We start from the raw sequence: 72,089 nt of genomic DNA, 5'->3' as shown, positions 1-72,089 counted from the left end.
CAATGCAGAACTGCATTGCAAAATGCAGGGTTTAGAGAAGGACAATAAAAAGATGGCAGCAATGCTTGCAAAGACTATTGTTGCTGGACCCTCAACGAAAACCAAACAAGCATGTGAGCGTGCGAGGTTGCTCAAACCACTTCATGAGTTGACCAGAAGGAGTGGGCAATATAATCAGCGGGTCTATGCACAATGTGCAAACACGAAGAATATGTTTTCCAACCCAAGTGAAGAGGTTGATGATGCAATTGCAAAGGTCTTAAGCAAAGGTATGGTGAAGTATGCATTGGAAAACCCCAAATTTAAAACCATTGGTGATAATGTTGCAAGAGTACGGTTGAAGGGGGTAAGCAATACCTTCATAGCTATAGATGCTCAAGGCATATGTGACAAGGTAGGGATTAGCTCCGAATTCTATGCTATGATTTATAAGCAATTGGATGCAGGATTTAAGGCTGTTCTTAACAAGAGACAGGTGGTGCCCATCCCTAAACCGTTCCATGTAAAGCAGGCACAAAAAGATCTTAATGCAAAAGTCTTAGACACAATTGGTGAGCCAATGCATTTGGAACATACACAGATGCTTAAGTCTGGATCAAAGGAAGTGCCCTTCAAATTGCATGTAGACAATAACTTTGTATTGAATGTATACAAGCTACAAGCAGAAATGGTAAAGTTCTACAACATGTCTGTTGAAGAGTGTAGAGGTAAGATTCAATTTGTTTTGAAGCTTAATGAGAGTGAAGTCGTTAAGGGCCAAAAGCTTGAATGTGTTAGCTTGACACTAATGAATAGGGCGTTGGATCCCAGCATCAATTCAAAACATCCAAAATATTTCAGTACAATCGGAGAATGAAATATGGTGGCTTGCTGCATTTGAAGTACCAAAGGAGGACCATGAAGTACTTAAGATTTTTTTAAACTTAAACAGAGATATCAGATATCGTACGACGACAAAACAATGGTGAAGTTTTGCATGTCGATGGATTTGGTGAGTACAAGGTAGAATGGCATCTTATTGGTATTTTGAAAACATTGAAATGTATGTTTAGTGTTTCAAATTCAACATCAGCTGAGTTCCCTTGCTTATATTGCATGCAATCCAGAAAGAAAGGCAAGGATGGGAAGAAACAATGGATTGCAAGGACAGGACAACGTGGTGCTCCAACATGTGACCAGTGTATTCAAAGGAATGGAATGTTGGTGCCATTAGATCCTAAGTGGTATCCTATTTTAGAAATACCCTTAACAAGGGTCCACTTTTGCACCTTGCATTACATAGTAAGAATAATAGAGAAGTTAGTGTTTGAGTACGTGTGTTTTGCCTACAAGATGCAGCCTACTTCAGATGCTGATGATGCAACATGCAAGAAGGTAGAACGAGTCTTATTTGATGTTGGATTGCACCGAGGCCACAAGTAGAAATAAAAAAGGACGAGAAAAAGTCAGGAAAGAGTGGAAATTTGCCATGCAAACCGTGTTTTGGGGGAGCGAAGGCTAGGAAATTCTTATCTCCACCACGAGATGAAGATGGTAAGTTGCTTGTAAAACAACTAGAGAAGTACGAAGCATGGAAAAAACTACACATGGCTGTCCCTGATCGGAGCAATGGGGGACGGATGCAGATAGCAAAGGTAAATGTGTGGATTGCACTTGATAAATTGGCACCATTTTTACAAAAGATGACATTCAATTCTGATGATGCCAATGCATTTAAAGAGGCAGTTGTAAACTTTCATAACTCAATGACAGAGGCATGGACTTCAAATTGCATTACACACTATATGGTCAAAGTGGTCTCCATTTCATTTTTACTATTAAATTATGAATATAATATTTTGAGTTTAATTGTGGATCCTGTGTTTTTGAATGCAGCACATACTTGAGGCTCATGGTCCATACTTTGCTGAACAAGGAAGTTTGGCGATATGGTCCACACGAGGCATGGAGCGATCTCATTGGCAAGCTCGATGCGGATTCCAAAAAGAAACGGCACATGGAGGTGGAACCAATGATTCCAATCCTATGAGGCAAATACTCCAATTGTGGTATAGGAGAATAGAGATAAGATATGAGGACAAATTAATAAAGTCCAAATCCAATGCTACAGAAGCTGTTCGGAGGGCAATATATGAAGTGAGGAAAGCAAGATATGAAAATAACATGGCCAAATAACATCATGCAGAATGGTTGACAACCCAAGAGAGAGTCGGTAGCAAATGGAAATATCGATAGAATTATAATTATGAAATAACATTTTATGTTTATGAGTGTATTGGAGCAATCCAATGTTTTAAAGAAATAGGTGTTTGCTAAAGTCAACATGGATAACTTTTTCAAAATAAATGTTTACTAAAGTCAACATGGATAACTTTTTGATAGTGTTCATATTTTTTAAAAGTAAGTGTCAATAACTTATAGTAAGTTCCATTTATAAATAAAGGCACTTCTTTCATTTCTTTCCATTCCTCCATTTATCTCCATTCCTTCTAGCTTGTGAGTATGACACATACTAAGCAAAGAGCAAACGAGATACCTTCTAAGACACCGGTTCATTCATCCGGATCTAGTGAACGTACTGACACCAACAATGATGAAGGTCAAGCTCCTCCCACTGCTCGAGCTAGGAAAGCTGCACCCATTGCCCTAGCTGGAAATGCTCATCCACCTACTCATAAGAAGAGAAGATGGAGACCAGGCACCGCCGCTCTTCGTGAAATTAGGAGGTTCCAGAAGAGTCCTGAGTTGATTATACCTAGGCGCCTTTCTCCAGGTTGGTTGTACGAGAAATACTGCAAGATCTACAAAGGGGAAATCACTAAAAGTACTTTTCAAGAGATCAAGCATGTAATGTGGAGCGATGGTCAGCCCAAGCGTTGCTTGCTCTTCAAGAGGTGGCTGAAAGTTACTTGGTGGATCTCATGCATGATGGTCAGCTCTGTTAGCCATCCATGCCCAATGCATCACACTCAAGCTTTGGATCTCGCTGTTGTTCGTAGAATTTGTAACAATAGTGATGCATTCAACCTTAACCATGACTGGTTTGAAGAGCTGTGTAAATGCTCGTGTATCATTTTGTGTTTTCCATTTTCCTTCAGTTCTACTCAACTAGTTGTACTTTATGCGATGTACCGAATTTGGATATTTTAAGTTTCCTTGTTTTTAATGTTGTGTACCGGACTTGCCCATTGATTTGGATATTTTAAGTTTTCTTCATTTCTAACGTCAGTGTATATTCTTATATTTTCGTGGAAAAAAATTTGCAAGTGTAGGTGCTTTTTTATTTGTGCATGTGTAGGTGTATATTCTTAAATTTTTCAAGAAAAGTTGACACATGGTGTGGCTGAAATTTGTTCTATGCATATGTGTTTTACATCATGAGCGTGCATGTGCATGCGCAAGTGCTATTTTATAGGATAATACTTTTTTTTCCTAGAAAAAATTGATGCATGGTGTTCAGTGATCAAAATGGGTTGAAATTTATTCTGTACATAAATCGTATAGTTTACATTTCTTAGATAAATTAGGGCCCTTGTATGAAGGCTCCCATGTAGAGGCCGCCTTTTTTTAATAGCAGGTCTAAACACGCAAGCCTTCGGACAAGGGCCCTACAAACCTCTGATGGGGTTGATATTTTATCCTAGGAGGTGTTCCATGATACTTATATGTACACATAAAATTAGAGCTCATTCTGATAAGGAAAACTATTTTTAAAAATTAAAAAGTATCAAATTTATGTATTGAGCTAATTTAGAAAATATATAAATTTTCATCTATAAGTATGGAAGTAACCCTCGTTTCACCTCATCTTTCATTTCTCTCTCTTACCTCCAAGAGCATGGCTCGCACCAAGCAAACTCCTAGGAGAGTCTGGCCCCCCAAGGTGGGACGTGGAGTACCCCCCATCATCCAACCACCACGGCAGCAACATCGCCAAGCGTAGGTGGAGGCATGGCATTGTGGCTCTCCGTGAGATTAGGAAATACCAAAAGATGGTGAACCTGCTCATACCGAAGCTCTCCTTCCAACGTGTGGTGCGAGAGATCATGCAGAATCTGCAAGACCATCATGACAAGAGGTTATGGGTTCGCGCCGCATCAAGCCCACTCCCTACGTGGTGGATAGGCAAAGCTTTGGAGGCACTCCAGGAGGTTGCGGAGGCGTACCTAGTGGACATTTTTGGTGACACGGTGTTTGCAGTTGTCCATGCGAAGACGGTCACCATCAGTGAAAAGGACATGCAGTTGGTGCGACACATGTGACGTTGGAGAGATCCTCCAGGCCAAGATCTTTAGTTTTATTTTTGTATATCTCGCATGAATGTAATTCTCAAAAGCTATGTAAAGCTCGATGTATATCTTTTTAAAAAAAATTCTCTTATCTTGTGTTGCAAATAAGTCTCTTTTAATTTGAGTTTATATAATTTGTTGATTTATATGTGTCTTTGAATGGATACAATTTTTATTTGAGTTACGTGTGTAATTTGAATTTATTTACTTGAGTCAACTAATAAAATACATTACAAGACACGTATTAAACAAAAAACTCTGCAACCCAAATTTCCATTCATAGCATAAAAAATTACATAGTCATCAAAGTTACATAATCATCATAGTTATATCCTAGGCTTCTTACTACTAGGCTCTCCAGACTCTAAAGCCGCCTTGATAGCTAGAATCAAAACATGGAACCCTTCAAGCTTTGTCCTGATGATGGTGGGATCCTGTACCCTCGCAAAACAATGCCATGGGCCACCACAAAAGGTAAAGGCCCTTACCTTTGAGTCGAGAACAAGTAAAATAACTTTGAGCGTCAAAGTAGAACAACTTTTTCCAAACTTGATTTAGTCGGAATAAGCTTGAATGCAGCACCCTTTGTAAGTGCTTTAATCTTTAAAAAGTTCTCCGCATACCCCAGAGAGCAAGTCTTGTGGAAGACTATCATATCATTGGCAAGTTTGCCAATGTACTCCTTGAGTGCAGAGTCCTGAACCCTTACTTGCCCCCCAGTCCTTGCCCCCCAGATCTTCCACTCTACCTCGATGCAAATTCATCAAGATACACAATTTCTTGCAAACCAATAAAATTGATGTCAGCATTCGATCATGCAATGCATGGGAGAGGATGATTTAAGAATGGCCCCAAACTTGATATTTAGGGTCTCTAGGGCATGTAGACCCCACATGTATGATCCCATGCCCATCAGAGGCTGGGAAGTGTACTACCCGAAGGCTCGCGTGGGAAGCCCTGATTTTTGCATATTCAGGGTTTCCTATGCGAGCCTTCGGACAATGCACTTCCTAGTCGTTGATGGGCATAGGATCATACATGTGGGGTCTACATACCCTGAAGGCCCTAAATATCAAATCTGGGGAGGAGCAACTGGTAAAAGGAGATACCTTTTCTACTTTGTCAAGCTCCTTATGCAAGGGTGTCTCCAAATTTGCTCCTGGAACGGATCTGCCATCGCCCAGCTGTGGACCACAGGTGTTGCATGTTGTGGTCGAGGTCCGAAGAGTTCATTCTGTAAGCGCTCGAACTCTTCATCTAAGATCTCATATTGAGGAGCTACATCCTCAATCTGCTTCTAGACGGCAATGATAACAGAAATATCATCTACACTACTTTCATCATATCGCCCTACCTCATCAACCTGTGGTAGGGCTTCTTGGTAATCAAAGTCCAAGAAATCATCACTAGCATCTCGCACAAGTATACTATATAGTTTCTCCTCCCTCAAGTCTAAGAGCTCCAACACATCCTGCATGAGGAGATACTCCACCCCTTCGATGGTGATGGCACTCAATGAAGCTAGTGGTGGGTCGTGGCTTTGGGTTTCATCAGGCTAGATGGAAGCAAGCGCCATGTGAGAGCTCTCTGTAGCCTCAACAACGATAGGGTCTAGAGTGGTCTCCTCTGGCTCTGTGTCTATGTATTCCACTAGAGGGAGATCCTGGATGTCATCATTCTCTGGCTCTTGAACATCAGAGTTCAAGATGTAAATAGCAAAAGCAATATCCCGCTCAATGAGATTGAGTGAGATGTGCTCTTCATAGGAAGTTGGGACAAAGGTAGTGCGAAAATCTTGTCCGACATGAACTAGAGCTCTGTTCACTGCCTTCTTATGGTTGGATCCAATCTTCATGTCGAAGAGGAACTCCAAAGGAATCCAACTCAAGGTGGATTTTGGGATAGAGTAGGTGAAGTCATCGATTGCATTGCAAAATGTAGCTAGCAAAGTGGAGTGTGGATCTAAGGTGGAGATGACAGCCTTGAGGACTAAACTCTTGCAAAACCTAGGGTAGATCTGGTCCCCAAGGTAAGCATAGCGAGTGTTGTTAATCCACGCGGCGAAAGTAGGGGAGGAGGCCATAATAGGTAGTGGGGAGAGCTAGCACACAAAGGGAGAGCTAGAGAATAGATAGTATAAATGAGTTTGATCTATAACTTATACTCATATTTATACTTACACTTAAATTTATAATATTTTTAATAAATTTATACTTGTGTTTATTATATTACTTACAAATATCTATAAACTTATATTTATTTTTATACCTTATGTTTATACTCTAGTAAATAAAGGACACTTTATTAAAATATAATAAATAATAAATTAAACTTTAAGTATATATTTAAGTGTAAATAATAATATAAGTAACTATGTAAATAATATAATATAATAATAATAATAATATAAAGTTATATTTATTTTTAAACTTATATCTATAGACTTAAAAATTAATGACACTTCATTAAAATATAACAAATCATAAAAATATATTTATATTTCTAGCATAATTAATTATATTATTATTATTTACACTTAAATATATACTTATATTTATATTTACGTTTGTACTTACTTATACTTATCATTATTTTCTTACATATTAAAAAGGTGTGAAACACAATAGACTTAAAAAACCACAACACTTTATGAAAACGAAGAAAAAATAAATTTACAACACTTTTAGAGAAACAACTTCTTATATTCACTTGGAAGAAAAAGAATTACATTGACTCCACAATCTCAAGGATGTGTGGAGCAACACACTGCTTGCATGTTTTTTAATGTTCACTTCGACTCCCAACCTTCCTACCATCCAACTTAAAATAGAAATTACAAGGGAGATTATTGGACATAAGTTGGATTTCTTGCCTCAGAAAACTAAGGAGACAATGACTCTTTACATTAATGCTAAAAGGGTCATGACCCTCCCAAAGAATAACCACATCAGTGAGTGTTGAATGCATACCATCTCACATGTCTTGGTCCAAGCTGAGCCACTCCCCTCGTAGAAGTCGCCACCTCCTATACTTGAAGCAAATGCATAAAGTTTGTCTTGCAATGAAGTACCTGTCATAAAAAACAAACAACAACCAACATAAAAACATATAATCAATAATCAACATTCAACAATCAACAATCAGTGTCTTGCAACAATGAAGTACTTTATGAATAAAAACCATCAACAATCGATAGAAATGCAATCTTACCTAAAGGTAACATCTGACATAATATTTCTACACTCAATGATATCATCGTGGGTGGTGAGTTCTCTTGAGATTCCATGACTTACCCACAATAACTAAGTCATCCAATCCTCAGATGGGCACTTGCATTGATAAGTAATCTTAGTTTCCTTAACTACTTCACAGGATCCAAACAAATGTGCAAACAAACCAAATGGTACAAACCAACTTAGATGCACATCTCTAGAGCCTGTGGATGGTTTCATTGGCAGCATGAACATTAGTTTTTATCTTTACACTACATGCTTCTGACATGTCGTCTAAGCTAGGATTATAGCATTCCTGCCTAAACAACGGTGGTAGTGGAATATACTCCAAACTATGTCTCTCCACATCATACACTGAATCATAAAAGTAAACATTCTGAGATGCCAATTCGCTTGCACTCTTGTTGTCATAGATTAAGGCACCTATCTCTGCATGTAAAACATTTAGCTTTCCACAAACATTCTACATTCTACCATTCATGCAAAGTGGATGGATATAAAGCTGCAAGCAACAAACATTCTACATTCTACCATTCATGCAAAGTGGATGGATATAAAGCTGCAAGCAACAAACATGCTTGTATTAAATCTCTATCTAATAACTATGGACTCAAAGTGGATGGATATAAAGCTGCAAGCAACAAACATGCTTGTATTAAAGCTCTATCTAATAACTATGGACTCAAAGCACATAGATATAAACTTGTTATTAGGCTTATGTCTTTTCACTGAAGTTATCATGATGCACTTGAATCTCTTTGTGCATATAAACATGTTGAATGAAAGCCTCTGTTATTGTACTCATACCATTTGTGCGTCTCATGAACTCTATGATTCTACCTTTCCATTGCTTGTTGGGGTATGTGACATCTTTGAGCTTGATCTTGAAATTGCCACAAGTACTTGGTCGCATTAAAATCTAATTTAACGTATCAAGGATCCAGTTACCTTCATCATCTCTCTTGTTAAACACCTCCACCACTGTGTGAATATTACTAATATTCCTCCTCCTTGAAGACATCTAAATTAATATAATGTGCTATGGGCACAATTTCCAACAACAATGCATAAGCTGTCAAGGTGTGAAAACCAACAAATGAAAACAGGTTGATATAACAAATCTGTCAAGTGGGGGCTAAAAAGCATACATTCAGGCAATCTTCAGTAACACCATGTGCAATGGTGCGTATGGCAAAATAAAAGAGAGGTGAAATCCCACACACAGATTGATGTAAAGAAACTCCTGAATTATGCATAATGAGACAAGGCAACAAAGCTGAAGACAATGTAACATTCTGACACCATAGTGCAGTGGTGTGTATGGAAAAATAAAAGAGAGGTGTAATCCCACACAGATTGATGTAAAGAAACTCCTAAATTATGTATAGTGAACAAGGCAACAAAGCTGAAGACAATGTAACATTCTAACACCTGTAGCATCCATGTAAATGAGCTACAAAGGGGAGGCAACTTGAACATGAAGCTAGGAAAGAAAGTAATACATCTCACAGCAAGTAAGCATCACTGCATAAAGGTATGTCTCGAAGAAATAGCACAATTGCGAGGTAAAGTGCATAAGTGACCAAGGACATCAAATATATAGCAATATACATATGTCACCCCCCCTCAAATGAAGCTGCCATGGAGACAACTCAGGTGAAGTGTGCTATAAGGCATAATCATTAGAATACAAATCATCACCAGGATCTGTGTGACTAGCATAGCAACATCATGCAATGAAGATGAAGTGACTAAGGCATAATCATCATGAACCACATTAGTCTCTTCCTTTGCATCATCAGATAAACCAGCACTAGCTAACAACGATGTCCGCTTTTTCTTCATCTCACCGTCAAGATAGTTTTGCACCAAAATTCTGACAATAGTTACATCTCTTTTTCTCATTATTCTCCTCTTTGAACTTAGTAGGATCTGAATGGGCTTGTGCGTTGCTCTTAGGTGTAGCACTAGAAGAAGTCCCATATTTTCCTTTGCCATAATGGGAGGTAGCAAAAGCCTAATCTATAGCAATCAAATTTTTTGATTAGAATGAGATTCTCTTCCTATAAAAAAGAGAGCTACCAAATCATCAAATGTGTACAAATATGTATTCCTTTTTGGTTGTCAGGAGGCGAAGAGTGGTAGCAAATCCTTGATAGGATTCAGGCAAGCCATTAAGAACTATAGAGACAAGTGAACTATCAGGTATCACCTCATCAATATTGATTAACTGCTCTCTCAGATCCTTAACACGGGTCATAAATCCATTGATAAAATCACCCTCATTCATATGCTCTAAGTAAAGATTTTTCTATTGATAAGCTACACGAGCTTCATTATGGATCTCATACAGAGAGGCAAGCATATCCGATGCACTTTTAGAAGAAGTACATGAATGGATATGAGGTATGATTTGTCATTTACATAAGAGCGTAATCAAAGCATGAACCTGCACATCTTTAGCATCCCAGCGGAGTTGTTCTTGTGTAGAAGGAACAGGTGTAGGCGGTGCACTTCCACTGGAACCAAGATCACTTGTTCCAATAGTGGATCCGCATGACGTGCTAGTTGTAGATGCAGAACTAGTAGGCCTTGAGTCAGCACCAGAACTAGCAGTCCTTAATTTAACACCAGATACATACACCCACAAGTTCTTTGCCACCAGTACATGCATCATGTATGCCCACATGGGATAGTTGGTTACATCCAACTTGTCCTCCTCAATGAACAACATGCCAAACAAGTCACTAGTGTTGCCAGACATTTTAAACAACAGATTAATGCGCAAAATAAAGTATATATGACACAGGCAATAGTTGCACATGACTTGAAGTACCTTAAATGTCTGCTCAAGGCATGTGCAAACTCATCGAACCATCAATCTAATGTGGAATCTACAGGTTGAAATCTATAGGTCGGAATTGGCAAGTGGAATTGGCAAGTAGAATCAGCATGTAGAATCAATAGGTGAAATTGATAGGTAGAGTCAGTAGCAAAGTTAGCAGGCAAAATTGGCACGTGGAATTGACAGGCAAAATCGACTGGTGGAATAAGCAAGTCAGGATCTACTCACACGTGGAATTAGTATTTTGAGAAAGATCTACAGAAATCCCCTCAATAAAGAAAAAGTAGAAGCTAAAAATAAAGAGGGACTTCTTTAGAAAGCATCGTTGCTGGCCAACTTGAGGAGGTAACAAGATAAGCCCAAGTCTCCAATAAAAACTATGCCAATCTCCGCCAAGAAAGTGTGTTGCAGTAGAACAAAAGAAAGATTCTCATGTTTTCTACAACTTCCCTTATATGTGTTTGAGCTAGCAAGATTTAATAATATAGAAAGATAGTGGCAATATCTCTTGCTATGGATAAGAGCATGGAGAAAAATGCCTAATCCAATAATCGTGGCATCATGCAGATTTATAAAGCTGATTGTGGTACTCCTTGATCAAAAGAAAGAGTTTATGGAGAATTATAACAAATATATTCTATACTTTGACATGAATAGGGTCCAAAAGAAGAATAAATAATGTATTATGATCATCATCTTTGATGCTTAGTATATGCATGTAGTATCCAAACACATGATAGATACAACATTTTGGACCTCGCATCCATATTTCAAGCGGACCATTTACAAGCTTCAATCTAGACGAAATCACTACAGATTTGAACTTGGCAATAGTATATGCAACATTCAAAGACATCATAGATCTAGCATTTTGAACCGCGCATCCATATTTTAGGCAGACCATTTGATTGTCTCAATCTAGGAGAAATCACTACAGATTTGAACTTGGCAATAGTATATGCATGTAACATTCAAAGACATCATAGATCTAGCATTTTGAACCCCGCATCCATATTTTAGGCAGACCATTTGATTGTCTCAATCTAGGAGAAATCACTATAGATTTAAGCTTGGTAACATTGCCTTTTCAGGCCCTAAAAAGTTTTGAGGACGAAACGTGAATTAGGTGGGGGGATGTCAACCCATTTTAGGCTTAACAAAAGCGCTCTCTACTACATATAGGAGTAGAAATAAGTGTCATGAAAAGGCACTATGAAAGTTGTAAATATTATAAGAAAATCTACCCACCATAACCAAGGTTAACTAGTTAGCTCTTTAAGTTTTGGTCCCCCAAGTGTGAATAAGGGCTAGATGTATGTAAGACATTTCTCACAATGCAAATACACATTTCTCATAATGCAAATACAGAATGTAAAGATACAATTCCCCTTATGCTAAGTGAGCTTTTGTTATCTTGTTTCTTTTTCTCTTGTGTGTGAAAGATAGAGAGACTTGAGAGGAGGAACTTTCTTGCTCTTATTACATGTGCCTCTTTATGATTTGTGTGAGAGAGTATAGAGAGTGAGAGACGTATGTCCCTACAAGGAGACCCCTATAAGGAGGTGTAGCAAATCTCTTGTTGATAGCAAGAGGGAGACTTGGGAGATTGGAGCTAGCTACCATTGGTGAAGCTTGAAGGTCATGGAGATCCCAAGCTTGGAAGCAAGGTAAGTATCCCCATGATGGTTGTTATCTTTATTAAATGAGAGAGAGAGAGAGAGAGAGAGAGAGAGAGAGAGAGAGAGTTCTTGAAGGGGTGGTAGAAATGAGCCATAACACTCAGCCATATAGAAAATTCCATAATGTATTATGGAGTTTATGTACCTGAGTATCATCCTAGCCTAACTAAATGTGGATTTGCTTTGGGGAATGCATAAAATGACTCACCAATCTAACCAAATTTCTCAAATGTGGCATGGTGATAGTCATTTAAATCAAGCTACCTACTATGCTCATATACTATATATCATAGGGTCCTCCAAGAGATCATTGATTTCTACATGGCCCTAAGATTAGCTTACACCCTATCATACCATACTTGGATAGTATATCCAAAGCATATTGCCTTTGCAAAATCCAAATCCCATCATGGGGTTTGTTCACCTCTATACCCACATAGCTCACCCTCACCCAAATCTTTCATTTCATACTTCTTAAGAAGAATCTTCATGTCATGAATGTCATCATCACTACATGTCTGGGACTTTGATGGGGGTGCTAGCAATCATGATGTTAGGGACTTTGATGGTGGTGCTAGCAAGCACATTAATTCTTTATGTGGTAGACTGGTTAGCTGGTATAGTCCAGTTGTAGAATCATTGGCAAAGATCCATCATGTCTGCATCCTACCAAACACGCTAGTGATGTAAGTGGCGAAAACGGTCACCCATCATAAGTGTCAGCTCATGTTGAGCTTGACATCTCAACAGGGAAGGGGGAATAGCTTAACAAGTGACATATAAAGCCAAGTAACCTCATTGTCTCTAACCTTAAGGAAAGGGCCACTACTTCAAAACTCTAGAAAAGCCTCTCTGGCACTATGTATATGCTAAGAGCCTCCTTAAAGCTTCTCCCACCAGCCACCACGAAGAAGGTGTGTATAATATCCATCCATATGCTCTTGATGGACTCAATAGGTGGCGTGGTAGTCACATCGAGCATGCCAAATGTGCCATGTTTCTATATTGTTGATGATCTCCCACCTCTTATAGGGGCATGTGGGCCTCCTCCAATTGGGATTGCTAATGGGCTGTCATGATATTGTGATGAGAAAGAGAAGAAGGGAAAGGTCCTATCATGTCTCCTCATATGCTAGGGCCAGTGCTGTCTCAGAAGATTAGGCTATCATCCTACATGTGATGGTGCAGGCTAGTGCGTGGTCGAAATGAAATCTAAGCCTCTTGGGCCCTAATTTCATGCAATTCACTAATGAACCAAGGTTTTGCCCTACCAATTGACGAAAACAGAATGCTCTGATAGAAATAAACTTCAAAAGAAGAATCAAAAGCAGCAGACGAACACTTCCAATGGCTCTAAAACTATATGTTTTTCAAAATGTGACCTCCTAATCAACATCAAGCAATATTGGGCGATCCCAATAGGTTGGAATGGATAGATAATGGTGGATCTAAGCCCTAGGCTAGTTCTCGATAGGCGGTGTCAAATATGTTCAAGTCAAGAGCTTACCTTAGCCTTGTCAAAGTATGTGTTGTTGGATCTTACCTTGAGCCACAAATTGCAACTTGTGTTTGTTGCACACTCACTTTGTTTTCTGCAGATCTCATGGATATGCAAAGGCTTTGACTATCCTGGATCAAGCTCTTGGGTATGTAAAGGCTCGGTTGACTATCATGTGGCCATAAAGCTCCTTGCAGCTCTCACAAGGAATCTCTAAACGTTCCAAGAGACCATTCCCATTAAAGGGGTCTAATGGGGTGAGATCTGTCTGAGTTGCCCTCCATCATGTGAGACTTGGGCGAGGGTTTGGATGTTGAGTAGTCACAATTTGTCCTGGTGCATAGATATTTGAGGTGTTCCTTGATCCTATGCTTCCTGTGGGACCACTTCGCTTTTGCCCGATTGTATACATAAACTAGACTCTAGCTATCACACAGTAAGGTATCTATAGGAGGGGGGGAGGAGGACTACCAACGATACATGAAGGTAGACAAAGAGGATCACCTCCACCAGTTCGAAGGATGGCGAGCTCGAGCCCGCCATCCTCGTTCCCGTGGCTTGATCCTCTAAGCTCCATGCGGGGCAAGGACCAAAAGTGAGTGACAATGTCGGTGAGGAGCAAGTCTCCTAGGTCATGAGAGAGCTCTAACTCTAGACTGCGTTCTTGCTCTGTTGCTGCATGCAGTGGGAAGGAGGAGATCACTACACCACTCTCAAGTGTGGCCGGTCAGGATCTGTGAAAGATGACACAAACTCAGAGAGGGACCGAAGTCTCTACAAAGACACCCATACATAGTAGGTATCTAAATGAAGCTGCGGTCCACATGCTACCCCCCATGACGAGAGGCTCTAGGCTCAACAATCATCTTTGCTACTATAGGCTTCGAGAAGTGATGGATTAGTTTGTGAATGGAACTCCAATGGGGCTCCTCCCAGGGTTAGGGGTTACAAGTGGTAGGCGAGAGTGCACTAGAGAGGCGGGCGGGAGGGGGGATTAAAGGAGAGAAGCATTGGGTAAGGAAGGGAGGGGGGGAGTTGAAGAAGGAGGAGGGGGGTGGGGTGGGAGAGGAGGAAGGTGATATCTACCTTTTTTTATGAGAGGGCACTTGCTGATGGGAGGGGGGGAGTTGAAGAAGGAGGAGGGGGGGTGGGGTGGGAGAGGAGGAAGGTGATATCTACCTTTTTTTATGAGAGGGCACTTGCTGATGGGGGATTATATCCTCCTTGGGGGGTGGGAGAGGAGGAAGGTGATATCTACCTTTTTTTCTGAGAGGGCACTTGCTGATGGGGGATTATATCCTCCTTGGGGGGTGTTTTCGAAAAATCGAGAAGATTGGTGCTGAACCACTCCACGATCCCTAGGCTAGACTTGACACCGGGCCCCTCTGGGAGAGGTGGGTGGGACCTCCACTCCAGATGGGGGATTCTAAGATAAATGCTCGAAACGGTTCTCTGACATGACCGTTCCCACCTCGGTCCCATCGAGCTGTCTTGCATGGTAGTAGTGTGCTGCTCTGGCTAGGCATTGGTGCTGCCTTCGCTTGGTCGTTCGTTTACCACCTATTCCCATTCTCGTCCTCGTGGGCTTGGGGGAGTCACTCATAAATATGTAAGCATAGCACGTGGGCTCAACAAAAGGGGTTTTTAAAATCCCAAATTTACACATTTTTTACATACCGAAGGGTACCATTTAAAGGGAGTATTTACAGATTGAATAGAAAAAGGGTATCTTTTATTCATTAAAAATTTATAGATAAGGGGTTGATTAAATTAGGCCTTAAACGCACGTGATATATAGAGTTTACATATAGTGAACCCCCCCTGAGCTCGTGGGTAGGGTGTGAGGGCTTTGTCTCGTCGAAGGGGTCGCTCTCTTCACACTGTGGGGGGGAGGGACGTAGTGCGAAGCTTGCCTAGACTAGGGATGAGGGCAAGCTCTAGCGAGGTGACCCATATGATGACAAATGACCCTAGGCCAGGAAGGCTTGAGTACTCCACCCTCGCTGAAGGATGTGGTCGCCGAGGGGCATCGAGAGAGATGATGTGCGGTACTGTCTTTGGTGAGGAAATGTTGATATACGAAGTGAAGGGATCCCGACCACTCGTGCCAACATCCAAGTGGTGGTTGTTGATAGGGATTCCAACACTTAGACAGGGTACTTCTTCTTGAGGTGTGGAAAACAGACTATAACCGAGTGCAAGAGGGTCGGAGGTGGGGTTAAAGTTGTGCTGCATGTGAAAAACACCTGGGCCATGGGGGTAACGCAACGCAGCTTGGTTGAAGCTTCGCACATGGTCCGAAGCTGCTAGGGTGTATTGAACTCCATGTGGTGCTGAAGGTGGGGGTGCACAGGAGATAGGGTGCGGGTAGGAAGGCAGAAGGTAGCGCGTAGGAGTAGGGGAAGGCAGGGGGGCAATGCAAAGGAGGATGAGGAGATGAGAAGCGTGACAGGCGAGAGCATGTGCATGAGTGGGGGATGCTCCAAGTGGAGATCGGGCCAAGAAGGGCAAGGATTCCAACTCTTTGGTGGGGCATCTATTTTGCAATGTTTGTTTAAAAAAAATGTTAAAACATAATCTAATTATTTGGTACGTTGTGTGTGGTGAGACGACATGGCGTTCACCATCGATGCTCTTCTTCCGAGCTTTTCGTCTTTAAACCATAGCCAAGGTCGCGTGCTCTTCCCGCTGAAACTCGGTTCGTCTTCTGTTTCTTCGAGGTGTTGCGCATTTGTGGCCACTGCGCTCTCTCCCTTGCGAAGGAACAGAGGCATCGTCGTCATTAGTCCATCCCGCCCGTCCAAGTGTACGATGGCAGCTGCGGGCGCTAGCAAAGAAGACGATCCCCGCCCCCTCGGCGTGCTCTTCGTGTGCTGGGGTAAAGTAATGCACGCTTTCGCTCTCCTCACTTGGCTGAAGTTAACCAGTATGTATGAAAAGTTCATCAACAGTTAGCCTTTCCCTATTGCGGGCTTGGGTCTCCCAGGAAGACACTGTAGAGCATCTGAACGCTACAACCAACGGTATGTGCACTGATCTCAGCCTCACCTTCATTGCCTGGCAAATATCTACATGGTGATGGTCCATGACTTAGCTGTGACACATGCCTTCCTTGGTTGCGCCTGCAACTAACGTAAGGTATTCTTTATACGACTACCTTTTGTGTAGTCTGGAAGATCATGACCTGTGCCTTACCACCGAGGATAACGTCTTTGTGAAACACATGTGATCTATGTGTTCTGCAGCACACCTGATGGGGTTTACTGTCTGCATGAAATATGATGGAAACAATCATCTCTGTCAAAATGAAGCTTGCCTCTCCAAAGTGATTAACAAGGTCACTTTCTTAAGTACACTGGTATCTGTCTCCATGAGATGAGATGGTTGCACTACACCCTCCTCTTGTGCCCAAAATATGGACTTCGAAGATCAGTATGGCAAATACAAAAGCGTTGAAGAAATGTAGTACATACAATATGCAACATGCAGTGTGTGCAAGCAATGTGCATGTACTCGTGTGTGTGTCGGGGGGGGGGGGAGATCAAGTGCCATAAAATGACTGGTGGCGTGGCGAGAAAAGGGTCTTGACGATCAAGCACTAAGCACAGCAAGCGCATAGCCACCACATGCTTTTTTCTGCGAGGTGCCAGTGGGTCTCGTGTCTGGGGAACTCTCATGGTTGGTGCGGGTGTCCCATCCATGGTCTCTCAATCCCCTGGAGTGTCGACGATGCTGATAATCTGTCACCTCTAGCTGGTGAGGTCCAAAGAAGTCAGTGATGGATGATAAGAGTTGTATCTTGCTGATCCCGACGCCCTTTGTGTAGTCTCAATAAGGCCTATAGTTGATATGCATTCAGGCTGATGCATCTTTGATCTTTGTAGTGGACCACTCGCATGATGGTGCCAAACCCCTCCCTGAAGGGAGAGTGAAAACCCTCATATCTCTTGGTACATTGGACATCTGAGCAGGCTGTGATTGCAAAAGGACCTGATGTACGAGAGATCAGAGCAAGCATGAAATAGGTGGGTGAGTCTATATATAATGGTGAGTGAACATATGTACAAGAGCCCTTTGATGTGAGGTGACTATGAGTAGAAGAAGCGTAGTGTAGAAGTAGAGATGATGTTGGAGCAGAAGCACGGTCGATGTGAGGCAAAGCACTCCGAGAGGTGGTTGGTGTCAAAGGCTGAAGGGTGCAGGCTCTGGTGAGAAGGGTGCTGCGTACCTGAAGGGCGAAGAGCAGAGAGGGCTTCCGTCTTGAGTGGTCCCGGTGGTGAAGATAAGGAGAGAGTGGGCTGCTGTCCCGATGGTTGATGTAGCAGAGAGTGGGCTGCTGTCTTGATGGTGTGAGCTGAGGAAAAACGTTGTGCTCTGTGTAGGAGAGAGGGCTGCTGTCCCAAGAGCTGAAGATAAAACGCTGATATGCTCTACTGTAGCAGAGAGGGCTGCTGTCCCATGATCAGATATGTAACGCTCATGTAATCTATGTAGCAGAGGGGGCTGCTGTCCCATGAACAGATATGTAACGCTGATGTACTGAATGTAGTACAGAGGGTTGTTGTCCCACGGTGTGGCCTGTAGCAAAGAGTGGGCTGCTGTCCGAAGGTGTGGTCAGTAAACGCTGAGGTGCTGTACTGCTAGGCGATGATAAAGCAATGTGGTGCGCGCGTCGGCAGCGGCAACAGCAGCAGCAAATGGTACCGGATATGGTCAAGAAGTGGTACACGATGATGAATGATGAGGCTAACCTATATATAGTATGAGGGAGTGCTGGTCGGCCAGCAGCAAAGACAAAAATAAAACCAATAAAGCCCAGTAAATTCCCTTTTTAGGGCTGGAAAAAAAACTTTTTTCACACACAGGTAGTGCTCCTTTATCTTAGCTCCCCTGTTTCACATAATTTACAAAGCTGTGCCTGCTCCCAATGGCCTGTACGCATAGTCATGAGGCATGCTTCATGACATTTGGTGTTTACTGTTTTAACTTGTAATTGGTCAATTCAGACTTGATTTGTGAATTGTGAATAGAATCTAGATTCAGCTTTGCAATCCATAATGCATCTTTTTAGAGCCATATATCCATTTATCCTTAAAGTAAATGCTTAGTTTCTGCTATTCTATGTTGATACCTTGTCAAATTACTACTTTAGACCTCACCCCCAATGAAATGTTTCATTCAAAAACCTGTATGAAATTTTATGAAACGTCTCGTAACTATGGGAGAGAGATCCCAAAAAGGTGCATTTGGGATATACCAAATGGGGGGATGTCACATGTATCTTGCACTTGGATGCCATGGACATGCTACACCAACTCAAGTGCAAGGTCCTAAGGCCAGTCACCAGGCATTTTGTGAGTCCTTGTCTAGGGATGAGTTGTCGGTGTATTACCAAGGGGTAGTTTGAGTCATGCATGTTCCACAAACGTGAGTGTCGAGCCTATAACCCTCTTCTATGATGTAATGCATTGTGTCATCCCAGGCACTTGAATTGTGCATGCTTGGCACATGTCAGTGTTGCGCCCGTCTTGCACTCGTATGTAACCAACCCTCTTGTATGATATTATGTCGTGCCATCTTGGTCACTTGTCAGGCCATTGGTAGGGTGCCCATTGTCAAGTCAGGATCAAATATATAGGTCCCGGTGTGTGCAAACCCTTTTACAAGGTACTAAAACTGTCATGTGCATCCTGCACTTGGATGCCACGTAGGCATTTATGTACAGAAGGTGGAGGACCTGGGATGTTGAACTGGTCCCATGTGAGCCTAGTCCGGGATGAGTCAGCCAAGGATTCATCTCAGTCGTCTGAGGGCAGGTGTGCATTGGCCTGCACACGAGTCCAAGGTCAGGTGTGCACTGTCTTGCACGTGAAACAGTGCTAGTCCGCGTTGTGAGTCTCTCTCTAGAATGATGTCAGTGGTTCTGTGTATCATCTGGTATGGTACCGGATGCTAGATCATTGAGTCATAGTCACAAGGGAACGTCGTTCCAAGCTCTTGGAACGGGGGAACGCGTTCCATAGAGATAGCCGTTCCCGTTCCCGTTCCAAAATGGCACCGCAGACCATGTAAGAAATATAAGTGAACTATGTATCATGTAGAACACATCTATGCATTATCATGGCCACTACTGAGATGGTTTGAGGTTCTTTCTTTACTATGCCTCTTTCCAAAGCATTTACAGATATATAAAGTAAATTTATAAACACATTTATGCAATGATGTGGCGTTCCCGATTCCGTTCCCTTTTATTCAAGCTTTTCGTTCCCGTTCCAAACAGTCATCCGTTCCCCAAAACGTTCCCGTTCCCTTGTGACTATGCATTGAGTAGATAGTGGTTAGGACAAGGGGCCAGCCCATAGGGCTACCCCGGATCTTAGTGTGGGCATGGGAATGGTGTGGAACCACCCCCCATGAGGGCCAGGAAGGCCCAGGCTGAACGCACCAGCCACCATGGAGGGGTTGTAGGACAGCCTCAGGGGCAGGCCAGGGGTAGCTTTACTGGTTATCCAGCCCTGGGAGAGGTTTTAAGGCAAGTTTGGGGCAGCCCATACAGGTTGCCTAGCCCCCAAAACAGGGGGCATTCAGTGCCCAGCCTCCTAGGCAACAGGCGCCTAAGTGCCTAGTCCTATTTCCCATGTGCGCAAGTGCCCAGCCAAGTATCAAAGTGATGCGCAGCATTTTATAGTATTTATTGGTGTATTTTTTGGTTGTGGGAGCATTTAATGTTGGCCGACTGCAGTAGCACTGGCTGACTGCTCCTGATGGGGTAGTATAAATAGAATTGCCCATAATCCCATTCATTCATCTCATTCTCCACCAAGAGCTCAAGCATAAGAGGCTAGACAAAGCCAAGAGGGTGCTAAGCAAAGAGGTGAAGGATTCAGGTCAAGGGCAAGGAATTCCCAGCCAAGAAAAGGTCCAAGATTGTTGTATTTTCTTTCATATTTCTCATCATTCTAATAAAGCAAATACACCATCCGTGGTGGGGGCCCTACAGAGGGTAATTGGGACCCAATACTGTGTCCTCTCCATCTCTCCCTCTCTCTCTCTATTTTTTGCATATCTCCTTTCAGTTTGTGCATTAATTTCCGTCGCGAAAAGAGTGTTGAATTCTGAGTATTGAAGTTACCGATTCTTCTCCAAAGCTTCCGCATATTACAGTGGTATTAGAGCCTACTTCAAGTACAAAGATTCAGCAAAGAAATTAGAATTTTTTCTCGCTCGTGTGGTTGGTTTTTAGACGCCGGTGGACTACCTATTTCGGAGTGACTCCTGTCCCTCGAAGGACGGTTGGTTTTTAGCCTCCGGAAGCCTCCGGAAGTCTCCCACACAGATAGTGGATGGTCAGATTGTGTTCCAGAAAGGAATTGCATTTTCCTGCTATGGTGAGCTTCGACGACGAGAGAGACCAAGAACCATGGGACCAGAGTGCACCAGGCAGCCCAGCTAGGGTACCAGGCTTGAGTGTCATAGACATGTTCCAGCCAGAGTCACATGGGGACGGGGACGGGGACGGGGAAGTGCCGTCCCGGGGACGGGGTCGGGAACGGCAAAAAAAAACCTCTTTTTTAAAAGCAATTTAGGAGTTGTATGCATGACATACATATAGAGACACACTTTGAACAAAATTTTACACCGAATAGACAAAAAAACAAGAGTCATTTTGAGCAAAATGCGCTAATAAAACATCGATGGCACACTGATTATGTGATTGATAGTCTGATAGATACAAAGAGATAAGTACATGCCTCATGGGCAGTGAGGGTTACAAAAAAGAGTGGGTACAAAATAGGGATACTAGATAGATCACAATAGATCATGGCCATTGGCAGTGGGCACAAAAAAGGTGAGATGGCTCAAGGCTCAAGAGTCAAGCCTCAAGCTCCTGAAGTGCTAGCCTGACGGGAGGCTTGGAAGTCGAAGTCGTCGATGCCATTTGACGCCTCCTCCTCCCCCTCAGGCTGTGGCTCCTCCTCTACCTCCTCAAGATGCTCCTGAGCTGCAGGATCCTGCTGTGCCATCTCCCATTCGGTGAAGGGATCCGCCTTCCCTGTTGCTGTCGCACATAGCATGCGCAAGTTAGCGCTCACAAAAACCAAATCACTTGCCCTTTGCACTTCAAGGCGGTTCCTCTTCTTAGAGGCAATGTGACTGTAAACGCTCCAAAGTTGCTCCAAGCAACTAGAGCTCACAGCCTGGCTAAGGATGCGAATAGCCAAGCGCTGCAACTCCGGCCCATCTGATCCGTAATCCTCCCACCAAAGAGGAGACCCAATCTTGAGGCGGTCAAGCTGTGCATCTAAACATCCAAAAGATCCCTGCCGCGTCCTGTACTGAGATAGCTGGTCTCTGATCTTCCGCCTGATGGTAGGGTCGGGCTCTAAGCGCTCCAAAATGATCCGCCATCCCCTGCTTACTTCCTTGTCGGCCTCTTGCTTTCTGCCCTGGAACTCTGGATCAACCACAAAGGCAGCCGCATGAAGAGGGGAGTAGTAGGAGTTCCACCTGGACTCACATAATGAGTGGATCTCCTCAAACTCGGCCCTGTCTGGCACAAGCTGCTGGAGTGACTCGATCATGCGATCCATGGCCTCATAGACCTTGCCGATACATGGTTCACGGCCGTCAATGACTCGTAGAAGGTGAACAATAGGCTTGACCAAGGCATCAAGTGTCTTCACCTTCTCCCACCAAGCGGCATCATCGGCGCGATCTCGGCATGTTCTCCCTGTTGCCGATTTTGACTGCGGCATGGCTGAAAATTCATCACTAAGGAAAAGCCCTCTTAGGGCTCCGCCACATGTAGACAAGCGGCCTAGCATGAGGAAGTTGTATGCAAACCTTGTCTCAGAATACTTGAGGAGGGAAAGAGTGCTCCTTTTAGAGAACTCATGTCGCAGCCTTTGGTGGTTGAGGACAAAGGATACAAGCTGGTTAGCCTCCTCAATGGTGGGTGCAATCCATGGCAAGGCACCTATGTCTTTGAGGAGGTTGTTGAGACAATGGGCCATGCAAAAAGAAACTGTGATGGATGGATACATTGACTCAATAATGCTCCCGGCTGCCCTATTTGACGCCTCTCCATCCGCCACCATGCCGACCACAAGCTCCGGCCCAATGACCTCGATCGTGGACGCCCATTCCGCGGCAAGCACATCCACGGCCTTCCCAGTGCCACTCGCATCATGTGACTCGATGAAGTACACTTTGCCCCTTGAGTAGGCCACCACTCCATGGATGGAGCGCTTGCGCGTGTCACTCCATCCGTCTACAATGAGAGAGACTCCGTTAGTCTCCCATGTTGCCTTTGTATCCGCCGCCGCCTGCTCAACGGCCAACTTCTCCCTATCAAGCAAAGTGGTGCGAATCTTTTCCGATGAAGGTGGCACATAAGAGGGGCCATATTCCCCGATCTTTGTGGCCATCTCACGGAAGTAAGGAGACCTATTTCAAGTAAGGAAAACCATGTAAATGCTTTGAAGCATGAGACATTAAAAAAAAAAAGAGTGAAGAGAATTGAGTCTCGACTCTCACCGTGCCGCTTGAAACGCAATGTGGTCGTGGTAGAAGAACCTAGCCACCGACCTATCCACCTCATCCTTCAATTTTGGGTTCCAATTCTCGTTAAGAGTGGATTGACGGCGGATGGGAATGGAGGCACCCGATGTGGATGGAGTGGACTTGAATGGTTGAGAGCTTGAAGCAAGATTTGGGTTCCTCTCCACCTCCATTCGCGTCGGTTGCTCTCGTGCTCTCACCACATCATGAGAATCAACGGCAACATGTCGCCCTCTCTTTGCCGCCTCGGCCACCTCATAAACCTTGAGCTTCTCAAGAAGCTCCGCTCGCTTCTCAGGAGTAACACGTGCGCAAAATTGCACTTGATGACCGGCCTCGTGCAAAAAGTGAGCTCGCACTTTGTTGGCGCCGCCACTTCTCTTGTAGGAACAAAGCTTGCAATTCCATGCCCTTGAACCACCGCCCACTCCACGACTAGCGTAGTGGACCTCATCCCACCATGACCATGTGTGCACCGCCGGCCTCCTTCGTGAAGAGCCCGCAACGGAAGATGTGGCGGCGGCGCCTTCACCTTGAGATGCCATGAATGACGAATAGTGTGAGAGAGAGGGAAGAAGGGTGCAAGAGAGAGAGAGAGAGAGAGAGAGAGATGGCTTGGAAGTTGGAGAGAGAGAGAGATGGCTTGGAGAGAGAGAGAGAGAGAGAGAGAGAGATGGCTTGGAAGTTGGAACTTGGCACAACTTGGCACAACTTGGAGAGAGATGGATTTGGAAGCTTGAGCAATGAGGCTTGAGAAACGAGTGTGGGTGCAATAGAGACTGTGCCTTTTTTTATAGCTGGAATTCTGCCCGTTTCCGCCCGTTTCCGCCCGTTTCTGGCCGTTTTTCTGCCCGTTTCTGGCCGTTGGAGACGTCCCCTCACCGCGTCCCCTTCCCGTCCCGCGTTTCGGGAACGCGTCCCCGGGACGCCTGCAGGCGTCCCCGTGTTGCACGGCGTCCCCCGCACGTCCCACGCGTCCCCGGCCGTCCCCGTCTCCGCGTCCCCGCGTCCCGCGTCCCTACGGCCCGTCCCCGCGTCCCCGTGTGACTCTGGAACTTCCAGCAGATGATGCGAGCAATCACAGAACAGACATCCAAGTTGGATGAGTAGAAGACGCAGATCTTGGCTCTGGAGGAGCATACCCGCTCTCCAGCGTCGTGTTTTTCATCTCCTCCTCCCTCTCCTTCCGTATCCCAGATACCATATCCTCGACACAGGGACCCTCTCGCGGGGTCACAACTGCAGCCAAGCTCCTTGATTGAGTTGTAGATGCGTGCATTGGAGATCTGACAATGAGAAGACGACGCCATGCGACGCGTGGAACACGAGCGTTACCTCAGAGCATTGGACGCCAGATTGACACCGGCGGCGCCCTCGAATCATTTTCCTGAGAAAATGAACTTCAGTAAGTATAATGGTCAACACGATCCCACAACTCTTTACTCATGGTTACATCAATTTGAAGCTTACTTTGCCGCAGTTAGGAAAACAGATACTGACAGAGTGATCTTAGCCAGTTGGTACTTGGAAGGTGAGGCCATTCCTTGGTGGACTCAGTGGGCTCATGCCCACACCAGAGCAGGTATGGCAGCTTATGTGTGGGACGAGTTTGTCCGCGACCTTAAGCAGTGGTTTCTACCGCCCCACCACCTTGAGTGACTCGAAGATAAGTTCAGGGGAGCGCGTCAGAACGCGCAACCAGTCCTTCAGTTTGCCAATAGAATTTCGACTTTATGTTTGCAATTAGGCTTATCTGATACGGACAAGGAAGGGCAGTTTTTGTATGGCTTGGACACGCAAATCCAATGGGAGGTGCGTATGTTTAGGCCAACCATCTTTGAGGACGCACTCTCGCTTGCGCAGAGTGCAAAAATGAAACATAATGGTGGCAAGCCCAAGACTTCCCAGCCGGCTTCTCCCAGGGCTACCGCCTCGGGGAGCAAAAACCAGAACCAAACGGGGTCTTCCCCAGGACAGAGCCCAAGAGCCTCTGGCTCCAAGAACTCGAACAATGCGTCTAAGCTTACTCCAGACCAGAAAGCGAAGGCAGGCAAGACAGGTGGCAAGTTAAGTGCTGAGGAACTTTCTCAGTACAAGGAGGGTAGATGTTTCTTTTGTCATACAAAAGGACATACTTCTCGAGATTGTTCTAAGAAGCCTCCAAAGCCCGCTGCCGTCGCCTCCACAGCTTTTTGTGGTGAGCTCAGCTCCCACACAGACCCCAGCGGCTACCCCTAGTTCTTCAAACCCCGGTGCTTCAGTTGGAGCAATTATTAGCCGGGAGCTCGAAGATAAGCAGAAGGGCGCCCATGACCAAGAGTATGAGCGCAACGAATTGCTCAAGTCCTTTGGCTACATAGGTGGCCAGAGAGTCGTCTTGTTTGACAGCGGTAGTACGGAGGATGTGGTCACGGAACAGGCCGCTAGACGTGCCCGTTTCAAGCTAACTTCGGTGGACAAACAGGTTGAGGGTTTTAGCACAGGCATGACAACGAGCGTCAAGTATGAAGCTCTAGGTGCTAAGTTAGTGATTTAGGGCATAGAGTTTTTGTGTGACTTTATGATTGCCCCTCTTGTCGGAGCAGACATAATTTTGGTTATTCAGTGGTTTCACAAGTTTCTTCCTGATGTCAAGTGGGACAAGCACACGTTCCAGATCGATCGGAATGTGTCAAACGCCCCAGTGACCATTAAGTGTGAGCTAGGAATTTCGAACTTTTCGCTCATAAGCCACTTACAGGCTAAGTGAGCAGTCAAGAAAGGCGCACAGTGTGCGATGATTTACAACCAGACAGCCTAGACGGTGGCCAGTGCTTCCGAGAAGTACTCGGTTCTCCATGAAAAGTTCCAAAAGATTTTTATTCGGGACAGCCTCCCTCCCTAGCTCCCCCCGTCCAGATTGGAGGACCACAAGATTGACCTCCTCCCACGCTTGGAACCCCCGAGCAAGTTTCCGTATCGCCTTTCCAAGGCAATGGAATCGGAGTTGGACCGCCAACTCCAAGAATTGTTGCAATCTGGCTTCATCCGCCCCAGCGTGTTGCCATTTGCAGCACCGATCTTATTTGTCAAGAAGAAAGATAGGTCTTCCCGTTTGTGTGTCGATTATCGTGCACTCAACAAGTTGACTATCAAGAGTAGATTCCCGATGCCTTGAATTGATTATATTCTCGAGAGGTTGAATGGAGCAAAGGTGTTCTCAAAATTGGATTTAAAGAGTGGGTACCACCAGGTGCGGATTGTGGAGGGGGACATCCTCAAGACAGCCTTCTGTATGGAACGAGCCCACTATGAATTTGTGGTCATGCCATTTGGCTTGACGAACGCCCCAACTACATTTAACCGCATGATGATGCGTGTTTTCCGAGATTTGATTGGAAAGTGTGTGTTCATATTTCTGGACGACATACTCATATTTTCAGCTACGGTTGAGCAGCATGACATTGATGTGGAGAAAGTCCTTAAGTTGCTGGAAAGTAACGAGCTCTACGTCAATGAAAAGAAGTCCGAATTTTATCTGTTCCAGGTGCATTACTTGGGATATATAATTAGTGCTGAAGGCATTCGACTTGATCCGGCTAAAGTGGGCGAGATTGTCAACTGGGAAGTACCTCAGACAGCCTATGACATCAGATCATTTGTGGGTATATGCCAGGTATATTTCACCCACATCGACAAGTTTTCTGACCTCTCGGCAGATCTCACCGATCTGCTAAAGGGAGTAAAAACAAGAAGGCAGAAGATTCGAATGACTCCACGAGCGTTGGAGGCATTCTAGAACCTCAAGGTGGCTTTATCAGAAGCGCCTTGTTTAGTACTTGCCTCGTGGGACGAACCATTTCAGGTGATCACCGATGCGAGTAACATCGCAATTGGAGGTGTATTGCAACAAAATGGTCATCCAGTAGCTTACATGTCTCGTAAGTTACTGTCCGCTGAGAAGAACTACTCAGTCTATGATTGTGAACTCCTAGCAGTTATACAAGCCTTGAAACATTGGAAACATTTTCTGTATGGCCGTGACTTCGAGGTTCGCACTGACCATCAGGCATTACGCTGGATTCAGACGATGCCAAGTGCACAGTGGAGTGATCGACAACACCGCTGGAGTCAGATATTCCAGCAGTTCGGTGGTATGATTGAGTACCTTCCAGGAAAGGCTAATCCAGTGGCCGACGCTTTGAGCAGGAAGGGACAAGTGTCTACGATTCAGACCACTAGACTTGACTTTGTTGGTACAGGACTAGAGGACATGAAGCACACGTACGCGGATTTCGAGAAATTCGGTACTCAGTGGGAACAGGCATTGGATGCCACAGGACCATGCCACTTTTTGATACGCGATGGTTGGCTTTTCTACAAAGGCCGACTGTGTGTCATGAAGTCGTTCAGGGCAGCTATTCTCCATGATGCCCATGACGCCATTACAGGTGGTCATAGGGGCATGAATTCGACTCTGGAGAAATTGGAACGGCAATACTATTGACCAAAGATGAGGCGTGATGTGTTTACATGTGTACAACGCTGTGACATTTGTCAAAAGATGAAAGCTTCTCGTGGAAAGAAGATAGGGTTGTTACAGTCCTTGCCAATTCTTGAGGGTCCTTTTTTCCATGGACTTTGTCACGAATCTGCCTCCCAGTCCGAGTAAGCGTAATACGCAGTGCTTAACTCTTGTTGATAGGTTTAGCAAGTTTGTTATGCTTATTCCTTGCAGGGCCAATGTGACCGTCGAGGATGTTGCCCAGTTGTTCATTTGGCATTGGTACCCAATTGGCGGGATTCCTAGAACCATAGTGTCAGACCGAGATGCCAAGTTTACCAGTCATTTTTGGAGGGCATTGTTTGATAATTTTGGTACTAAGTTGAATTTTTCCAGTGCATTCCACCCACAGACAGACGACCAGACCGAAATATACAACCAGTTGGCCTTTGATGTGCTGAAGTGTTATGTCCACGATCAACAAGGTAAGTGGGAATCGTATTTGCCTTTAGTTCAAGCTGTTTTGAATGACTCTTTTTCTTCAGCTATGGGCAGGACTCCATATGAGGCAGCGTTTGGAAGACCTTTCCAGTTGTTGTTAACCAGGACTTCGTCTTCAGTACCGGAGGTGAACAGAGTGACGGAGTCTTACCAGGAGATCTTAGAGTCAGTAAAAGACAGATTGGCTAAAGCGCAAGAGGCCTACACTCGACAGGCCAATAAAGACCGAAGGGATTTGAAGTTTTCGGAAGGGGATTGGGTTTATCTTCGGATTATGAAGCAACGATTGAAACAGGTGGGTAAGCGATGCCCAAAGTTGTCTTTCAAGAGCTTCGGATCTTTTCCCATCAGGAAAAAGATTAATGAGGTGTCTATGCAGTTAAAGCTACCTCTGAGTTGGACTATGCACGATGTATTTCATGTCAGTTGGTTAAAGCCATATGCAGGTCCACCAACCCCTTCAGAGGTCAAAGACGAAGCGGAACCAGACATTGTGGATGAAGCAGAAGTTATGGTTCCAGAACAGATCCTTCTACACCGTTTCAAGCATGGCTCAGGCGGAAGACTACGACAGTTCCTCACGAAGTTTCAGGACCGAGAAACCCATGAAGCGGTATGGCTTGACAAAGAGTTTTTCGAAGACTATCCGGCATTATTGACGGATTATTTGGAGGCTATGCAGCTTCCGTCAAGTTAAGCACGTCAAGTTAAGCAGAAGGGGATGTCACGTGCATCCCGCACTTGATGCCACGTAGACATTTCTGTACAGAAGGTGCAGGACTTGGGATGGTGAACTGGTCCCATGTGAGCCCAGTCCGGGATGAGTCAGCCAGGGATCCATCTCAGTCGTCCGAGGTCAGGTGTGCATTGTCCTGCACATGAGTCCAAGGTCAGGTGTGCACTGTCCTGCACATGAAACAGTGCCAGTCCGCGTTGAGTCTCCCTCTAGAATGATGTCAGTGGTTCTGTGTATCTGGTATGGTACCGGATGCCAGATCACTGAGTAGATAGTGGTTAGGACAAGGGGCCAGCCCATAGGGCTACCCCGGATCTTAGTGTGGGCATGGGAATGGTGTGGAACCACCCCCCATGAGGGCCAGGAAGGCCCAGGCTGAACCCACCAGCCATGGAGGGGCTGTAGGACAGCCCCAGGGGCAGGCCAGGGGTAGCCGACTGGTTATCCAGCCCTGGGAGAGGTTTAAGGCAAGTTTGGGGCAGCCCATACAGGCTGGCCAGCCTCCAAAACAGGGGGCATTCAGTGCCCAGCCTCCCTGGCAGCAGACGCCTAAGTGCCCAGCCCTATTTCCCATGTGCGCAAGTGCCCAGCCAAGTATCAAAGTGATGCGCAGCATTTTATAGTATTTATTGGTGTATTTTCTAGTTGTGGGAGCATTTAATGTTGGCCGACTGCAGTAGCACTGGCCGACTGCTCCTGATGGGGTAGTATAAATAGAATTGCCGATAATCCCATTCATTCATCTCATTCTCCACCAAGAGCTCAAGCATAAGAGGCTAGACAAAGCCAAGAGGGTGCTAAGCAAAGAGGGGAAGGATTCAGGTCAAGGGCAATTGGGACCCAATACTGTGTCCTCTCCATCTCTCCCTCTCTCTCTCTCTCTCTCTCTCTCTCTATTTTCTGCACATCTCCTTTCAGTTTGTGCGTTAATTTTCGTCGCGAAAAGAGTGCTGAATTCTGAGTTTTGAAGTTACCGATTCTTCTCTGAAGCTTCCGCATATTACAACACCACCACAGATTATGGGGCAATGAGTAAATGTCACCCATTTTTGCCTAGGATAGCCCATTGGCCACCCACACCTGGGAGTTATGGTGGTTTGGGTGTCCTGGGCCATGGCCAAGGGCCTAATGTATAGGCTCTTGGGAGAAAGCATCGAAGAGGCACCTTTTCCACTATCGACCACCCCTAGGGCCTAGAATGCCTGTTATGATGCAGTTGGCCAGCGCCATATATCCTATATAAGGGTGTGCCCGTTATTTCATTATTCTCTTGCAAGCAAGGTTGATACCATTGGCTACAATGTCCTCAACCCTAAATAGGAGGTCAACAAACAGTCTTTAATTAGTGTTGAAGAGAAAATGCAGGTCTACAGGCTATAGGAGCTGAAAACACGAGTCAACAAGCTGTCTAGCTGAGGCTACACATCACGGCCAGAACAAATGCATTTGATCCAAAACCCCGAACGTGAGAAATTGTGGGGTTTGAAAGAAACGTGGGAGAACCGCTGAGGAGAACCGCTAGCAATGCGGAAGAGGACGGAGTGATAGAATGTACAGCGAAAGAAGGAAAGGTGGAAACACAGGAGAGAGAGCGAGAGCGAGAGAGATGGAGAGGAAACACATGTATAGTCTTGCTCTCAATATCATCAACCAAGAATACATGTCCCGAGCAAGAGGGGAAGAAGACCTCGTATGTGAGGGACTGTAGCAAACAATGCTAAGCAAGCAGTGAAGAATGACACCAATATGAAGATGAGCAAATGCAAGAGAAACACCAGCAGGAAAAATGCTGAACTGTGTGAAGAGAAAACACAGAAGAGAAAGTGAGCCTGTGTGAACTCTGCACTATATTCAAGATCCGGTACAACAATACCCAACTGAGAGTGTTGGGGGGGGGGGGGGGGGGGGGCAAGGGGCCATTTTATATGGCCCCAAGTTGCTGGTCGGCTAGTCTAAAACAGGCCGACAGCAGCCACGGCTCACGACCAGCACCAAGTGTGCACACGACCAAAAAACACCTGGTCGGCAAGGTGCCAGCAGTCGGCCTGGTCACCAGAAGGAGTCAGTAGCAAAATCAACAAGTTGGCCAGCAACAGAATCAGCCGACAACCCTCCACACCTCAGAAAAATGGGAAAAAATACATGGAGAGTGAGGAAAAATGGGGAGACACCAAAACTGAGCGGGCACGCCCACAACAGAGGCCCTGGTGTAGTGTACATACAGGAGATGATTGCTAACAGGAACAAGAAGGAAAAGCCTGCTCAACCACTGAAGGGGGAGTCTTAGACTCGAGATCAATCAGGGTGACGAAAGCCGACTCCTCCACAACTTTGGCGGATGAGCTTGCCCCTTTGTTCTTTGACTTCCCTTCCAAATCCTGCATGTGACTCCGGCATTGTTGCCATAAGTGCCCCTGTTTGGAGCAATAATCACAAACCTTCTTGTTGCCAGAAGAATTAGAAGTTGAAGACACCTTCATCTTTGCATCCTTGGAGTCCTTAGAGTCCTTAGAAGGAGGTGCCCCACCTTTGCCTTTTTTAGGCTTTCCCCCTCTCTCTTCAATGAAAGTCTTGTTTCCTTTCTTTGAAGAAGAATCCTTGAGGTCTTCACAATTTTAGAATGTTGACATAACTTTTTTGTGCTTAGGATCTTGCTCGCTCGCTGAAGCTCCCGCCTCCACCCTGCTCTGCGCACCTTCGCTCCCCCCCCCTCCTCCTCGCGCCTTTTTTCCTTCCGCCCCCCGCTTGCTCTCCTCTGCTCGCCGCTGCGCCCCCCCCCTCCTTCCTCGCCGCTGCGCCTCCCCCCCCCTCCTTCCTCGCCGCTGCGCCTCCCCCCCCTCTTCGCCAGTTCGCCCCCCTCCCCTCTTCGCCATTTCGCCCTCCCTCCCCGCTGCCGCCTGTTCGCCATCCCCCCCCGCTGCCGCCTGTTCGCCCCCCCGCCTCTTCGCCTCCTCACGCCCGCCTCCATTCAGCAGCGCCCCGCCCCCCTCCTTCTCGCGTTGTCGCCGCCCCCCCCTCTGGGCCTCTCCTCCTTTTTTCGCCGCCCCCCCCCTCCCTCCTCTGTCGTGCTGCTTTTCACCCCTTGGGGGTTTTTGTTTTTTTTCCTCATCGTCATCCGTCCTTCCGCCTCTTGGTGTGCAGCCCGCTTCTTGCAGGTTTTCCGCTTTCGCCTCGCCTTCGCTTGAGCTTCAGACTCTGATGGAGACTCCTCCCGCCTCGCCTCAGAGGGACTCTTCCGCAGCCCCCTCGCCCGCCCCTGAGGTCATCCCCATCAGGCTTTCTCTTTCGCCGGAAGAGGAAGCGAGCCTCACCGCAGAGGTGGAACGCCTTCAGGCTCACTCCACCATCTGCCGTATAGTCGGCACTCGCCCCAGCAGAGGGGAGATCAGGGATCTACTTCAGGCTCGCCTTCTTGCAGATGTGGGCAAGATCCTGGATGTACAGCTCTTGGGCCGGGGACATTATCAGATCGAGTTCGAGGCCGCCCAGAGCGTTGCCAAGGTCCTTGCCATGAGTCCTCTGGATATCAGGGGTGCTCGGGCTTTCTTCAGGCCTTGGCAGCATGGATTTGACCCAGCTGCGGCGGAGCAGGGAGAGCGCCTCTTCCATATTACAGTTTGTTTCCCTGGTCTCCGCCGGGAGTATCTTCCGCTCCTCTCCAGGCTCGGAGCATTGGTGGGCTCGGTTCTTGAGACGGGCCCCTCAGCAGCTTCAGTGGTGGCCAGAGCAGCTGGGCTACCTTCGGTCAGAGTGTTGGTATCTGACATCTCCTCCCTTCCTAAGGTCATTCAGCTACCTAGGATAGGGGGGGGGTGGATAGATCAGAGAGTGGAGTTCTCGGGGCTCCCGAACCAGTGCTTCATTTGCAGGCAGGTCGGTCATTTGGCCAAGGCCTGCCCTCGCAGGAGACCTCGGCCCTCACCACAGCAGCAGGCCACGGATGGCCCGCCCACAGATTCGGCTCGGCAGGCTGCCTCAGGGACACCTGCTCAGGCCACAGAGACCTCGGAGTGGCAGCCTGGACAGGGGCGCCGTCGAGGGAGACAGCCACAGCAGCACGCCCAGGTACCGCTGCAGCAGCAGCCACAGTCTCAGCCTCACTGGGTTCCCGTGAGGAACAGATTTGCTCCCCTTCAGGAGGAGACCCCTGCAGCGACCGAGGACCAGGAGATGCCAGCTCCCCCTCCTTCACCTCCCCCACACCCATCCCCTCCCACCGCCTCGCTTCCACCATCGCCTCCTCCCGCCCCCGCTCCGGTCTCGGCAGCGGCTCCCTCTCCTCCTCCCTCGCCTCCCCCTCCTCCCCCTCCGCCCGCCTCGCCTTCCCGGGAGGTCCTGGCAGCTCCCTGGCGCTCACCTGCAGTCCGGAGGGCGCTGAGCACTGACCTCGCTCGTGCATCACAGAGGAGACCTATGCCGATTAGGGCCTCACGGATTTCATCTATCCGCAGTCGGCTGAGTCGCCTCGGCATTCGACAGCGCTCGGCGGCGTTTGATTATACCTTCACACGGCTTTTTGGAGCAGAGGGCCCCCATGAGCCAGCACCCATCCGAGTGCATGTAGTGATACCTCCGGCCCGCGGGGAGGAGGCACTAGACTCAGCGGTGGCCTTCTCGTTCCCTCTATGTGGACCTTGTGACCGGGAGTGGACTCTAGAGCTCGCTCTCAGCACGTTGAAGACTCAGGCAGTTGAGTTTTCTCATCACATGAGCGATTTGGAGGTTACAGATGTGCTAGGCCGACTTTGGGAGTTGGCTCATTTTGTCTTGGATCCCGGGAGTGTGGATACATCCGGGATTCGGCATTTGGTCGTGCGCATAGTTGCAGATTTGGCACGCGACCCAGGATATGTGAGTATTCACGAGGTTACTATGTCAGAGCAGGAGGCAGTCGCCATGGGTCACAGCCACTGGCGCCTGATCCGGGATTCTTGCAGTACACCGGGTGGGCAGACTCGCAGCCGTTCGGATGGGGACTACTCTCCATCCAAGCCGCTTGCGAAGGCCCGCCGCACGGCTGAGACAGCATCCACCTCAGTAGGACATCCATGAGGATCATCTCATGGAATGTACAGGGCCTTGGCGGAGCACACTTTATACGCTATCGAGGCTGCTTGAGGCAGGAGCTACAGAGATGCCTGGTTGGTGGCAGCATTGACATTCTGATGATGCAGGAGCACCACTTGGGTGAGAGCAGGATCCGGAGATATGGTTCGGTGATGCCTGGTAGATGGGACACTTTCTGGTCTGCAGGGTTTGGTCCTTTGGGTGGACAGGGAGGAGTATGCATGGTTATTGCAGATGCATGGCGGCAGGCCATTGTGGATCGAGGGATCATTGTGCCTGGTAGAGCACAGTATGTCATTCTGAGGATGCATGATGAGCTATTGGGTGTGCTCAACATCTATGCGCCCAATCATGCTAGTGCCAGAGCAGAGTTCTGGACTCAGGTTACAGATGCATTGCCAGAGGCCGCACATTGGTGTGTTGGGGGAGACTTCGACATGCTTGAGGACCCGGCAGATAGGGTGGGAGGCAGTCATGTTACAGTGCACGGCACGGAGCTTGCAGCTTGGGACCGGTTTTGTATGACACTGAGGATCACTGATGCATGGCAGCATGGGGCTTTCTCCCGGTCTCAGGACAGTCTTAGTTTCTCTCGGTCGGATCGCCGGCAGGGAGGGACTAATCTATCTCGGATTGATCGCTTTTATGTGGGCGATTGGTTGGGGGAGCGAGGGGGCTCCGTCGGCATTCTTGCTGGCACCTCATTTTCAGATCATGCGCCAGTTATACTGACTTTGGAGGAGGGGACACGGGAGCCCAGCTTGCAGTTGAGGATCCCAGAGAGGGTACTTGCAGACCCCAGTCTCGCTGAGGACATTGAGAGGATCTGGCATGATAGTCAGTGCTCTGACCAGGATGCAGCGGGCCAGTGTGCCCAGGGACTCATTGATCTTAGCTCTTTTCTACACGCTGCAGCTTTGACACGACTGGGAGAGATTCGCGAGCGGGAGCAACGGCTGAGACGCAGCCTTGCTTCGCTACAGCGCCTTCAGGAGCAGCAGCCTGCATGTGAGTGGGTGGCGTCCCAGCTGAGCCAGGCACGCCAGGAGATTAGAGAGGCAGAGGAGCAGAGACATGAGTTTTACTATCGTCGTCAGGCCTCTCAGTGGACGCAGCTTGGTGATAGAGTGACTGGGGAGTTTTTTGAGATCACTGGACCCCGTCATGCGCGAGCAGGGGTTCGCCAGCTTGGTAGACCGGATGGATCGATAGCTACTGAGCTCGGGGAGATCAGAGCCATTGCCACTGCTTTTTATCGTGACTTGCTTTCAGCGGAGCCAGCCACTGAGGATCGAGATGTATGCAGACAGACTGTGTGGGCCCATGTGCAGAGGAGGGTCACAGACCATATGCGCACAGTTCTAGGTGCGCCTCTGTCAGAGATTGAGCTTGCCGAGGCCTTGAGGGTCCTGCCGCGACATAGTTGCCCAGGGGAGGACGGACTGACGCCGGCCTTTTTTATGCGCTATTGGGACCTTTTGGGGCCAGGCCTCCGCAGGGGCTTTCAGCATGTTTTGGACACTGGGGTGATGCCGCAGAGCTTTTCCGAGGGCTTGATCTATCTTATCCCCAAGGGAGAGGGAGTATCAGATGATATTCGGCATTGGAGGCCTATTACGATCCTCAATACTGTCTACAAGGTCTTGGCAAAGGCCTTGAGTTTGAGGATCCAGCCCTTCCTGGGGGAGTTGATTCATGCTACTCAGACAGGATTTGTCAAGGAGCGCAGTATCCTTGACAACATCTTTACTTTCTGGGAGGCGACGGCCCGAGCTAGGTTTCTTGGCGAGGACTTGGTCGTGATGCTTCTCGATTTTGAGAAGGCATACGATAGAGTTGATTGGGGATTCTTAGAGGGCACTATGCTACGCCTGGGCTTTGAGCCAGGATGGATCAGAGGGGTGGCAGCTTTGTATTCCACAGCTCGCAGCCAGGTGCTGATTGCAGGAGGTCGGGGGCCGAGTTTTGAGCTGACCAGATCAGTCCGTCAGGGGTGTCCTCTCGCCCCTTTCCTTTTTCTCTTCTTTGCGGAGGCTATGAGTATGTATTTGACGGCAGAGGAGGTTGGTTTGAGAGGACTTCAGCTCCCAGTCCGGGGGGAGGATTTGCTTGATGCTGAGTTTGCAGACGACACGGGCTTATTTTTGCATGGCCAAGAGGCCAATCTTATTCGGGCAGAGCAGTCGCTCCAGGTTTTTAGTGCAGCTTCGGGAGCATTGATCAATTGGCGCAAGACAGTGGCCTTTTGGATCAGTAGTGCTCCCACTCCGGCATGGAGTCCGGACCCCGGTTTTAGATGGATTCCTCCCGGCACAGCAGTGCGGTATTTGGGATGCCAGATTGGCCTCGATTTGTCACCTGAGCAGCAGATTGCCCCGCTTCTTCTGAGCATTCGGAAGAAGCTATTGTATTGGAGTACAGCTCGACTATCCTTGGCTGGGAGGGTGGTGGTGGCAAATCAGGTGCTGTTAGCGACTATGTGGTACATTACGTCTTGCTGGATTTTCTCGAGCTCTTGCATCAGCCAGGTACAGAGGCTGATCAGGAACTTTCTGTGGTCAGGGCGGGACGGTCAGCCAGCTCGGGCAAAGGTTGCATGGGCAGTTATTACACTTCCGCTGGCTCAGGGCGGTTTCGGCATTATAGATCCAGTCGATCAGAGTAGAGCCTTATTGGGGAAGCTTATTGTTCGGGGGTTGCTTCCAGGTGCTGAGCCTTGGAAAGAGCTCCTCTTGCAGCGACTGCAGGCCCGGGCGCCTCCTGCAGGGGGTACTTGGGCACCAGAGATTCGCTGGATATTCATAGAGATGAGGAGGACAGGCCTCAGTAGAGGATGGGAGGACAGATTTGCTTTGAGTATCCTGAGAGCTTGGGAGCTGCTGAGACCGGGGCTCTCTCAGCGGCCTCCGTCTTGTGTTGAGGAGCGGGCCAGGCAGCCGCTCATCTGGAGCGCAGCGGTTCGTACGGAGCAGGGTCATATGCTGGGTTCTCGGCCTCGTCTAGCCTGGGGACCTTTAGCGGCAGGCCCAGCTCGTAGTTTTGGAGACTGGCAGGCTTTCTGCAGTCTACCAGAGGAGACCCAGGTGGAGAGGCTGAGTCACTTCAGAGGGGGGTTGATTATGAGGGATGATATTCAGGAGGCACTTACAGAGGAGTGGTTCACACCTCTCGAGCCAGTGGCCCCACGGTGGATGGGAGCCTTTACACAGTTGGAGATCCTTATTGCTTTTAGAGCTAGCACTGAGGATGGCAGATGCCTCTATTATGAGATTCAGGATGAGGGCCGACTCCAGAGAGTGGAGGTGGAGTCGCCTTTGGTTGCAGAGTGCACCTTTCAGAGGATTCGGGTAGTGGCTGCCGCTTCTCGGAAGTGGCATATTGACCCCGACCCTGCTGACGTGCTCCCGGATTGGCGTATATGGGCATATGCAGCGCGCCCCTTGGCCCGGCTACAGTGGGACCCCGGAGAGTACGAGTGGCATGATCCTTATGCATCCCTTGAGGCCACAGAGATCACATTTTTCCAGTATACTGTTCGGCTGGGACGGCACATTTTGACGGCGAGGAGGACGGTTTCTCCAGCGGCAGCGGGGCATTGGCGATTGCAGGGACTATCACAGGAGTTCCTGGAGGATTTCTGGGCTCGGCTCTGGGCTAGTCGACAGGCCCGCAGGATCTCGGCTTTTCAGTGGCTGGTCGCCCACAGGGGCTCAGCAGTTGGCACTTGGCTTGTTTACAGCGGTCTTCCGGCGGCCTGCGTCCGATGCGGCCACCCTATGGAGACACAGAGACATTGCCTTTGGGACTGCCCTCAGGCACAGCAGATTTGGCTGCGGATGCTGCGTATTCTAGCCCCCCTCTCTCCAGAGGGTATGTTTACGTGGGGTGCCGCTGCTTGGTCGACTTCGTCAGGGCCTGCTATGGGCTATGAGATGGAGCAGGGCAGTCAGGCCATCAGATTTATTAGGGGCTAGCCTCGCCTGGTTCCGGCACCGGATTTCTCGTCCGCCAGCTGGACACAGGAGAGGGATTTACGATGGGAGCTCCTCAGCAGCCTCACCATCTGGTTCACCTGGAGGGCCCGGTGCTTCACGGCCTTTGAGGGGAGATTAGAGCCACCAGCAGAGACTGTTCGGGGGATTTGGCAGGAGTTGATCCACACCCTGCGAGGACAGTACGACCGCATCCGGGGAGACTCGGATGAGGCGATTTTACGGCGCCAGGCCTTTCATACCACTTGGCGCTGCGGCCCGTTCTACACCCTACACACGGGATCCCCCCGTTGGCACTACAGGCCACCTGTTTGGCTCTTTCCCCCCCCATTGTATGATTTAGCCGCTCAGTCCTTTAGACTGATGCTTGTATTTTGCAGCACCTAGGGAGAGTCTCCCGGGCTGCCATGATGTATTCACTGCTCTTCTCTCTGTTAGGAGCAGGAGAGATCTCTTTTGTAGCCATACGGGCGTTTTTTTTACATAACTAATGAAAGGATCTTTTCTCGGAAAAAAAAGGAAGAAGAATCCTTGAATCAGCTCTCCTGATCAAGGACCATAGGCACCAGCTCATCCCAGGTAATGGTTTCCATCCGTCTTGAGGTAAGAAGTGAAGAATAGAAGCTCTCATATTTCGGGGGCAACTAAGCAAGTAACCAGATGGCCATATCCTCAGTGGAAATCTCCTTTCCGCACCTAGATCGCAATGACTCCAGTTTGTTGAGGTGATCCCGCATGGAAGTAGAATCAGTGGGTGAAAGCTTCAACATTTGAAGCTCCAGGGAAACTCTCTTCATGGGTGTCTTCCGGTCGAGATGTCGGAGAGTCCCTTCCAAGAAACATGTGCATGGGTATCCCGTGATGTGAGCGATGACTGAGGGTTGAGAGTTTAGAAGAATGAATGACCGAGCACGGGCATTAAGCCGATCCCATATGACCGAGCACGGGCATTAAGCCGATCCCATAGAGTAGCTTCGTGCGTAAGGGTATCCCTCATATCCTCATCCTTTGCGGTGTTTGGGTTGGGCCGGAGGACCGGTCGAGTGATGAACTCCAAAAGATCATAAGTCTCCAAGATTGCTTCCACCATGCCTCCAACTTGGCATCTGAAGGAAAAGTCGGAAGAGTGGATATCTGAGCCGCTTGAGGTTGGATGAGTGCCATGATGTACCTTCTCTGAAAAACGCAGCCACCAAAACAGCCCAAGAGCTGCTCTTTGCACTTGTAGGGAGGGTGGGCAGGATAGAAAAAGAGTGGAGAGGAGAAAAAAGCAGAAAATGCAGATCTGCCCCTCCAGAGAAGTAAACGCAGGTATGAACCACTGCGGACAGCCACCGAGTTTGCGTGAAAACGTAATCAGCCCAATCAGCGATTCCAGGTCTAGACATGTCTAGGCTCTGATACCATGCCAGAGGGCAGCGGAAAGATGTAGACAAATGACAAAAACGCTGAATCTCCAAGAGAGAGATGAGAGAAAACAGCAAAATGCTGATGCACTAATCCTCAAGAAAGAGTGGATACAACCAGCCCGTAGGCAGAGGGCTGAAGGTGTGCACCAAATTGATCAAGAATGATGAAAAGGGAGGAAGAGGGCAGCATATATATACATTCCCACTTTTTCCATATTTTTCCCTATTATATGGGCCTTTGATGTGGGTTGCCCACCCTTTTTATGGTAGTTTACCTATTTTCAGGTCGTGTAGGAGCCTAGGAGGCAGTCGGCAGGCTCGTATAGGGGAAAATATGGGGAATGCCAGAGCATGGAAATGGCTCCTGTAGACACCAGAAAAGCCACCAATAGGAGATGATATATGCTAACAGCTGCATCTACAACAGTAGGAGATGTGTTCCCCACGACTAGAAATTGAGAGAGAGAGAGAGAGAGAGAGAGAGAGAGAGAGAGATTTTGGTTATGACTCAATCCACATATTAAGATAACATGTTCACACCAAGCAGGTAACATATGTAGGAGCCCAACTGCAGAGGCCATTTTTAGATATGCTGTTGAGAAGAGAGGGCTAGAGTCATATTTCAAGATCGATTCAGCTGGTACAATTGATTACCATGAGGTATGGTGAAAATCCTTGATTTTTGAAGGAACACAAGGGACCAGGGTGGTTTCTTTTTATTTTGTCTTCACTGCTTTGCTAGAGACTAACAAAAATCCTTCCTTTTATGAGCTTTGTTGCCGTGTGTGTACGCTCTATTTTTTAAAAGCTTGCAAGCTGGAATTTTCTGATTTCAACTTACCCTGTGAAGGGGGAACCGGCAGATGCAAGGATGAAGGCTGCAGCTATCAGACGTGGTGTCAAGATCACTTCTATTTCAAGGCCAATTCACCCTTCTGACTTTGAGGAGTTTGATGTCATCCTCGCTATGGATAAAAAAAATAAAGGTAGAAAGAAACATCAACCTTTTCCCCCTTCTTTTGTGTTGCTTTATACACATCTTTAACACAATCTAATGGGTGTGAGTATATTGTTTTAGAAGGTCAATAGCACGTGGCATATATGGCTCTAGGAAAATCCAGTGGGACCGACGAGAGTGGCAATGGTGAGATCCCCTCCCTCAATAGCCTCACCCACCAAGCTCCGTTGTGCAGCCAGGTTCATGAGGGCCATTTGTCACGTGCATCCCGCACTTGGATGTCACGTAGACATGTATGAACTGGAAGGTACTGGTCCCATGTGAGCCGAGTCCGGGACGAGTCAGCTAGGGTTCCACTCCATGCGTCTGAGGTCAGGCATGCATTGTCCTGCACATTGTGAGTCTCCCTCTCGAATGATGTCAAGTGATCTGAGTATCTGGTCTACGACCAGGTGCCGGACATCTGTGTAGGCATGTTTGCATGTAGGAAAGGGGCCAGCCCATAGGGGCTACTCCATATCAGAGCTTGGAGCTCTTGCAGTGGGCAAAGGGGCAGCTTAGAGCCACCCCAAGGGGCCAGAAAGGCCCCATGCTGTGCCCACCAGCTCTAGCTTGGGGCAGGGCAGGTTGTCGGCCAGCCCTAGGGGCCCTAGCCAGGCAGCCGACAGGGTCATGAGCCCTATCCAGCTTGTCGGCCAAGTGTGGGGGGCAGTCCCACACCCTTGCGCAAGGCTGCCCAGCAGCCTGGGCACAGTCCCAACCTTTTGCGCATAATGGCCAGCCACTTAAGTGGTGTGAAGAATAAAAGCATGTTTATTGCGAGGACCAAGTCGTGAGGCTTTAGTAAGCTGGCCGACTGGATGCATGAGGGGGTATATAGACCCAATGCTGGAATTCAGTCCAGTATCTCATTATTCACAAGGGATTGATGCTTCCAAGGGCCAGGACAGCCAAGGGGAAAGCTCCAATCAAGGTGAACATTGAAGGTCAAGATTTAGTCTTTATTTTCTGATTTACATCATTCTAATAAAGCAAATACACCATTCGTGGTGGGGGACCCTACAGAGGGTATTTGGGACCCAATACTGTGCCATCAAGAATGCTGAGAAGGAAGAAGGGGAGATCAATGAACACTCTCACGGCCATCAAAGAAGAGATCTCCAAGGAGATCACAAAGGACATGGAGGGAAAGCTCGAAGCCAAGCAGTCAGGATGGGTCGAGGTGGTGAAGAAGAACATCCGTAAAGAAGTGAGGAAGGAGACTCAAAGGGAAGAACACCAAATCATTCACACCACCATTGAGGAGGAGAAGATGAGGCATGCCCGCCGCCTCAACATTCGAGTCACAGGTATAGCCGAGACACCCGACTCCACTCCCGAGAAAGATGGACAGCTTCTATGCATGAAGCTCGGCTACAAGGAAGAGCACCCTCTCCCCTTCACCAAAGCGGGAAAGACTCAACATGCAAGCGAGCCCTCATCCTACAGTTTGCAGGAGAGACGGAGAGGGTCACCTTCATGAGGAAGAGGGTCATACTACGAGGTTTAGAGGGAGCTCCTATTTTCTTGGATGATGATCTCACGAGGATGCAGCTTGAGCATAGGAGAACTTGCATGCCACGAGTCTTACACGCGAGGAGAGAAGGCAAGAAGGCCTTCTATCGAGATGGTCGGGTCATCATTGATGGCTGGCCCATGGATTAGCAGTTTGGGGTCTATGGGACACAGACCAGGCAACTGACAGAGATACACATGGCAGTATGGAACTGTAATGGTTCACTATGGGTGCAGCCTGGATGACTGGAGCATGTTATGGTGGGGAGAGACATCATACTTCTGACAGAGACACATCAGAGCCCAGAGAGAGGGCTACCTCGAGTAGAGGCTTCCAGTGGGAGTCAGCATACACGAGGACCACACGCCAGGGTACCTCGAGAGAGTCGGGGGGAGTAGCAGTCCTATTCAGACGGGAGCTACAGGGGAGATTGAGAGTGGTAGCACAGGATCCAGAGGCCAGATACATGTGGATCAGCTTACAGCTCTCACAGGACAGGGTTATATACATAGCTCTATGTTACTTTTCTCCATCAGGATCCTCCTATGTCATCACAGAGGACAGGCCACAGGAGGAGGAGACAGGAGCCTCGCCATACACTTGTCTGTCAGAGGAGATTATGCATTATTCTACACTAGGGGAAGTTTTTCTTACGGGCGACTTCAATGCCCACACACAGAGCAGACAGTGTGAGGTGTATGACTATGATGACATGGAGATCCTCCACCCTGTTGATCCAGAGGAGATAGGGGCTAGTCGGGCATCAGAGGACATTGGACCAGACAGAGGACATTATGGGGACCACTTACTAGAGTTGGGAGCTAGGCATCGTCTCGTTATTTATAACGGGATGTTACAGTGGCCGGGGTCAGTGTGAGGTGTATGACTATGATGACATGGAGATCCTCCACCCTGTGGATCCAGAGGAGATAGGGGCTAGTCGGGCATCAGAGGACATTGGACCAGACAGAGGACATTATGGGGACCACTTACTAGAGTTGGGAGCTAGGCATCGTCTCGTTATTTATAACGGGATGTTACAGTGGCCGGGGTCAGGAGGGCTGACATGCTTCCCACATGGGGGTCATACACGGACCGGAGGCACGGTGGTAGACTACATTATGGGGTTTGTGGAGGCATCACACCTTGTCACCTCATTCTCCATTCCACCTCGTCTTATTGGGGCAGATCATATATACTTGGCATTTTCACTAGCCGGATCACCAGTATCACCAGCCCCCCACATATCGACGCCACACACTACCATCTACTTCACACATGACATGGCAGACATATACATTGGCAGAGTAGAGGATGGACTCCTACTCATGGATGCCCTGGCACCTATGGATACCATTACACCCCACCTGGCATCACTCCTACACACGGCTGCATTACAGAGCTTCCCACATCGTGTACACTCAGGAGAGCCTGCGAGACCTGGGACTATGCCCCAGAACAGATGGTATGGTGATGAGTGCAGAGCCCTATACTCACGGCTCCGCATACAGAGAGCCTTGGGAGCCATCACAGAGCAGGAGTCGAGGAGAGAGATGAGGAGACTTACTCGCCGCAAAAGGCGGGCCTTCGCAGAGATACAGGAGCTAGAGATCTTTCATTTCTTCATGAGTAGAGATAGCCCTGTCTCATGGCGGCACTTCAGAGAGCCTCGGACGCCGACACCTATTGCAGACCCACAGACATGGCACACATATGCAGAGGGTCTATACCATGTCCCACAGCAGCCACCTATACCTTAGCCACAGGAGCCTCGACCTACCACAACTAGCTTCTTTACCCACTCGATGGTACATGAAGCTATCCGCCGCCTACAGCATGGACGGGCCGCCGACCATATGGGCCTGCAGGGTGAGCATCTCATATATGCAGTAGATTCTTTAGCTCCTTTTCTTGCACACTTGTTTAACAGGGCACTAGCAGAGGGTTTGCCTGCGGAGTGGACGATGCACACCATTGTGCCGATTCACAAAACAGGGGATATGCTCGATCCGAGCAACTACAGGACGGTTATGGTTGGCCACGTGCTGGCCAAACTCTATGGTGCAGTGCTGGAGCAAGAGCTTAGCTTATATGCCGAGCGAGCAGGTTTACGCTCATCAGGGCAGGCAGGCTTCAGGAGAGCTTTCTCTACCACTGACCATGTATTCACTTTGAGATGTATGATTGATCAGGCCAGAGTGAGGAAGAGAAAGCTCTATTGTTGCTTTGTGGATTTCCGCAAGGCATTTGACACAGTACCACGAGAGAGGCTCTTTCAGCGCCTACAGTCTCTTGGCATACCAGCAGATATGACATGGGGCATCTATGCATTATATGAGCAGGTTTTTGGGCGAGTCAGATGTCCAGGAGGTATGTCCGAGACTATTGCTAGCACCATTGGTGTGAAGCAAGGATGCCCACTTTCCCCCACGCTATTTGGGTTATACATTGATGAGGTGGCTGACTTCATTACACGGGGAGGCGGAGATGGAGTTGATTTAGCAGGTACCTCAGTACATATTATGCTCTATGCTGATGATATTGTATTAGTGTCTGAGTCTCCCGGTGGTCTAGAGCAGCATCTACATGCACTCGATGATTTCTGCACATAGAGGGGTCTTACTGTGAACCTTGGAAAAACCAAGGTTATGGTCTTTCATACATCGAGACACGGTAGGAGTCAGCTGACATTCACTCTCGCAGGATGCCAGGTGGAGGTGGTGACATCATACGTGTACCTAGGGGTTACCTTCTCTGCAGCAGCCACACGCTTCACCATGGGTTCAGCAGCCAGAGCTAGATTGACACGGGGATATGCAGCATTGGCTATGCTAGAGAGACAGTGCCACCAGGCGCATTTTCAGGAGCCCCGGACGAAGGGGTGGCTATTTGACACATTAGTCACACCGGCATTGATGTATGGAGCAGCGGTATGGGCGCCAGGCCTTGCTACCCATTGGTGGACACAGATAGAGAGACCACAGGCCCTCATGATGGCACGCATGATACGCAGCAAACCGTCAGTACCTCATGACATTATCCGAGCAGAGTTTGCTGCGCCTCCTATGATGGTAGAGGCCATATTTCAGACTATATGCCTGCTAGACAGATTCAGAGAGATGCCACAGGACACATTGTCATACAGAGCTTTTGAGGCATCTAGACAGCTGGCTGAGGCAGGAGACAGAGGATCATGGTATGCACAGGTCACACATTGGTTCTCACAGCATGGCCTAGACATGGATCATCTACCACCATTCCAGTATGACAGGGATGCACCACATATCCGTCTCTCTCATAGTGAGAGGAACAGAGTATTGAGACAGGATCTATGGCAGCTCTATACACGAGAGACATGGATATACTACAGAGATCACTTTATGAGTATCACTGATGATGGATTTATAGAGAGGCCTAGATACATGGAGGGCTTTTTACCACACGGCTCCCGAGTGGCTATTGGTCAGCTCAGAGTTTCATCACACCGATTGGAGATTGAGACTGGCAGAGCAGCACGGATCCCTCGAGAGGAGAGGGTATGCAGATTGTGCAGAGAGGAGGTGGAGAGTGAGGAGCATTATGTATGCAGATGCAGAGCATATACAGCCATCAGAGAGAGATATCCCATTTTATTCAGAGAGCCACATTCCGTACGCCAGATCTTTGAGGCAGCAGACCAGCGCATACTGGGGAGATACATTCTAGACATACAGTGCCACAGAGAGACATTATTACAGGCTCAGACAGCTCCAGAGGGGGGGCGACAGACACAGATTACTACATTTTTTCAGAGATCCATCCCCCTCCCAGCCCCTACACGACAGGGAATTACTCTCTAGAGAGCAGAGACACTTAGAGCCCGCAGGAGACAGAGGACACTTGGCTTTCGGACACCACGCCTATACCAGAGAGAGATGACAGAGATCAGAGCTTAGTTTCACAGAGAGGGTGCGGAGCGACTGGCTCGCTTCAGAGCACACCCAGGCATGTTCTTCAGGGAGCTGTGGACACCCCCTTCACTGATGTATACCATTTTATTCCCCCAGTATGGTACAGGATGGAGCTAGCTAGGTTGCATATCATGATTGTATACTCCATGCATATAGCTTTGCATTCTCCTAGTAGTAGAGCTCCATCCCCTGCACACCCAGATTCAGCTTTTTTCTTCAGTACTTTTTCATTTTGTTGGGATGACAGAGGATACCCCATACAGGTACTCCGATTTGTCTCATAGGCCGAGTTCGGTCTTTTGGAAGACGTTAATAAAATCTTTCTTTCTTTCTTTCTTTCTTTCTCTCTATATATTTTCTGCACATCACGAAGCTTCCTCATGTTACATTGGTATCAGAGCCTTCTTCAAGTGTGAAGATTCAGCCAGAAAAAGAAGAAAAACCCAAAAAAAAGAAGGAAAAAATTCCTCGTTTGTGTGGTTGGTTTCTAGACTCCGGTGGACCACCCCTTTCGGTGTGACGCCTGTCCCTCGAAGGACGGTTGGTTTTCAGCCTCCGGAAGTCTCCCACGCGCATAGTGGATGGTCAGATTGTGCTCTGGAAAGAAAGTGCATTTTCTTGCTATGGCGAGCTACGACGAAGAGAGAGAACGACAACCTTGGGACTAAAGTGCACCAGGCAGTCCATTGAGGGCATCAAGCATGAGTGTACTTGAGATGTTCCAATAGATGATGCGAGCAATCGCAGAACAGGGCACCAAATTGAAGGATGTCACGTGCATCCCACACTTGGATGCCACGTAGACATATCTGAACAAGAAGGTGCAGATTGGGGTGGAAAACTGGTCCCATGTGAGTCCGGTCCGGGGCGAGTCAGCCAGGGTTCCACTCCATTCGTTCGAGGTCAGGTGTGCATTGTCTTGCACATGCGTCCAAGGTCAGGTGTGCATTGTCATGCACATGAATCAGTGCTAGTCCGCGTTGTGAGTCTCCCTCTAGAATGATGTCAGTTGCTTTGTGTGTTTGGTCTGTGATCAGATGCCAGACATCTGTGTAGGTTGCATGTAGAAGGGGGCATCCCTTAGGGCTACCCCAGAAAGGGGGGGGAAGGGGGGGGTATTATACCCCATGTTTGGGCAAAGGGGCCAGGCAGGCCCCAGGACTTGCCCACCAGCCCAAGGAGGGGCTGGGTAGGCTGTCGGTCAGCCCAAGAGGGCTTGGCCAGGCAGCCGACTAGCCTTTGGGCCAGCCTAGCCAGTCGGCTAGCCCATAGGGTAGCCAGGACTGCAGGTGGCCAGAGCTTAGGGGTTGCCCAAACAGCCTGGACAGCAGCCCAGCCAGGCGGCTAGGGTTGTAGGTGTGAAACGTGGGCTTTATTAGCATTTAATGCTACTTTAGCAGGTCGTGGGTCTATTTTCAGCAAACCGACTTGGATAAATCAGCCGACCAGCATCAGAATAGGGTATAAATACCCAAGGCATAATTCAGTCCAACCATCTCATAATTCACAAGGTGCTGAAGCTACTCAAGAGCCAAGACAGCCAAGGGAGAAGCTAACGCAAGGGTGAAGGATTGAAGGTCAAGGGTAGAGATCTATCTCTCAGAATGCACAGCGGAAATGAAGACAATTGCTGTAGAGAGCATTACACAGATGCAAGAGAGAGAGAGAAGCTAGTGTAACTCTGCTATATACAACAAAGAAATCCTGGAATATACAATGAACAGTGTGGGGGGGCAAGGGGCCATTTTATATGGCCCCAGGTTGCTGGTCGGCCAACACAAAATAGGCCGACAGGAGCCCATGACCTGCTCCAGCCCAATCGGGCAGCAAATGGGCAGTCGGCCAGTAGATCTGTAGTCAGCTAGAGCAGCACACCAGGTCGGGTCAGAGAACATTAGTCGGCCAACAAATGAAGGTAGCCGACAGCCCTCCTACACCCAGAAAGAAATGGGAAAAAAATACATGGAAGGGAGGAAAAATGGGGACACACCAAAATTGGGCGGGCACACCCACAAACAGAGGCCCTGACATAGTGTATAGATAGGAGATGACTGCTAACACCCCCTCTCAGCTCCTGGATGTGGAACCAACCCTAGTGAGTTGGAGTGCTACCGGAGCATAGCCTGAGGTAGAGACTTCGTGAAGAGGTCCGCCGCATTGTTCTCCGTCGAACAATAAAGAAGCAAGATGTCACCAACCAAGATCTTCTCACGAACAAAGTGATATTGTATCTCTATGTGCATGGTCCGGGGATGGAAGACCAGGTTCCGAGCAATAGCGATACAGCTCTGGTTATTGCACTGGATGACCGTGGGCTCCTTCTGTGGAAACCCAATCTCGCCAAGCAACCTCCGGAGCCACACAACCTCGCAAGTAGCACCACAAGCAGCCCGATACTTTGCCTCTGTGATGACAAGGTAATAGTCGGCTGCCTATTTTTGCTCCATGAAACCGCTCCTCAGCCAAGGGAAAAATTGTAGCCTGATGTGGATCTCCTCGTGTCTGGATCTCCTCCCCAATCTGAGTCACTCCAACCTTGGAGTTGAACTCGTTCCTTCGTGTCACCTCCAGCGGTGTAGAAGAGTCAAAGATCCTTCGTACCTTGCAGATACCGCAAGATCCGCAATCCTGTGTCCCAATGAGACTTCAACGGTGTTTGCATGAATAAGCTCAACAGCCCCACAGGAAAGCTCAAGTCTAATCTAGTGTTTAGCAACCAGATCAATGAACCAACCAGCTTCCAGTACAGAGGCATCAACTCGCTCACAAGGATCATTCACTGTAAGCTTCGTGTTCGGGTCCATCGGCGACGTGATAGACTTGCAGTTCTTTATTCCAAAGGCTTCAAGCAACCCATGAACATACCGTTGATGATGAGAGACAAAGAACCCCCTTTGGGTCTGCCAGATCTCCAATCCCAAGAAGAAGTGGAGTAAGCCGAAATTGGTCATCTCAAACTCCTTTGACAAGGCAGCCTTCGTCATTGCAATGTGCTCCATATGACTGCCGGTGAGAATGAGGTCATCCACATAAAGGATGATCAACGTGACCATGCCGCGTTCTTGAAAGAGATATAGGTTGGGATCTGCAACCGATCTTTGAAATCCAGTCCATCGAAAGAAGGAATCAATCTTCTGATTCCAAGCCTTGGGAGCTTGCTTAAGACATACAAGGCCTTCCGCAACTTGTAAACCATCCCCTTTGATCCTGGAACCTCAAAGCTTGGAAGCTGCTCAACATACATCTCCTCCTGCAGGTTACCATTAAGGAACGCAGATTTAACATCCATATGATATACGGGCCATTGTTGAGAAGAAGCAAGGGCAAGAATGGTCCGAATCATGGTTATTCTCGCTGTCGGTGCAAAGGTATCCTCATGGTCGATGCCAGGCCACTGAGCATAACCCTTAGCCACAAGTCTGGCTTTGTGTTTGTCCACCGACCCATCTGACGTATACTTGGTCTTAAAGACCCACTTGACACCAATGACAAATCGTTTTGACGGCCTCGGTACCAACTCCCAAGTGTTATTCTTCTCAATGGCATCCAGTTCCACCTGCATGGCTTTCCTCCAAGTATCTTGTGCAAGGGCTTCCTTGACGACGGAAGTGGCCTCTTTGTCCCACATGATATGAGACATCAAAGCATAGTTTACTTGTAAGAGCTCTGCTGAATGACTTTTATTACGAACTTTGTGCGATCTTCGAGGTCCGTCCTCTGTGGTCCATTCGGAGGGAAGCTTCGTGACACCCGACTCCCGAATTGGAACAATGGACTGGGAATCATCATCAAAATCTTTTGGGTCTCCAAGAAGTGGTGGGTCATCAACAGTGGAAACCGGAACATGCTCATCAAAGACCACATCCCTGCTGACAACAATCTCGTTCCTCTCTGGATCATACAACTTGTATCCCTTGGAAAGAGCGTTATAACCCACAAAGACAAGCTTTTGGGACTTTGAGTTGAGCTTTCCCCTCTGCTTCTTTGGAATGTGAACATATGCATTGCTCCTAAACACACGGAAATGGGAGACATTAGGTTTCTCGCCAAAATATGCCTCAAAGGGAGTCATGTTTGGTACTGAAGTCGTCGGAGAACGGTTGAGGATATGGACTATTCTTACGTTCAACTACTCCATTCTTTGACGGCGAACCTGTATCGGGAATCGACTCTTGATAGTCATTTTATTGAGTGCATGATAATCGACACACAAACGAGAAGACCCATCTTTCTTCTTGACAATCGCCATCTCCACCAAAGTCCCATTCTTACGTTCAACTACTCCATTCTTTGACGGCGAACCTGTATTGGCCAGCTCCCGCTTGATGCCATGTTCCGCACAAAATCTCACGAAAGCATTGGAAGAAAATTCTCCTTCTTTGTCAGCCCGAAGAGTCTTCACCTGCAAGCTAGACTCTTTCTCCACCATCACATGCCACTCCTTGAACCGAGCAAAAGCTTGGTCCTCCTGTGAAAAGAAATAAACCCATGTGAATCTGGAACAATCATCAACAAGCAGCATAAAGTACAAAGAATCTCCCAAGGGTGCAGTTTGCATAGGTCCACACAAGTCAGTGTGTACCAACCCCAAAGGTTTCGAAGCCTGCCTGGAAGCTTGCTTCGGAAAAGATTCCCTGTGCTGCTTACCACGAATGCAAGAATTACAGCGTCCTTGCCTGCTGCCAACATCCGGCAAGCCAACCACCATCTGGTCACGGAAATCTCGTTGCAGCGCATCCACATTCAAGTGGCCAAACTGAAAGTGCCACAATTTACCAATTTGAGAACTTGTCAGAGAGGAGAGTGCGGAGCGTTTGTATATACCATTTTCCACGTCGCCTTCCCAAACAACCTGGCCAGTCTCGCGGTCCCGTAGAACAACATAATGCTCCTCAAACTCCACTCGGAAACTAGTCTTGCACACCTCATGCACTGACAACAGATGAAAACCAAGTGCTGGGACGTAAAGAACACGAGAGGAATGCTTCTCCCCTCTGCCATTGGGAATGATCTCCATCCGGCCCTCACTGGCCAGCGTCATATGCTTTATATGATTGATTACCTGTGGTGTGTAATTGAGGAAGATGAAAGAATGGACTCTGGCATTGACACGATCCCATAATTGTGCCTGTGCCTCCCGTTCCTTCCGAATAGAGGGTAACTCCCCGTCCTCTAACTCCGGCCGTGGAACCCCAACAACAATCAAATTAGCCAAGTCATAAGACTCCAAAACAGATTTCATCATTACCTTCCATATGTCGTAGTTGTTTCCGTCCAACTGGCGGTCCACCGGGAACGCGGGGAGTGTCGGGATCTTCACGTGCTTCTCAGCCATCTCAAGCAAATCTGCCATCTCAAGGGTTCACAAGGTCTTGTGAAGGGAGGGTGGGTGGGAAAAAAGAAGAAGAAGAGGCTGCAAATAGAATGCAAGGTGGCTGTCCAACGATGATGGCCGCCTTTTACCCGATCTCCAAGTCCTGTACAGTCCAAAACAGTCTCCAATCAGCACCTAAATCAGCAACCCCTCGACGTTCCACTGTCTCCAAGCTTCAAGCCACCTGGGGCTCTCTGATACCATGTCAGAATGCACAGCGGAAATGAAGACAACTACTGTAGAGAGCAATACATAGATGCAAGAGAGACAGAAGCTAGTGTAACTTTGCTATATACACCAAAGAAATCCCGGAATATCAATGAACAGTGTGGGGGGGGCAAGGGGCCATTTTATTGTTGGAAGGTTGGCGATTTTGAGCGTGTTCTATGGCTAGAAGGTGCCTTGGATTACCCCATAAGTGGAAGCATGGGAAGTTTTTTCTACCGCTCCATTACCTTGAGCGACTCGAAGACGAGTTTAGGGTAGCGTGTCCTGGGGAGCGCGTTCTCACGCGCAACCAGTTTTTCAGTTTGCCAATAAAATTTCAAACTTATGTTTGCAATTAGGCTTATCTGATACGGACAAGAAAGGGCAATTCTTGTATGGCCTTGACACGCAAATCTAGTGGGAGGTGCGTATGTTTAGGCCAGCCACCTTCGAAGACGAACTCTCGCTTGCGCAGAGTGCGGAAATGAAGCACAATGGCGGAAAGTCTAAGACTTCCCAATCGGCTACTCCCAAGGCTACCACCTCGGGGGGAAAAGGCCAGAACCAGATGGGGTCTTCCCTAGGACAGAGCATGGGAGCCTCTGGCTCCAAGAACTTGACCGATGCACCCAAGATTACTCTAAACCAGAAAGCGGAGGCAGGCAAGACCGGTGGCAAGTTGAGTGCTGAGGAGATTGCTCAGTACAAGGAGGGTAGGTGTTTCTTTTGTCATACAAAAGGACACACTTCTCGGGAGTGTCCTAAGAAGACTACCTCTCCAAAGACCGCCGCCTCAGTCTCCACGGCTTCAGTGGTGAGTCCAGCTCCCACAGAGACCCCAGTGGCTGTTCCTAGTTCTTTAAATCCCAATGCTTCGGTTGGAGGAATCATTAGGTGGAGCTTGAAGATAAGCAGAAGGGCGTCCATGACCAGGATTATGAGCGCAACGAATTGCTCAAGACCTTTGGCTACATAGGTGGCCAGAGATTCGTCTTGTTTGACAGCGACAACACGGAGGACGTGGTCACGGAACAGGCCGCTCGGCGTGCCCGTTACGTCACGACTTCGGTGGACAAGCAAGTTGAGGGTTTTAGCACATGCATGATGACGAGCGTCAAGTATGAAGCTCTAGGTGCTAAGTTAGTTATTCAGGGCATAGAGTTTGTGCGTGATTTTATGGTTGCCCTTCTTGTAGGAGCAGACATAATATTGGGCATTCAGTGGTTTCAAAAGTTCCTTCTGGGACAAGCACACTTTCCAGATCAGCCGGAATGTGTCCAACGTCCCAGTGACCATTAAGTGTGAGCCAGGAATCTCGAACTTTCCGCTCATCAGCCACTTGCAAGCTAAACGAGTAATTAGGAAAGGCACACATTGTGCGATGATTTACATCCAGACGGTAGCTAGTGCTTCGGAGAAGTATTTGGCTCTCCATGAAAAGTTTCGGAAGATTTTTTCTTCAGGATAATCTCCCTCCCCAGCTCCCCCCATCTAGACTGGAGGACCACAAGATCGACCTCCTCCTAGGCTCGGAATCCCCGAGCAAGTTTCCATATTGCCTTTCCAAGGCAATGGAACCGGAGTTGGATCGCCAACTCCAAGAATTGTTGCAATCTGGCTTCATCCGCCCCAGCGTGTCACCATTTGTAGCACCGATCCTGTTGTCAAGAAGAAAGATGGGTCTTCTTGTTTGTGTGACGATTATCGTGCACTCAATAAACTGACCATCAAGAGTCGATTCCCGATACCTTGAATAGATTATATTCTCGAGAGGTTGAATGGGACTAAGGTATTCTCGAAACTCGATTTGAAGAGTGGGTGCCACCAGATGAGGATTGTGGAGAGGGACATCCCCAAGACAGCCTTCCGTACGGAATGGGCCCACTATGAATTTGTGGTCATGCCTTTTGGCTTGAAGAACGTCCCAGCCACATTCAACCGCATGATGATGCGGGTGTTTCGGGAATTGATTGGAAAGTGTGTGTTCATATTTCTGGACGACATATTAGTATTTTCAGCTACGGTTGAGTAGCATGACATTGATGTGGAGAAAGTCTTGAAGTTGCTGGAAAGCAACGAGCTCTACGTCAATGAGAAGAAGTCGGAATTTTATTTGTTCGAGGTTCATTACCTTGGATATATAATTAGTGCAGAAGGCATTCGACTTGATCCGGCCAAGGTGGTCGAGATTGTCAATTGAGAAGTACCACAGACTGCTTATGACATCAGATTCTTTGTGGGTATATGCCAGGTATACCCCACCCACATAGACAAGTTTTTTGACCTCTCAGTGGATCTCACCGATCTGCTAAAGGGTGTTAAGACTAAAAGGCAACGGATTCGAATGACTCCACGAGTGTTGGAGGCATTCAAGAACCTCAAGGTGGCTTTAGCAGAAGCGATCAAGAAATATCGCACTTGCCTCGTGGGACGAGCCGTTCCAAGTGATCACCGATGTGAGAAATATCGCAATTGGAGGTGTATTACAACAGAATGGTCATCCAGTAGCTTACATGTCTCGTAAGTTACTGCCCGCAGAAAAGAAGTACTCGGTCTACGATTGAGAACTCCTCGCAGTTATACAGGTCTTGAAACATTGGAAACATTTTCATGGCCGTGACTTTGAGTTTCGCACTGACCATCAAGCATTACGTTGGATTCAGACAATGCCAAGTACACAGTGGAGTGATCGACACAGCACCGTTGGAGCCAGATATTCCAGCAATTCGGTGGTATGATTGAGTACCTTCCAGGAAAGGTCAATCCAGTGGCCGATGCTTTGAGTCGGAAGGGACAGGTGACTTTGATTTAGACCACTAGACTCGACCTTGTTGGTACGGGACTAGATGACATGAAGCACACGTACGTGGATTCCGAGGAATTCGGTACACAATGGGAACATGCATTGGATGCCACAGGACCAAGCCACTTTTTGATACGCGATGGTTGGGGCTTTTCTACAAAGGTTGACTGTGTGTCATGAAGGCGTTCAGGGCAGCTCTTTTCCATGACGTCCATGACGCCATTACTGGTGGTCATAGGGACTATTGGCCAAAGATAAGGCGAGATGTGTTTTCATATGTACAACACTGTGATATTTGTCAAAAGGTGAAAGGTCCTCGTGGGAAGAAGATAGGGTTGTTATAGTCCTTGACGATGGATTTTGTCATGAACCTGCCTCCCAGTCCGGGTACGCGTAATACTCAGTGCTTGACTATAGTTGATAGATTTAGTAAATTTGTTATGCTTATTCCATGCAAGGCCAATGTGACTGCCGAAGATGTTGTCCATTTGTCATTCGGCATTGGTACTCGATCGGCTGGATCCCTAGGACCATAGTGTCAGACCGAGATGCCAAGTTTACCAGTCATTTTTGGAGGGCATTGTTTGATAACTTTGGTACTAAATTGAATTTTTCCAGTGCATTTCACCCACAGACGGACGGCCAGATAGAAATCTACAACTAGTTGGTCTTTGATGTGCTGAAATGTTATGTCCACGATCAACAAGATAAGTGGGAATCTTATTTGCCTTTAGTTCAAGCTGTTTTGAATGATTCTTTTTCTTCAGCTATTGGCATGACTCCATATGAGGCAGCGTTTGGAAGACCATTCCAGTCGCTATTGACCAGAACCTCGTCGTCAGTACCTGAAGCGAACAGATTGACGGAGTTTTACCAGGAGATTTTGGAGTCAGTAAAAGACAGGTTGGCTAAAGCGCAGGAGGCATACACACGACAGGCCAACAAAGACCGAATGGATATGAAGTTTTCAGAAGGTGATTGGGTGTATCTTCGGATTATGAAGCAAAGGTTGAAACAGGTGGGCAAGCGATGCCCAAAGTTGTCATTTACGAGCTTCGGACCTTTTCCCATCCAGAGAAAGATTAACGAGGTCTCAATGAAGTTGAAGCTACCTCCGAGTTGGACTATGTACGATGTGTTCCATGTTAGTTGGTTAAAATCATATGCAGGTCCGATCCCTTCAGTAGTGAAAGACGAAGCGGAACCAGATATCATTGATGAAGTTGAAGTAATGGTTCTAGAACAGATCCTTTTGCAGTGCTTCAAGCATGGCTTAGGCCGAAGGCAAAGACAGTTCCTCACAAAGTTTCATAACCGAGGGACCCACAAAGCGGTATGGCTTAACAAAGAGTTCTTTGATGACTATCCGGCTTTATTGATAGATTATTTGGAGGCTATGCAACTTCCGTCAAGTTAAGCAGAAGGGGATGTTACATGCATCCCGTACTTTGATGCCACATAGACATATCTGAACAAGAAGGTGCAGGACTTGGGGTGAAAAACTGGTCCCATGTGAGCCCAGTCCGAGACGAGTCAGCCAGGGTTTCATTCCATTCGTCCGAGGTCAGGTGTGCATTGTCCTGCACATGCATCTAAGGTCAAGTGTGCATTGTCTTGCACATGAATCACTGCCAGTCCGCGCTGTGAGTCTCCCTTTGGAATGATGTCAGTTGCTCTGTGTGTTTGGTCTGTGACCAGATGCCAGAAGGGGGCATCCCTTAGGGCTACCCTAGAAGGGGGAGTATTATATCCCATGTTTGGGCAAAGGGGCTAGGCAGGCCCCAGGACTTGCCCACCAGCCCAAGGAGGGGTTGGGCAGGCTGTCGGCCAGCCCAAGAGGGCTTGGCCAGGCAGCCGACTAGCCTTTGGGCCAGCCTAGCCGGTCGGCTAGCCCATAGGGCAGCTAGGACTGCAGGTGGCTAGAGCCCCAACAGCCTGGACAATAGCCCAGCCAGGTGGCCAGGGCTGTAGATGTGAAACGTGAGCTTTATTAGCATTTAATGCTACTTTAGCAGGTCGTGGGTCTATTTTCAGCAAACCGACCTGGATAAACCAGCCGACCAGCATCACAAAAGGGTATAAATACCCAAGGCATTTGTGGAGTGCGTGTGTGAGAGCATATCTTGATACAGAGTTCTACACCCACTATTGGGCATTGATGACGTTAGTGGGGATGTCGTAGTATCTAGTCCATACTATGCATAATGGAGTTGATAGTTAAATAGTCTTGTGGGTTGACTACCGTGAGTATATAACATGCACGTTCCTAAAAGGTGAATTTGGGCATGTTCTTGGATTCATCTAGGTATATATATAAATACCCAAGGCATAATTCAGTCCAACCATCTCATAATTCACAAGGTGCTGAAGCTACTCAAGGGCCGGGACAACCAAGGGAGAAGCTAACGCAAGGGTGAAGGATTGATGATCAAGGGCAGAGATCTATCTCAGCCAAGAAAATTCAGGTTCAGTCTTTTATTTCAGATTTTGCATCATTCTAATGAAAGCAAATACACCATCCGTGGTAGGGGCCGTACAGAGGGTATTCGGGACCCAATACCGTGTCCTCTTCTCCCTCTATGTCTCTATTATTTGCACATCTATATTCAGTTTTGTGCGTTATTCTTGTCGTGAAAAGTGTGCTGATTTTATGAGCATTGAAGTTACCAATCTCTCCTGAAGCTTCCGCATGTTACAAAAGAGCAGAAGGCGCAGATCTTGGCCCTAGAAGAGCGCACCCGTTCTCTAGCTCCTCTTTTTCCGTCTACTCCTCCCACTCCTTTTGTTTCCCATATTCTAGATCCTCTACAAAATGACCCTTCTGAAGGGTCACGACCGTAGCCAAGTTCGATGCTCAAGTTGCAGATGCGTGCATTGGAGATTCGATAGATGGAAGACGACACCAGGTGACACGTGAAACACGAAAGATACCTTCCGGCTTTACACGCAAGAATGACACCAGCGGCTTTCTTGAGTCATTTTCTCGAGAAAATGAACTTCAGTAAGTAGAATGGTAAACTCGATCCCGCAACTCTCTATTCTTGGTTGCATCAGTTTGAAGCTTATTTTGCTACTATTAGAAAAAGTGATAGTGACAGAGTGATCTTGGCTAGTTGGTACTTGGAAGGTGAGGTATTCCTTGGTGGATCCAGTGGGCTCATGCCCACACCAGATTAGGTATGGCGACTTATGTTTGGGAAGCATTTGTCCTTGACCTTAAGCGGCAATTTCTACCACTCCATTACCTTGAGCGACTCGAAGACGAGTTTAGGGGAGCGCGTTAAAACGCGTAACCAGTCCTTCAGTTTGCCAATAAAATTTCAAACTTATGTTTGCAGTTGGGCTTATTTGACAAGGACAAGAAAGGACAGTTCCTTTATGGCCTTGACACGCAAATCGAGTGGGAGGTGCGTATGTTTAGGCCAGCCACCTTCGAAGACGCACTCTCACTTGCGCAGAGTGCGGAAATAAAGCACAATGGTGGAAAGCCCAAGACTTCCCAGCTTGCCACTCCCAAGGCGAATGCCTCGGGGGAAAAAGGGCAGAACCAGACGCGGTCTTCCCTGGAACAGAGCACGGGAGCCTCTACTCCAAGAACTCGACCAATGCGCCCAAGCTTACTCCAGACCAGAAAGCTTCGACAAGCAAGACCAGTGGTAAATTGAGTGTTGAGGAGATAGCTTAGTACTAGGAGGAGGGTAGGTGTTTCTTTTGTCATGCAAAAGGACACTTCTAGGGAGTGCCCTAAGAAGACTACTACTCCACAGACAGCCACCCCAACTTCCACAGTTTCAGTGGTGAGCCTATCTCCCACACAGACCCCAACGGTTGTCCCTAGTTCTTCGGATCCCAGTGCTTCAGTTGGTGCAATCATTAGTCGGGAGCTTGAAGATAAGCAGAAGGGTGTCCATGATCAGGAGTATGAGCACAATGAATTGCTCAAGACCTTTGGCTACATAGGTGGCCAGAGAGTAGTTGTCTTATTTAACAGCGGCAGCACGGAGGATGTGGTCAAGGAACAAGCCGCTCGGCGCGCCTGTCTCGTCTTGACTTCGGTGGACAAGAAAGTTGAGGGTTTTAGCACAGGCATGATGACGAGCATCAAGTTTGAAGCTCCAGGTGCTAAATTGGTTATTCAAGGCATAGAGTTTGTGTGCGATTTTATGGTTGTCCCTCTCATAGGAGCAGACATAATTTTGGGAATTCAGTGGTTTCACAAGTTCCAGCCAGATATCAATTGGAATAGGCACACTTTCTAGATTAGTCGGAATGTGTCCAACACCCCAGTGACCACTAAGTGTGAGCTTGGAATCTCGAACTTTTTGCTCATAAGCCACTTGTTGGCTAAACGAGCAATCAAGAAAGGCGCACATTGTGCGATGATTTACATCCGGATTGCCCAGGCAATAGCCAATTCTTCCTTGAAGTACTTGGCTCTTCATGAAAAGTTCTAGAAGATTTTTCTTCGGGACAATCTCCCTCCCTAGCTCCCCCCGTTTAGACTGGAGGACCACAAGATAGACCTCCTCCCAAGCTCGGATCCCTCGAGCAAGTTTCCATACCGCGTTTCCAAGGCAATGGAATCGGAGTTGGACCGCCAACTCCAAGAATTGTTGCAATCTGGCTTCATATGTCCTAGTGTGTCGCCATTTGCAGTACCAATCCTGTTTGTCAAGAAGAAGGATGGGTCTTCTCGATTGTGTGTTGATTATCGTGCACTCAATAAGCTGACTATCAAGAGTAAGTTCTCGATGCCTCGAAGAGACTATATTCTCAAGAGGCTAAATGGGGCCAAGGTGTGTTCAAAACTTGATTTGAAGAGTGGGTACCACCAGGTAAGGATTGTTGACGGGGACATCTTTAAGACAGTCTTCCGTACGGAACGGATTCACTATGAATTTGTAGTCATGCCTTTTGGCTTGACGAACGTCCCAGCCACATTCAACCGCATGATGATGCGGGTTTTCAAGAAATTGATTGGCAAGTGTGTCTTCATATTTCTGGACGACATATTGGTATTTTCAGCTACTGTTGAGCAGCCCGACATTGATGTGGAGAAAGTGCTGAAGTTGTTGGAAAGCAACGAGCTCTACGTCAATGATAAGAAGTCGGAATTTTATTTGTTGGAGGTTCATTATTGCACGAGGGGGTATATAAACCCAATGCTGGAATTCAGTCCAGTATCTCATTATTCACAAGGGATTGACACTTCCAAGGGCCACGACAACCAAGGGGAAAGCTCCAATCAAGGTGAACATTGAAGGTCAAGATTCAGTCTTTATTTTCTGATTTGCATCATTCTAATAAAGCAAATACACCATTTGTGGTGGGGGCCCTACAGAGGGTATTTGGGACCCAATATTGTGTCCTCTTCTCCCTCTCTCTCTCTCTCTATATATATATATATATTTTCTTCACATCTACTTCAATTTTGTGTAGTATTCTCGTCGTGAAAGATTGGTGAATTGTGAGCATTGAAGTTACCGATTCGACCACGAAGCTTCCGCATGTTACACCATTATTCCCCATGCCTAGTAGCATTGGTGGACATAGTGTTGGAGGTGGCAATTCTCGTAGCTACTCTCGAGTTATCGCATGACGAGAAGTTGTGGTGGATTATCCCATATGCAAGAGCATGGGAAGTCGAAGAGCCATGTATAGGGCGTGGTGGCACCTTGTCATGGATATCTCCTTCGGCCGGGTTTTGTTGGAATACGCAGCGGATATGAGACAAATTGTTGAGAGCACAACGTAGCAAGACACCAACAATGAAGATGAGCAAACGCAAGAGAGAACCACCAGCCTAAAAAAACGCTGAAGTGTGTGCAGAAGAGCAAACGCAGAAGAGAGAGAGAAGCTATATACAAGATCCGGTACACATACCCAATACAAAAAGGTGTGGGGCAAGGCCTCCTATATATATGGCAATAGGCTGCTAGTCGGACAGCTATAAACAGCCGATAGCACAAGAAAAGCCCACGATTGGAGGAAGACCCAGTCGGCCAGCATATAGGCAGTCGGCCAGCACAGTACTATGGGGAAAACCCAGTCGGCCAGTTATACAACAACCGACAGTACACAAACAGCCTCCCCACAGCCAGCAAAACTGGGGAAATGGACAAATGAGGAAAACAATAGGGAACTACCTACATGGGCGGGCACACCCACAACAAAGGCCCTGATGTGATATGTACAGACAGGAGATGATTGCTAACAGGTTTTTGGGGGGGAGCAACGGCTCGGAGATGGGAGCCCAGCCACTGACGTTGCTCAGTGCCCTAGGGTGGTGTGCATGCTGCTGCTGCTGCGTGACTTTGACACATAGGACATGCCAACACCTATTGTGACGTCCTTCTAGAAATGCCAATGGGGCATTTTTCACCCCTTCAAGATCTCCTACTCCTATGGCTCACTCGCCATAAAGGTGGACTTGGCTAGCCACATGGGCTGGCAGCTAGGCTGCTGTCATTATAGAGTCCACAGGGAGTCTCCATGCTACTGCCTTTGGATAGTAACTTCATTACCCACAGTGATGGTCGGCTGGGCCATCCACTACAAGGAGGATGGTACAGGCTTGGAGCTCATCTATCTCACCATCAGATATCTGTCATGGCTGAACACCAGGTTTCTGCTTGCCCTTGGCCCTGACTATCCCCTCCTTCCGTCTCAGATGTAGTCAGCCTTCGAGAGGGGCTGGCCATGCAGGGAATTCCCCCTTCTTGCCGTCTCTTTAGGAGGGTTGTTTGCTTTTTAACTTTTTTGTTTTTGGTTTGGGGGGGGGGGAGGGGCCTTAAGTTCTACGAGTGTAAGAAGTTTCAGATTCCCTGCAGCTTGCTCTGTCTGAACCTTCCATTCATCTTCCTGAACTTGCTGCTGTTCTGCTGCTGGGCATTATGGTGCTGTTCAAGTCACAAGCATTGGTGTTGGACACACATGCTATCCTCAATCTTGTTTTTTTTTTCTCCCTTGAGTAATTCTTGCATTCAAGTCATTATTTAGGGAAGGAATTTATGTAACATTCAAGTCATTTTGGATGATAAGTATTTTAGTCTCTAATATACAATGCACCTATCGGGTACTTCTATCAACCATCTCTTGAAGCTCTTCTTTGAAACAGCGGATATCTTGAAGGCACATAAGCAGTGGAACACAAAGCAAACTCTCCCTTCCAATTCAGAAAAAAAGGTTGGTGGGTTCACAATAGACTCATTTCCATGCACAACACATAAGACTCATCATTGAATCTGCTCCAGTGTCTGCTATTAAGCTTCTGTTTAGAGTGCTCCTTTTGCCAGGTGAAGCTGATGTGCGAATACTGCAAAAGGCATGAAGAGACGGAGGTTCCAGATCCTTACTATGGGGGGGCAGCTGGCTTTGAGAAGGTCTGAACTTTTTAACTCTTAGGTTTGGATCATAGGAGAACATGATTGAAAAGGAAGTGTGACATATTGGTAGTTGATGTTTGCAGGTCCTTGATCTACTTGAGGATGCTTGTGAGTCTTTGCTTGATTCTCTTACTCCCAGCATTGAGAAGAAAACCCCCAAGAAAATTTAAAATGTGGCTTTAACAGCCTCTATTGAGAAGGTTGGGAATCAACGGCAAGTCTCTATGAGTTTGTACCGGACATTTAAGGAGATCAATCTATAGTCTGTCCTGGCTGACTGGGTGCTTAAAGGATAAAGGATATGTACTTTCATAATTAGACAATAATGAATGCATCAGAGATGCATTATTGATTTTGTAGATCATGGTGTGTCCAAAACTTAAATACGAGGGGGAAAAAAAGAAAATTTCTTTAATTCAGATCTGCATTAAAGAAAAAAAGAAATACGATCTCTATTATGTCTCTTGCCACACAAAGGTATGCAGATCTCAAAAGAATGGATCAACCTCAAGGGTTTGTAGTCCAAGGCCAAGAGGATAAAGTGTGAGCTGAAAAAGACTCTTTATGGTTTGAGACAGAGAGAGAGAGAGTGAGAAAAAGAACATGAAAACTGAAAACTGAAACATGACTCTATATGTGATGGGAGATGTGGATATGGTGAGGGCATGTCATGTCATCAAAGAATCTCATGGATTTGTCTTTGTGGTGGAGATCCTTGGTGCTTGGGGTCGTAACAGCTAATACAGTTGCATAGAAGACTCTAGTGCTAGTTGAGGGAGGTCTCTGTCCAGGAAGTATATGTGTTGAACATAAGTAATGGTCCATATGTGACTAGTGGGGCTACCCAAAACTCCGTATATGTCATGCGGCACCAATGGCGTACTCTTGATTATGCGTGACAACATCAGCACTTGCATCCTCTCGATGCTGCTCCACACATCCTCCTGCAATCTTGGTCCCAAAGTATTGCTCCATACTTAGCTGCTGGGCGCACTCGGGTGCCAAAGAGCCAACACTAAGTGCGTGGTTTGTAAAAATGTGCATGGAAGCATTGTCTCTCCAAATGAGCCAAGGAAGCATGCCCTTGTACTAATTTGTCAGTGGAGCTGCAGTAGTCATAATTGACATGGGGCTTGTAAATGTGACTCCAAGGTTTACATATCTTGGCACAATCTCCACTTGTGCCCCTCCAAATAGGAAGAATTGTTGTGAGGTGGTTAGGGGTTCCATCATACTTTGGTTTTGCCCAGACTGACTGTAAGGTCTCTCTCCTTGTAGAAATCTGTCCAAAGCATCTAGGTGTTTTTGCAATCTCTCCTTTGAATTTGAGATGAGGACCTCATCGGCGTATAGCAATGTAGGCATCACTATTTGGGCCAAAGGTGATCCTCTACCTCCAAAAGTTGTCCACCACAAAGGATGCAATCTCATCAATACATAGCCCAAATAGTGTCGGTGAGAGCGGACATCCTTGCTTAACCCCAATATTGTGATCGAAGCATGCCATGGCATTGAAGATTTGGATCCGCATTTGAGGGTCGTGATGCTTTGAGTCGGTGTCGTCTAGCCCTCAAAATACATCGAGCTCTATCACATTGAGAACTCCTCTAAGGTGGAGGATCAGACTGCTAGTATGGGTGGTGGGCTCTGATGTGGATGCATGACGATAATTGAAGATATTTGTAATGATCCTTTGAACTTCTTGAGAGTCTCCGAGGATGGTTTCATTGTGATCTTGAGATACATATAGATCCATATGTCACAAGCCATGCATATTGTGATTGGCTAGCTCATGGTGTCTTCTCACCATCTCAGAGTTGAGAGTGGTAGAGTTGATGATGCCCCACACAAGGATCGGATATGCAAAGTATGCACCATAGGACACGTGGAATGTGAGGCGCACTACAAATTGAGCTACTCGGCCTCCTATAAGATATGAGGGAGATTCCACTATCTCTTCCATGAGGCGTTTAGTCCACCCATATTGGTGATGCAGTTTGATGATCAGAGACGCTTGGGCATGTACTCAACGGCTCCAAAACAGTCCAATAGGTGGTGGTGATTTCCAACTAGGAGGTAAAAGTCTTTGATTTCTCATCGTACTTTTAAGCATTTGACTCATGGGTTCATTATATATGTTGTAGAGGATATATACATTAGTTTGTTGAGCATAAAGAACAAAACATTGGAGGTTCAATTGTCAAATCATTCTCTGCTCTATTAGCAAAAATAACCTCTATTAACATGGTAATTAGTACTAATAACAATCAAGTTTCTAACCCATTGAGCATTCTACTTTACCATCGGGGTTTTGCTTAACATCTGTGCATCATCAAAATCAAATTGTCCCTTGGTTTAGTACTCTAATTTACTCTCCCGAAACATGGTATTTTTTGGTGTTATAATTTTTTAAAATTGGGACGTATTGAACATATGAAATACATATCTCCACCTTTGTAAGGGACTAGACTTTGACATTGGGTAAACCCATTGTAAATACCTTTCATCCCTATAAGGAAACCATGGCAACTCTTCTCATAGTTGATAAATTTAATGGTGATGGTTTTCAATAATGGAATGTAAAACTTAAGTTTGTTCTCATGAAAGATGGGCTTTGGGGGATAGTAAGTGGAAGGGAGGAGTGTCCTAGATTAGAAGGGGAAGAAAAAAGGTTTTAGCTTGGAAGAGATGAGAGAGCTCTAGCCATCATTACATTAGGGCTAGGAGATAGTTTTATCCATCATGTTGCATTGGAAGAGAACTCTAAAGAAGCATGGGGGATGAACTAGAAAGCTATTTAGTGCTAAACAAAAGAACTCTAAAATTATTATAAAAGTTTAATTTTTGGATTGGATATCAAAGAGAGTTAGTCACTCCAAGCACATTTAAATAAAATGAAAGTGTTATGCAACAACTTGCATGTGTAGGGTATCTAGTGGAAGAGGAGGATGCCATAGTAATTAAAGAGAATGTGGGGGAGAGAAAGATCTTGAGTTCCTTGCAAAAAACACACACACAAGAGAGAGACCGAGACACAAGTGAGATGGATGGCTGAATTTTTTTCTATCTTTTTCTCTTTTGTACAACCATTAACATAAAGATATAAGAGTACATACTATGAGAGAAAATACTCTTTTACTATAACATACAATGGTCGATCCATAATATAAATCGACTATATGAGTTGGCGCTATAACTATGCCATACTCTAGTAATCCAAATATGACTATCACACAAACTGTCATCCACTGGCGGCATATCAACCATAATCTCACCAACTGTGCCATTGGCATTAGTGCGCAAGCTCGAGCTAAACTCCACAGACTGTACTCTCTAAATAAGCTCCTAAACTTGCAAAGCTTCTTTGTACCAAGTGTCTTTGTGAAGACGTCAGAGCCCCCTGATCCTCTTTGTCAACATATACCAGACTTACATCACTTGCTAGGACCTTCTCCCTCATAAAGTGATAATGCACCTCAATGTGTTTTATTCTAGCATGGTATACTAGGTGGCTAGCTAATTGTATGCTACTCATGTTGTCACAATAAATGATAACGGCCCTATCTCATAGGCTCACCCATATCACCAAGTAGCTTCTAAAACCAAGCTATCTCACCAGTTGTCATAGCAACGCCTTTGTACTCTTCAACAAGGCAACTCTTGGTTGTTTCTTACTACTCCAACTCATGGCAGCACTCCTAAAAGAAAATATAAAGCCGTTGGTGGTAGATCTCCTGTTTACAACACTACTAGTCCAATCAGCATCTGTGTATCCATGTAGCTATATCTCTGTGCCAGTCTCATAGAAAAGTCTATAATCTAGCAACATCCAAGTGTGGCTTCGTCACGTGGGAGCCTGCATAATCTGACTCATAAGTCCAATAACATAGCTCAAGTCTGGCCATGCACCTATACATAATGGGCTTACATAAAATAACTCACAAGTCCAACAACATAGCTCAAGTCTAGTCTAGTAATGGTCATGTAGATTAAGCTACTCACTATGCACCTGTACATAGTGAAAATCTCCAAAAGCTCACTTGTATCTACGGAAAGCTTTGTGTTCTACCTTCAATATCATTGAAATAGGCTTACAATCTATTATACAAGACTTAGACAACTTATCTAAGCCATACTACCTCTTTCCATGAGGTGATCTTACCACCTCTATATCCAAGAAATATCATAGCTCACCTAAATATCCTTCATCTCAAACTTTTATCTCAAAAGCATCCTGATATCATGTATGTTAGCATCACTATCAGTTCATCGTAATCCCTCTATTTGTCTTTTTCACATAAAGTGAAAAATCTACATTGGATATCTAAAATCCAATGGTAACAAGATGCTCCTTGATCTTGTTTGACCATGCTCTGGGTGCCTGCTTCAAGCCATACAAGACTTTGCATAACTTGCACACAAAATCTGGGTGTGCATCACTCTCATACCTTGGTGGCTGCATCATGTTTACTTCTTCGTGCAAATCAATAAGGCATTCTTTACATCCATCTGATGTAAAGACCAACCCTTCACTGTGAAGCTATACCAATGACAGCTCTCACGGTTGTCATTCTCACAATCGGGCTGAATGTCTCCTCATAGTCAATGCCATAGGTTTGTGTATGACCCTTGGCAACAACTAATCTTGTCTTATACCTGCTCACTCATCCTTCTGAGTTATGCTTGGCTTTATACATCCACATACATCCAATTGCCTTCTTTTTCTTAGGCAAAGGCACTAACTTCCATGTTGCATTTGCATCCAATGCTGTCATCTCCTCATCCATGGCATATTCTCATTTTTTATTTCCAAGTGTCTGATTAAAATAAGTGGGCTCTAATTCTTGTATTTCTGTAACCATGTAAGCATAATGATGGGTTGTATATCCATTATATCTCAACCTGTTAAAACAAGGTATCTAACCCTCGTAGATTTACGTACACCTTGATCACTACTACTAGGTGTCCTCAAAAATAGCCCTTGTTCTCCTTACACCAGGAGCCACTTATAGAATGCCAAGCTCCTCATCAAGGCTCTACTTGGAGCCACCAGAGTCACCATCCACGTATGAGTGACTTGCTGCTGATGAGACAGATAAGGTTCAAAAGGTTGAGCTATCTTTTTCTTCTCTTTGTGTGATACATGTGTACCTACATTTGTCCTCAACTCTGCCTGACCATGGACTAACACTAGATCCACTGCTAGAGGACTCTGTAGGTCTCCACTAAGCACTTGTGATTGTTGCTGCTCTACATGTGGGACAACATCATTACTTCTTACATTTGCATCTTACGTTGCCTTCACTAGTGCATATACCAGCTACCCATCTCATCAAACATTACATCTCTGCTCTCACATCTCATAAATGGTGAGGACATAACATCTATAACCTTCCTCTATTTACCCACATCTAACAAGTGGTGGGGTTATAAAATCTATAACCTTTTTTCTCTAAAGCATAATCAGTGGTGGGTTTACGACATCTTGTCTTACTCGCATCTCATGAGTGGTGGGGTTATAACATCTATAACCTTTCTGATCTAAAGCATAACCAATGAAGATGCATTTGATCCAACTTTGTTCTCACTTCGTCGGGAACATACACATATGTAATACATCCAAACACTTTCAAGTGAGACACATCTGGTTTTATGCCTGTAAACTTTCGTTCAGGTGTTATACCATGAACAACTGCAATGGGAGGATCCTGTTCATAATGCAAACATCAGTCGTTGCTTCTGCCCAAAAATAATATGGCATATTCTTCTTAAACATCAAGGCACATACCACTTCTGCAATGTGCCTATTTTTCCTTTTTGCACCACCATTCTACTATGGAGTGTACCTTCATGTCAATTGTCTCGATTCCCTGCTTTCCGCTACCATTTGATCTCAGGCATTTTATTTTCATGCGTTTTTCCTTTTCAACCAAGACTTTAAATCTCTAAAAGTGAGCAAACACTTCTTTTCTCCATGAAATAAATCCACACTTTTAAAGTGTAATCACATCAATGAATATAACATAATACCTTTAACCTGTAATTGTTGCACTCTTGGTCCGTCCCTATACATCCGAGTGTATAACATCTAATGGCCTTACACACTGACATGATTTTCATGCGAGAAAACATGTTTGGCTTGCTTATACCAAGCTAGCATGCTTCACATACTTTATGCATAACATAAACCTTAAACTTTAGTAAACCTGTAATAATATTTTAGGCCTACATAGACTTCAGTCGTTGTCGCTGTATATTCACATGACCAATGTGCTTATGCCATATGTTAATATTTGCAATGACACTTTAGCAAACCTGTAATAATATTTTAGGCCTACATAGACTTCAGTCGTCGTCGCTGTATATTCACATGACCAATGTGCTTATGCCATATGTTGATATTTGCAATGACACTTTTTCCATGGGAAAACATGTCTCCTTTCACCTCAGGCATGTTAACATCCAAAGCCCTTAAAGAATGAACCTCACTTCTAGATCATCTATAATAGAAACCAGGTTCTTTATAATGTTTGGAACATAAAGAATATATGCTAAGTACTTCATTTTGCCATCGTGCATAGATAATGGCACTTTACTAACATGCACAATGGGGTGTGCAGTATCATCACATGTTTCTACTACATAACCTGTTTTTTCCATTTTTTGTCAATTTCTAAACCATTCACTATGACTGGTCATGTGGTTAGAGGTGCCAAAATCTACATACCAAATATCTTCTGATCTTAACACATCTCTTGTCATGGAAGTATGTGTTACATCACAAATTGCTCACTTCTATCATTATCTTGTTTACTTGTTGATGCATAGTTGCCTTGCTGCAACTTTTCACTTTTGATATCATTCTGCTTTTTATAACAGTCCTTTGCCATGTGCTCTAGTTTTCCACAGTATATTATGCTATTTTTATTTTGATTTCTTTTCTAACCACCTCGACCTCTCTGGCTCCCTGTGTCTCTAGAGTGGCTTCTTCCAACTATCTGTACATTTGATTCTTGTTATTGTTGGTTGCTCATGATTTTTGTTTCCCAACTAGCCTCCACCTCGACCTCTCGATGATGATCTGCCTCTGCCTCTACTTGTATATGAGTAGAAGGCTTGCTCATTTGAATTTCTAGAGGATGAACCTCCCCCAATATTTATCCCCTCACGGACAAGAAGAGCAATCAATTCCTAAAAATCAAGAAAGTTCTCTCGAGCTGTAATGGAGGTCTAAAATTGGCTTTATTCCTTGTTGCCAATATCATTCAAGGTCACCCAAACCATATTATTATCATCTACTGGTGATCCCATAGAATTGAGGGCATCTACAAGCCCTTTAGCCTTCATTGAATAATCGTTTATACTAAGTTTTCCTATGGGCACCACATTATGTAGCTCTTGCTTTAGCTACATCTTTTGAGCTTGGGTGTTTGTATTGTACATCTTCAGTAAGGTGTCCCAAGCCTCCTTAGATGGTTGTGCATATTGTATATATGCATAATCATTGATTATGTCACATTGATAGAAGACAACCAGTATAACACCTTTTTGGCTCTTTTATGCCATGCTTTATATGCCAGCACTTGTTGAGGGGTGGATTTTCTTTACCAATCTCAGGCTCCTTTTCAATCACTTGTGAGATGAGCTCCCAATATCCTTTTCCCATAAGGAAATTCTTCATCCTAAACTTCTATGCTTAGAAGTTATTTTTGTCCAGCTTTTCATTGACAATCTGGGATATATTGTCAGACATGATTACCTACAACTTACCAAATGGTGCTTTAAAAAAACTTTTGCACTTGCAGTAAACCTTCAATCTCCAACATTGCAGTACTGTAAGCCTATATATATAATAACTATATGTGAATCAATTATATAAACATACATCCCCATCACAAACACCAATATCACTTAGATTATCTGCACAAACTGTTCTGTAAATTTTTGCTACAACTTTACACCGAACTAGAAAATGGGAATACACAGTCAAAATAAACATACATACATCCCACCAACACCTATGTCACTTAGATTCTTTGTATAGATTTTCGTGCAAGCAAATTTCTACTGCAACTTTACATTGAACCAAAAATTGGGCATACATGGTCAAAATCAACACTTCATAGAGTGCATGTGAAAAACTTGTAGAGCCAAACCAGGGCTCAAAATGCACCCGAATCGCAGCGAAATGCACCCAAATCACACTGAAATGTTTAAAGTTATAGTTAACAAAGTTAACTGCACATAATATGGTCTTCTTCCTTCATCCAAGAGGATGCCTCAATCTGAGACAGTGACTTCCATGTTTGCTTGTAGTTCTTACCCATGTACCACTTCCTTGCTTACCTGGTTCTTACCTCTTTCTTGCCTCCTTAGATCCCACACAAATTGGATCTTTGACACCGTAAAAAAGAGAATGTGGGGGAAAGGAAGAGCTTGAGTTCCTTATAAGCGCGCACACACACACACACACACGCACACACGCACACACACACACACACGAGAGAGAGAGAGAGAGAGAGAGAGAGAGAGAGAGAGAGAGAGAGAGAGAGAGAGAGAGAGAGAGAGAGAGAGACAAGAGAGAGATGGATGGCTGAATTTTTCTTCTATCTTCTTCTCTTCTCTATAATCATTAAAATAAAGAGATAAGAGTACGTACTATAAGGAAAAGTAAGTTTTTTTTCCAGCACATATAAACACACTTAGTTCTATTCTACTGCATTTTCATGAAGTTATGGTGGTTGTTATTGGACAAGTTTTTCTCATTAAATAACCACTCTTTTGGCCTAGCCTCCATTTGAATTTCCCTCCATTCAAATCTTCAATCTCTCAAGTAGCCTCTAAGCTTTCACTTGGATCTCCTCTTTCCTCACATACTATTTATGCATGGACAATAATGAAGAGAGATTTGACTTTTTGGTGCCATCAAGTGGAACCAAAAAGTCATATTTATCTTATTGATTTTCTACACTTGTTATTGCATTAATAACGGCACAAGAAGTGTTGCTATAGTGCTCAATGGAGATATATATATGTTTAAAGGGTATTAATTTTATGTTTTTTGAAATGCAAATGTTTGAAATTAATGATAATGTTTTATTGCACTGATATTTTTTTAAAGAAAGGAGTTAATTACAATTTCAGTATTATTTTATGGTTTGTAGAACATCATAAAGTGATTTATACATGTGGACCTAGATGATGAGTATGCTCCTCTTTATAAGAGAACATAGGCTTCTAAGGTCAACCCTTATGTAATGCAATAGGCCAAGACATTAGGGAGAAAGCACCTTGATATATAGATGGAAGGATTAATTTGAACAAAAGGAGCAAAGACCACTTACTGAGTTGTTAAAAAATAGTGGAAACACAAACGTCGTATACATGCCGAGACTGAGAAGCTTAAGAACCTTAAACAAGATAATGGAGCACTCTCACAAGTCTTATCAAGACAGATGGTGAAGTCTACACTTTCACATTCAAAGTTCAAAGATGATCTCATGCATGAATGATTACAAGATGTGAAGAAGGCATTTAACTAATGCTTAAGGTATTTGTGATAAAGTTGGTTTAAGTAAATAATCCTATACAATGATCTGCAAACAAACGGATGCAAGTTTTAAGTCCGCATGTTGTAAAACAAAAGGGTAACTCTGCTGCAATGTCCTTTTAGTGTCACAAAAACAAGGCAACAACAATTAACTAACAATGTCCTTGAACTCATTAGTGAGCCTAAACATATAGTTCACTCACATGTATTCAAGCATTTTACTAAATATGTGACCTTTGATTTGAATCCAAACAACAATTATGTCTTGGATGTGTACAAATTGCAAGCTACAATGTGAAGTTCTATGATATATCTATTAAAGAATGTGGTGGCACACTGAAATGTGTACTAAAACTTGATGAGAGTGAAATTGTAAAGAATCAAACAATAGAAAGAGTAAGTTTGACATTGATGAGAGCAGGGCATTAGATCCTTCCATAAAGCCAGGTGATCCTCGGTACTTCACTATTCAATCTAAAAATGAAATTTGGTGGCTTGTAGGATTTGAGGTTCCACAACAAATAGGATCATGAGCTCCTAAAGATGTTTTTCAATCTAAGAAAGATTCATAGTGTAGTTCAATGTAAAAAAGTAGGTGAAATTCTACATGTGGATGGTTTTGGAGACTATTTAGTGGAATGGCATCTTGCAAATGATCTGAAGACACCAAAGTGCATGTTTGGTGTCTTGAATGCTACAAATGCAAAGTTCGCTTATTTGTATTGCATGCACTCAAGGAAAAAGGGTAAGAATGGAAAAAAGGCATGGAATATGCATACTAGAAAGGATGGTACACCAACTCATGTGATCAATTTGTATGCGATAGCAGAACAATGGTTAGGGTGGATCTAAAGTTGGATCCTATACTTGACATTCCTTTAACATGAGTTAATCCTTGTACGTTATCCAATTTCTATGCCATTAGATTCAAATTGCAAGTTGAGTGAAGTTGCGGGTGAGATCTTGGAGAACCCCACTAGAAGATAGTGGGTAGCTTGATCTACATGACAATCA

At 46.3% G+C, this 72,089-nt stretch overlaps 2 protein-coding genes across 2 annotated transcripts; one reads left to right on the top strand and one right to left on the bottom strand.

The window, feature by feature from the left end:
* Window positions 1–16,136: 16,136 nt before the first annotated feature.
* LOC147624720 (uncharacterized) lies at window positions 16,137–61,944 on the top strand. Its single transcript, XM_086819756.1, has 6 exons — window positions 16,137–16,422; window positions 39,841–39,953; window positions 40,144–40,279; window positions 61,258–61,325; window positions 61,436–61,522; window positions 61,609–61,944. The coding sequence occupies exons 1-6, from the start codon at window positions 16,158–16,160 to the stop codon at window positions 61,693–61,695; spliced, it is 756 nt and encodes a 251-aa protein (XP_086675882.1). The 5' UTR covers window positions 16,137–16,157; the 3' UTR covers window positions 61,696–61,944.
* On the bottom strand, window positions 21,226–24,152 carry LOC147624721 (uncharacterized). The gene is made up of 2 exons (XM_086819755.1): window positions 23,082–24,152; window positions 21,226–22,991 (listed from the first exon to the last, which is right to left on the bottom strand). The coding sequence occupies exons 1-2, from the start codon at window positions 23,648–23,650 to the stop codon at window positions 21,425–21,427; spliced, it is 2,136 nt and encodes a 711-aa protein (XP_086675881.1). The 5' UTR covers window positions 23,651–24,152; the 3' UTR covers window positions 21,226–21,424.
* Window positions 61,945–72,089: the final 10,145 nt, after the last annotated feature.

Source organism: Cibotium barometz, chromosome 25, assembly GCF_041138505.1.
Source record: "Cibotium barometz isolate CiBa-2024 chromosome 25, ASM4113850v1, whole genome shotgun sequence".
In the NCBI taxonomy this organism is placed as follows: domain Eukaryota; kingdom Viridiplantae; phylum Streptophyta; class Polypodiopsida; order Cyatheales; family Cibotiaceae; genus Cibotium; species Cibotium barometz.
The sequence above is the reverse complement of the archived record's forward strand: the minus strand, read 5'-3'. Positions and strand labels throughout refer to the sequence as shown.

Bases quoted from the DNA above. Each gene is read 5' to 3' on its own strand.
- LOC147624720 (XM_086819756.1), top strand. From the start codon at position 16,158: ATGGCGTTCACCATCGATGCTCTTCTTCCGAGCTTTTCGTCTTTAAAC. The intron at 39,954-40,143 runs GTATGGTGAAAA...TACCCTGTGAAG, and splicing joins GTACAATTGATTACCATGAG to GGGGAACCGGCAGATGCAAG. The intron at 40,280-61,257 runs GTAGAAAGAAAC...TCTTTGAAACAG, and splicing joins TATGGATAAAAAAAATAAAG to CGGATATCTTGAAGGCACAT.
- LOC147624721 (XM_086819755.1), bottom strand. From the start codon at position 23,650: ATGGCATCTCAAGGTGAAGGCGCCGCCGCCACATCTTCCGTTGCGGGC. The intron at 22,992-23,081 runs GTGAGAGTCGAG...TACTTGAAATAG, and splicing joins ATTGCGTTTCAAGCGGCACG to GTCTCCTTACTTCCGTGAGA.